We start from the raw sequence: 72,089 nt of genomic DNA on the forward strand, positions 1-72,089 counted from the left end.
TTCACTTTTTCTCGGCTGTTCTTGACAGTTGGAAGGACGTGAAGAACGAAACCCTCATGTTGAGGGAGTGTTCCAGGACTTCACGTAACAGATTCTGATTCTGAAACCACGTTCACGGTCCACAGGGTCGAAAACCAAAACCATGGTTGAACCAACCACTGCTTCTTGTTTTTGTGGTGCCAAAACCAATACCGTTTATACAGATTTTAAAAATCCGACAACCGGGTTTTGGAGCCCACAGGGTTTCTCACCTAGAAGAAGGTCGCAGCTGGTTTTAGATACTTGAAAGCGGTTTGGTCTAAGCCGCTTAACAAAGGGGTTGTGTGTCTTTTTTCCATTTTTCTTTTCGGTAAAAACACAAAACTGCACCTGATTTTTATTGCATAAATCACATGATCAATTAATAGAAATTCTTACATTTCAATTAATGGTACTCATTAATAATAGAGTTGTTTTTTAACCCTTGCTTCACTTAAAATAGGCAAAAACTCATGTTACCCCCTTTAAGTGGTCTAAATTATGTCCAATCCATGACTAACAATCTGAGCTAGTGCCTAATTAAGTCCCAATATGAAATGATCAAAATACCCTCAAATGTTAAATTACTAAACTAACATAACATCTCATCCCATATCCAACCCTTAAGCGGGTGAAGAGATTCCTCCTTCAACCATTTTTTTTCCCTACACCTTGCAGAACTTACCCACCACTGCCGTAAACCATACTTCCATAAAATTTTCTTTTTGGGGGTGAAATTCGAATTTCATAACCAAGATAAGCCTCGTTGCATTGTGGTGAAAATGTTGACCCTCTATTCACAACCCCCCGCCCCCCCCCCCAAAAAAAAAAAAAAGAAGAACAGCAAAAACAAAATAAACAAAATGTTCTTGGGCATTCAAATGATACCATTGCTGTGCTCCTAAGAATGTATGAGGATTTGGTAACAACCGCTAATCTTGAGGGGTTTTTTAAATGCTGCCTTTGATACTGACACAGGAATTATGACATGCCATGACCCTAATTGGGTTGCAGTCTTTACCAGCTCAATCGTTCACTCTGGTAGGGGTGTGTCGTTGGGTGAAGCACTAGGACTGCATCAACATTTGATGGAAATGGCTTCTATGAGTCTGGTTGTTGAAACAAATAATAAATTTCCACATCACTGCGTTTAAGGCCATCAAATAGTGTCTACTGCCTATTAGCCAAACATTTCACAATGTCCTTGTATGGAATTGTACACAAGCTAATGGAAGGTGAGAGACCTCTTGGGGATTTGGATTTTTGGAACCATTATTAGTCAAACTCCAGTGCCTTCAACCCAGGTAGAGCCATCATTGATAATATTTATTTGGCGCATCAATATTTGCAATTTATGAAGGAAAAAAAATCACAATCCAAATTAGGCTACAATGTTTTGAAACTGGATCTTTCTAAAGCATATGACAAATTTGAATGTCCTTTTATTTATTCATTTTAATTTCGGGAGCCAAAGGGAATGGTCTTTTATTAAACACACATAAAACACCTAGCATTTGCAGACTAGTGGACCTAATGCATTATGTAGTTTGTAACAATTGTAGAGTACCACATAAAAGTTTATGGGGAGCTCGCTAATAGAATTGGCCGCCCCCAGAGAGGCATTAGGCAGGATTGTCCAATAAGTCCTTACCTTTGTGTCTTGTGTTATGAAAACTTTTCAAAAAAGCTAACTTCAAATGTTGGTTTCCCTAGACTCCCAGGGTTCTAGGTTGCACATCAAGCTCTGATCGTAAACTATTTATTTTTTGCCATTGATTATATACTTTTCACCCCTGTTACCATTTAAAATGTATCATTGATCAACATTCTTTAGTAGAAGTATGAATTGGTCTTAAGACAACATATATATACATGAAAATATTATGTGCTCTTTAGCACAAGGACCCCTGCTAGGAGTAGATCAGATATTCTAGGCACTCTAGATCTCAAGTTGGTACATTCACATGGAATATACTTTGGGCTTCCTTCTTCCACTGGTAGATTAAAAACGCAAACCTTCTCTTTCATTCTAGATAGGTTGAGTGCTAAGTTGTCAAGTTAGAAGGCAAAACTATTATCTTCAATTGGGAAAGAGGTTCTTATCAAGGATGTTGCTTTTGCCTTACCTATGTATGCTATGTCATGTTTTGTTATTCCTAATGAATTATGCCAGAAAATGGAATAGAAAGTTAGACAATTTTGGTGGAAGAATAACTAGGGAAAAAAGAACCCATTTGGTTAATTGGAACACTCTTTGTATGAGTAAGAGGGAAGGGGTTTGGGATTTAGAGATGTACACTGTTTTAACAAAGCATTCCTTGCTAAACAATGTTGAGATTGATGCAACACCATGACTCACTTTAGGCCCAAACAATGACTCAAAGTATCTTAAGAACACATCCATTCTAGATGTGCACTCCCCAAAGAATTGCTCTTGGAGTTGAAAAAGCGTGCTTATAGGTAGAGATGCACTAAAACTGGGTTTGGTAAAACAAATTGGCAACGGACTAAGTATTGACATCTACAAGGATCCTTGGTTGCCCACTGCCCACCCCCCCCCCCCCCCTCTTTTGTTTTCTATGGACCTCATTTAGTATTTACTTAATTGACTGACATTTATATCAATGGAAATTACCCCTATTGCACACTTCATTTGCACCACTTGAAATTGATGTCATTCTTGATGTTCCAATTGTTTCCCCAAACACTGAGGATGCTTGGGTTTGGGGAAAAATATCACAGGAGATTTTCACAGTCAAGTTCGCATATTATATTTTTTTTGGCCATGTCAAATATGCAGAAGAATGTGGCCATCACCTTCTAGTACACACCATGGATGGAAAGTGATTTGAAAAATTCTTACTCTACCAAAGGTAAAGGATTTTCTTTAGAGGGCTTTAGATGAAGCTTTGCCTTCAAGCCTCTTTGATTGAAAAGGTGTGGTATCTCCTTTCTGTTTGATTTGTGCCTTGCTTTTTTTTTTTTACACACATGCTAGAGAGTGTTGGAAGCTCTCTCTCCTCTAAGAATTGATGTTTCAAATTTTAGATGAACATCCATTATTAATTGGATAGACTTTGTTCATTCTTGTTTTAGGTCATGTCGTGATTTAAATACTGTAGATGTAATTTGGAGCACCATGTGGTGGTCTACTTGGAAGCCCAGAAATTCTGCCCTATTTAATGGTTATATGCCTTCAATAGTTTCCACCTTTTATACCTCATAACTATTTTAATGTTGAAATTTTGTCCTGGTGTAACAAACTACCCAAGCCAAGTTTAGAGGCATCCCTATGAATTTGGTTAATGGGAGAGGAAAAGGTTTTCACCAACTATTTATTGATGGATCTTGGAACAAAAATGACAAAAAAGCTATACGTGGAGTTCTCATATGGGATGGTTTTAGTGGTAGAATCATATGCAGGAAGAGGACGTTCAGCTGCTATTGTTGAAGTGGGGGCTACTCGTGATGGTCTACAGCTAGTTAGAACTGCTTAATTATCTAGAATTTGGAGATATTTGATTGTCAACATGTTATTCTTTCTCTTCTATAGCAGCCCTCTCACTTGACTGGGTCTATTTAAGGAGGTGTTTGGTTCCGCAATTCCCTGGAATTAGATTCCAGGGAATCATGAGTCCAACAAAAAAACGTGTTTGGTTAAAAATCGAGTTTGACTTTAAGGGGATCATGTATCAGCTGGGATCCACGTTTTAGCCTATAAAACTGAATCCATTGGAAACCACCTCTTGAGGTGGTTCCAAACAAACTCATCGTTTCGAAGATGGGGTATAAATATGGGTGACTCACTTTCAGAATCACCCATATCGTGAAATTTTCTCAAGGGTTCTTTGTCTCTGCGAGTCTTCCATTCCGTCATCGTCGAGCACTGCTGCTTCGTTGATCTCCAGCTTCGATTTTGCTTCTCTAGGGCTCAGCTTGTCTCTGCGAGTCTTCCGTTCCATCGTCATAACATCTGTGCTGGTTCGTTGAGCTCCAGCTTCGATTTGGCTTTTCTAGGGTTCAGCTTGTCTCTGCGAGTCTTCCATTCCATCGTCGTAACATCTCTGCTGGTTCATTGAGGTTGAGATTGTGTATGCGATTCTTCTTTTCTGTCGTTGTAACATCTTGCTGGTTCGTTGAGATTGTCTCTGCGATTCTTCCTTTCCGTCGTCGTAGCATCTCTGTCGAGTTCTTTACGCTTAGACTGTCGTCGTCGAGCACTGGTGCTTCATTGAGCTCCATCGGTTCTTTTTCTAAGCTTCGATTTGGCTTCATTCACACCCATTTCTGGAAAAAGGTAACATCTCTCTCTTATATGCCTTCACTGCAATCGTTCCAATGGATTCGATTTTTATTTCTCTATTGTTTCTGCAATGGGTAAAATAGATGCTGTGTTATTTTTGATCTCCCTATAAATGATGAGGGACAAGGATCTTGGTGCCTGTTCCAATGTTTTGACTTGTTGATTAATTATTTCGGATTTCTATCAGTTGGATAAAGGGGAATCCATTTGTTTGGTTTGGTTCCATGTGTAGTTCTTGGTATGTCGTTTTCTCAATGAGCCATCTCCATATGCGATGTTAAATGGAATTGTAAACCAAATTTTTTTCTACCAGATTGAAGCTTTCTAGAAATGAACCTTGAACTCAAGTTATCAAAAGATTAAATTACCAAGTTATTTAATCTAGGGTAAATGGCTTGTCTGTCAAGTTATTCTCCTTTTCTTTGTTAAGGATACAATTGTGCCAGGTGGTAAATATCTCCTTGGTTGATCTAGGGTGTGCCCAAGTACTATTGCTATTGCTGATTCCATAAATTTAAATCTATGATTTATTCTTTTCGAAGCTCTAATGTCATGTTATCTGATGCACATACATATGAGTTATTAAGATACACAGGTATCACCTTTGCTGCACGAAAGCCAGTATTTGGCATAAACAAGACCATAAGAAAAGAAGGGGGTGGGCTGTCCTCATCTTCCTCTGTTTCCTTGTATAACATCATAGATAATGGATGTTTACCAAAAAAAAAAGATAATGGATGTTAAATATAGCATTTTCAAGTTATCTATTTTTTTCTTTTCCCCTCTCCTCTTAGTGGAAACTTTAATTCTAACAGTTTATGGCAAGGGATGGCAGTTTTGATGTTGGCAGTTGCTCATTTTGCAATGACCGTGTGTAATAGGCACCTTGAACCACCTCCTCACTTTGGCTGAAGAGAAATGAACCTTGAACTCCTAGTACTCTGCTTATATGCATTAAAAACTTCTACTGTCAGAACTTTATACCAGTTATAGAATGCAGTAGACTGGGTAGGAAAAATACTATCCATTTCACATGATGTCTGCCTTGAAAATACCGCTAGAGTCAGAGTACTCATAATACACTGTTGTGATTCTGCAAATTTTCCTAACTTCTGTCTTCCGATGTGAACTCATCTATTTGTTGCAACACTGAGCTGTGACTTCTTTTTGATAATCCTTTGCTTTAATTTCAGATCTGTATCCAATTTGAGTCTATATGATCACATTTCAGGACCTAAATTTAGAGAACGCATACGCACGTTGTTCAACATGAATGATGAAGAGTTGGTAGTTGCTCTGGTGGCCGCAGCAGTTGTCAACATAATTGAATACATTAGGAGAACATATGTGGGGAGGCAACCATATAGAGTAGATGTCCGGCGTGGGTTTCTTGAAACCCAATGTTTTATTGGTGGCACCGAGCATACATGTCGTGAGGAATTGCGAATGAGCCAAAAATCCTTTTACAACTTGGTTAATTTATTGCGTACGAGGGGGTTGTTAGAAGACAACAAATTGGTGTTAGTTGAGGAACAAGTAACGATGTTTCTACATTCTCTTGCACACCACATTAAGAATTCGACTTTAAAGAACCGTTTTGGGCATTCTGGGGAGACAGTGAGTCGACACTTTAATAAAGTGTTAAATGCAATGATGAAACTGTACCCATTGCTTATAAAAACCCCTAGTCTCACCACACATCTGAAGATTGCAGGTAACCATCGGAGCTTCTACCCATTCTTCAAAGATTGTGTTGGAGCCATTGATGGATCGCATATACCAGCATGGGTACCAGTTGAAAAACATAGGACGTTTCGAGATAGGAAGGGTCTTATTACACAAAACATTTTAGCTGCATGCGACCATGACAAAAGGTTCACGTATATACTTGTTGGTTGGGAAGGTCTGCATCTGGCTCCCGCATTTTGGATGATGCTCTCCATAGAGATGGAGATGGAAAATTAGTGGTTCCAAATGGTAAATTCTATCTTGCTGATGCTGGGTTTGCCAACCAAAGAGGTTTATCGAAATGTTAGGTACCATCTGAAGGAATGGAAGAAGGGAAATCAAAGACCCAAAATGAAAAGGAGTTGTTTAACTTGAGGCACGCAAGGTTACGCCAAGTCATTGAAGGTGCTTTTAGTTTGTTGAAGAGTCGCTTTAAGATATTGGCAACTCGAGTGGAGTTTCCTTTCAGAACTCAAGTTAAGATTGTGATAGCTTGTGTACTGCTTCACAACCACATTCTAAACCATGACTCTTTGGAAGAAGAGGAGGAATGGCTTGCCCATGAGTCGACGGAGGGGTTAGGGCCAACAACAGCTTCCTCTTCCACACCACACCATGTAGATGATGAGGAAAGTAGTGATTTTGACGACGATGAAGAGAACCATGCAGAGTCATTTGAAGCAAAAGCATTCCAGGATGACTTGGCAATACAGATGTGGAATGCATATGCAACAACAAATGTTGCAGATGATGAAGACATGGGATCAGAGACTGAGTCAGAATCAAATGATTAAATTTTTATGTACTTCAATTTGAATGACTCCCAACTGTTTGAGTTTGAGTTTGGATTGTACCTTATTTTGTTCTACTTTGTCTCAAACTTTGTGGTATTATTTCATGTCAGAACTCAAGTTATGATTGCTTCAAATGTTAGAATTGCAACTGATCATGAATACTAGTGTCATCATATGATTGCTGCACTTCTGCACCACACCATATGTATTTTGATTGATCATAACTAGTAGTGCATCATATGTATTTACTTTTGTCCCTTAATTATGATTTTACCAGATAGACTCTCAAAATGCATCACATTCAAGAGGAAGAGACATAGCCTCATGGCCCATAGAGGTGTCTCTTTCTCTATTAGATTTTTTCTTGCAAGTCCATGCTAGTGGGAGGGCAGGAGACAATGGACTAAGAAAAGAGCATTGGTTGGGAATTAGTAGACAAATCTCCGAAAAGCATGGGTCCACTTATGATTGGGAGCAATGCCGCAACCATTTTAGGATTTGGAAAAGTAGGTTACGAGCGCTATCAGACTTACAAAAACAAAGTGGACTTGGATGGAATCCAAGTGAAAAGAGGTTTGATGCTGCCCCCCATTTCTGGTCTGAAGTAAAGGTAACAACTAATATTTACAAACCATCATTTTTTATAGATTAAAACACTTTCCTCGCCACTGCACATTAGCAGAAAAAAAGTGAGTGAATATGAGCCCCTATAGTTGATTCAAAGTTGAAAATTTATGTTTTGAATTGTAGAAGAAGGAGCAAAAATATTGGAAGGACCATTCGGTGCGCCCCATTCACTTAAAGGTTGCTGCAACCCTAGGTAATGAGATTGCAACTGGCTCTGAAGCTGGAACAGGTGCAGACTTCTTGAATGAATCCCAACTGAATTCACCTGAAGCTATGAGTTCAACATCCAATTGGATGATAATGAGATTGGCAACTCGAGTTTTCAGCCTCAAACCACTACACCTGACATGTCGTGGACCCAATCTACAGCACATGAGAGTAGTCGATCTCGAGATAGGCCAAGAGGTGATGAGCAGTCTCATGATTCCCATAAGAAGAAGAAGAAAGGAGTTAATCAAGTAGTGGATCCCTTGGAGGATATCTCTGTTGCTTTGGTAGACATGGTGAAACTTTCTCATGAGAAGGTTGCTGCCGAGAGGCATTTCTTGTCGAGAGGGCAGTTCTTTGTTGAGGCAACTGGCGCTTGGAGAGAGAAATTGCTTCTTTTGCTCGAGAAGGCTTCGGCGTTGTTCTTTGAGAAGGCTGCTGCTGCTAAGAAGGCTGAAGACAAGGATAAACTTTTACAAAATGCCATTAATGCAATGACGGAGCTTGACTTGGAGACTCGGCTGCGTGCAAAAGACCTTTTTGGAAATCACATCCGGCTTAGGAATGTACTACTTTTAGAGAAAGAGGAGGATAGGGCAACCGTCATCAAGTACTTCTTAGATAAATATGGCTGATGTTTAGTGCTGTTGAATCACCCAAACAATCATGATGTTTAGATAACATGACTTTTAAGATTTCATTAGGGTATTAAAATTTTAAGAAGCTGAACTATACTATTGTAAGATAAGTTTGATGGGTTTAATCAATCCTCCAATGGGAGAATCTTTGTTTTTATCATCCTCTACAAAATTGTTGATGATTCCTATATTCATACTTTTTTTTTTCCATCTATCTTTTGCATCTAGCTTCTCTTTCCTTGTTGCATCTATATTTTCCATTAATAATTTTCATGCCTTTCTGTATTATGAAATAAGAGTCATACAAACTATTTTCTGGATTGGAGTTGGAGATTCTGGAAATTCCAGAACCCAAGCCATCAGCATAAGCTTCTTTTGAGAGGCCCTTCAAAGAACCATCTTTAATACTGAACCATCCAATGAGGCTCTTCAAAGAACCATCTTTAATGCTAAATCATCTTTAGTTGAGTTCATATATTTTAGGGATCTATTTCTGGACTTGTGCTTATTTTTGTGCCTATTGGCTGCCATGCATCAAGTGCATTCTAGATGTGATCAAATCGGTTACTAATCATGCATTTGCAATATATTGGTTTGTTCATGTTTGATGTTCTTTTGGTTGAGGCTAGTTCTGTTTGGTAGTTTTGATATTTGCTTGTGATTCACAGAATAGATCAATTCAAAATGAAGATTTTTACTCCTACCTTCTATTTTAGTCTTGAAGACTATAGTCTGAAATATTTCATCGTGATTCCTCTTTGTGTGATCGTTTGATATTTAATTGCTTTTTTGTTTCCTTTCAACTTTTTAGAGAACTCTTTTCTGTTTAGCTTTGTGATAAGAATTTTCAAAGAAGGGTTGTGGATCAGCATATATATTTCTGCCCATGTTATGGTTATATAACTTTTATAGTGCCTGGTTAGTTTCTGATTTGAAGACCATGCACCCATTGTCTTGATGGTGCAAACTCTAGAAGAGTTCTTATTCTAGAGTTTGACCCCTGAGGATAGCAGAGGAAATTTCAGAAGATTGAAAAGATTCAATTAAGTTTTAATAGATGCATCCTAACAACCCTATGTAAGCCTCTTTTTGTATCAGAACTACTTAACAAATTCAACCAGCTTATGGAGAACTTATATAGATTGTAGAAGTTGGGGAGGATCAAAATCAGAATATTCAAAATGGCTCTGGACTAAGAAGATCTACTAACATATTAAGATCTAAATAGGATTAACTTCTTTGATGTAGGAGTTGTGACAACACGTAAGCTCCTAAGTCTGCAGATTGATGATCCAAAAACTTTTCGAAAATGAAGGTTTGAGAAAGAGGTAACAAGAGAAATAAGGGAAGCCATGTACTTATGTCATGCTAGTGGATCATGCAACATTGGATCCAGTACTTGAAGCTGTTGTTGTTGGTGGTTGGTACTCTAATAAAGTTTTGGTCTTGCCATGTTTTATATTATGTAGTTACACTTATATAAAATTATATATTACATTTAACAGGGGAAAAAAATTAATCCAAATTAAAGAAAAAAATTGTCATATCAGTAGCCCTCAACCCAGTAATAAATGGTTATTCAAAGTGATTCAGGTTGAATCTACTCACAAAATCAGGGTAACCAAACAGTTTTTCAAACAGATTCACTTTCAGAATCAGGGTAACCAAACAGTTTTTTAGACAGATTCACTTTCAGAATCAGGGTAACCAAACAGTTTTTCAGACAGATTGAATCAGGGTAACCAAACAGTTTTTCAGACAGATTCACTTTCAGAATCAGTAACCAAACAATTTTTCAAACAGATTCACTTTCAGAATCAGGGTAACCAAACAATTTTTCAAACAGATTCACTTTCAGAATCAGGGTAACCAAATGATTTTTCAGACAGATTCACTTTCCAAAATCAGGGTAACCAAACAGTCTTTTTTTACGAATATGATTCTACAGAACCTAATTCCACAGACTCATGATTCCCTACATAAGCGAATTCCAGGGAATTGCGGAACCAAACACCACCTTAACTTGCTTTTTTGATTGTGTGGTGTTCCATTTTGTAACCAAACTTTTGACTTTTTTATTTACTATTTAGCTTGTGGTGCCAAAATGTATGGTTTAAATAGGGTCTAGTGGCATGTCCCACTCTTGTTTGTTGTGAACTATTAGCTAGGACTGTGAGTTCAGAGAGCTTAAAATAAGTATCGTATGTCCAAAACAAAAAAGAAAAAGATAGTGCCTATTGGCATCCAATGTATTTTTGATGATATATAATAGTTTTGACTTTTGAGGTTTGTTTTCCGATGTTCCAATAGGATCCAACTTTATAACAAACTTCCTATTTTTGAGGGTGTTGTCCTTGTCATGCACACCATCTTTGTCCATTTCTACTCCATGGTTACAGAATTTTCTTAAAAGGCACACCAGTGCCAAAGGCTTTCGCACGAGCAGAATGCGCAGGGAAGATAGTTTTCCTACGCAACCTTACCCTAACAATATTTGCTAGGAGAATGTTTCGATGCCTTAACCTTGAAGCTAAAGTGTGAGCTACCAACCATTACGCCAAGGCTCGCCCTAGTTACAAAATCTTCTTGTTGTCCCTACACCATGAGCACCATATAACCATGAGGTTATATGAGAATCAATCTCTATACCTCTTCTTAGAATTAAAAAAAAATCTCTAATACAGTAATACCAAAAATTGGAAAAAAGAAAAAGGACAAATCGAAAGCCTACCAATTGAATTCTGGCCTCATGTGAGATTGAGAATATGGATCACATGCGGGTGGCAACAAATACTCAGATTTGGATTTTTGGCCATTGGGGCCCTTTGAACCGTGTGGTTCAACCATCCGGTTCTATGCAACCAATCGTAATTCATAACCAGTCGTTTTAGTTTTAGCGCCAAACGTGAAAGCGCCGTCCCCGACTCTTCCGTTTCACTTCCACTCTGTGAGTGCCGGAGACAACAATGAACAAACTAACCAAGAATCCATGATTGCTACTGTACACGCCGGCATTACAAACGTTTCAATAGACAGAAAACCCTGGCTTCTCTGTAATGGATCTCCTATGTTATTATTCTCCTCGATTATCAACTAATCAGTTGTATAATCGTTTTTGCTCCTCCACATCCCGTGGTCAATCTTCTCGAGTGAGGTATCAGATGCAATCCTTGGAGTTGGTTCTTCCGTGGAAAATAGAACTATTATTGCTCTATTTGTATTGGTTCTGGAGATTTTCATGGGTTTAATGAGTATTTTTTCAGATCAAGCTTACCGTTTCCGCCGGAAAACGCGAAGTACCACAGAGAACTTCAAGCTGCAGTAAATGTCGTGGAAAAATCTTGCCGTCTTTGTGTTGATGTATGATTTCTTCCTATTTCCTACATTTTTTTTCAAATTAATAATTGTAAGTGGGTATTTCCCTGATTCAAATTCGTTTTCGCATCAAACAGGTCCAGAAGTCCTTGTTCGGAAGAGATGGAAGAATTCTTGAAAAAATCGACCAAACACCAGTCACAGTGGCCGATTTTGGGGTTCAAGCTCTGATTAGCTTAGGTAGTACATATTTATTTTTGTTGTTTATATTGACTCTCTAATTCTAATAGTACTATGTTCCACTCCTTTTTCCCTTTCAAAATTCCTGAGTTATTGATGCTAATTTGACTCCCTTTCTCTACTCAAAAGTTATGTTGTTTTGTTTTGAACTAGTTTCTGAATGTCATGTTCTCGGTTTATGAATATATTTGTTATACTAATCCAAAAATATTGTTTAAATTACTTTTTCCTGTTGGTTGCCGCCTTGCCGGTACTGAAAGAGCTTGGTAGATTGTTTCCATCGATCCCTTTGGTCGCTGAAGAAGACTCAACATTCTTACGTTCGACTCCTCTGCCCCTTGCTGTATTAAGTGCTGTAATTGATAAATCAAGTCCTGGAGATGAATTATTAACCCAGGATGATGTCTTGGAAGCAATTGATAGAGGAGGAAAAGATGCATTTGCTTTTGGAACAAAGCCTGCTACTTATTGGGTTAGTTCAGCATGTATGGGTTTTTCAGTATTGCCAAATGTTCTTTTTCTTTTGGTGACAATGCCTAATGCTCTTTGCTATTGGAACTTGTTACTTCTGTTTTTAATTGGGAAAGTAGTTAAAGTTCATTTATTAACATTTTTAAGATGGTATTTTTTTTCCTTCTGTCAAATAATGGAATTACTAAAAAGAATGCAATACTGTGCTGTTATATCATCTCCATCCCCTCCCAGTGGTTTGCATTTGGACTTCCATCATGGTAAAAATATTGCAGCATGTTCCATGTGGAGTAGTCCACTTTTTCATTTACCGCAAAAGATTCTGATCATGTTTTAGTAATTCTGCCTGGCAATTGTGCTTCTTGTATATGCAAATTTGGATACTTCTCCTCACATTGTGATCGTAGATTTATTCAGGTACTTGATCCAATTGATGGCACTAAGGGCTTTTTGAAAGGTGGTGAGGCCTTATATGTGGTATGTTCTTTTCCCCCAGTCCATGGATAATGCTTTGTGGCTTTTGTTCTGCTTTTTCCCAGTCTTGTCTTCCCACAAATTTTCTTCTCTTTCGGGAGAGAAAATGTTGTGAGAAAAACCTCCTCTTAATGTCACGATTGTTTGTAAAATGTGCGGAGAGTTGATGTTTTCTTCAAGTAGGATTCCTAATTCTTATGAGTTATGACCAGTAAAAGTGCCTCAGAGTTTGATACAGAAACAACAACTCAGACTTATCCCAACTTAATGGGTTTCACTACATGGATCCGGACAAAATAAGGTAGGAAAATTGAGGTCTAAACTAAAAAGGGGAGTGAAGGGATGGGAAAAGAGGGTTGGGTGGTGAGGATAAAGGAAAAATGGTCATAGACAAATGAAAGATGAAAAGCAAGATGAATGAGGCATCGCCCAACAAGCTAGGAGAGTCCCAGCTAAATGGGGTCCACGACATGGATCATTGTCCAATAATAGGCTCTGTGTGAAGTCATCCTTGGTAGAAGACTCAGCCTATTGATTTCATTCCTCACAACTTCTCCTCCGATCATTTTTGGCCTATCCCTAGCTCTATTAGCTCCTACATTCTGGAATCATATCACTCCCCCTTAACTGGGGCATCCCTAGGCCTCAATTGCACATGATCATACCATAGACAAATATCATGGAGCTTTGAAAGTCAACTCTAATACATTTTTTTCTTTCCTGCACATCCATTTTTGCATCCTCTTATCTACTATACATAACTTCTCAATATGACACTTTCTTAACTAACCGAGATTCTACCATACATCATAACCAGTTGTACAATAGTCCTATATAAATTTCCTTTAAAACTTGAAGGGATACGTTACTCGCACAGCACTCAGCACTCAGCACCGCTCCACTTCATCCTTCCCACTTTATTCTATGTGAAATATCTTCTGTCTCCTTTATCTATTACTCTCCCCAGATCTTCAAAAGAGTCGGAATCTTGCATCTCATGTTCCTCAATTCACACCATGACAGTATAAGCTTCCCCTAGATTGAATATGTCCAGCCCTAGATTGAATCTGATCAACTAGGGGGGCCAGTTCTTTCATGATACAATCAGAATCTACTAGAATTTGGGAATGAGGATTCTAGTAGGAACAGAAATGTAGGGTATTAGGGTAATTTCAAAAAATTGGCTGGTTAAATTGCAACCAGATTTGAATGGTTTTGTTGGGAGTTTATGGGATGATATGATCCAAAGCGGATGAAGATCCGATGGTTGGATCGGGCTAGGCAGGTTCTGTGAAAAACACCTTCTATATGCTTTTCTAGAAGGTAGTTGCAGGTTTCCTAAACTGCAATCTATTGGTTGCTGCTCTGCTTTGGCACTTTGCTCGTATTTTTGTTCTTTTTCTCTTTCTCTTTCTACTTGTAGATGGTTTCGGATCCCTGGGTTTGTCACATTGTACCAAAGCTGTAACCAGTTCCTAGTATAGTGCAAATATAGGATTAGTTAAGCCCCCAAAACTCAAATTAGAAAGATGGACAGAATTGTAGATGCTGTAATTTGGGTATAAGGGTAAAATTGCCTAGTAGAATTATATCTTGTGCTGCCCTATGGGTAATTCTGTAACTTGCTGTCACCAACTTTTTAACAAGTAAGGTTTGGAGTGTCTGTCACTAGATTTTGGGAGGCATTGATCACTGTAAGGATCTTCATTTGACCAATTCCAAAGTAAGGCAAAGGTGCATGGGATACTTGGAAGGGAGTGTACCCTCATTTTTCTTGGATTATACAGAATTTGAGCCAATCTGAATGCAAATTCTTGGGTGCTCACCTCTTTCATCCTTAGATGAAGTTTGCAGTTACTTACAAAGTGAGGAGACTAGAAGGCTATCCAAGGCTACTACACCCATTAGAGATCTGCTCTCACTTTTTATTTTTTATATTTTTTCGATGAATAAAGAATTCATTACCTAAGGAAAGAAGGGGAGGGGGACAGAATACTGGGGGACTAAGGGCTAAGCCCAGCCAAACCAAAGGAACAAGCAAAGGCCCATAAAGGTGCCAAATCTAGCAACAAGGGGAGGGGCACAAATCACAACGGGGAAGCTAACAAGAACAAACCCTAATTTTTCTGTCTTCTTTCTCTTCTTTTTCCTAGGGGACTTGAAGTCCACAATGAAGTCTCCATGCACTTGATATCACCTTTTGGAGACACGAGTGCTTCTCCTATAGTTGTCTTGATCACTGTCCCAATTAGAGGAACACGAAAGGAAGATTTCAGGCAGTGGCACCAACCTAGGCCTCTATTTCATAGGATGGATGGTCCTGAAAAATAGAGACGGCCGGCCGCAATCAGGAGGGAGGGGGGGTGCACGAGCGGTGGAGAAAGGGCTCGCTAACTTTTGAGGAAGTTGGTTATCTCTATCTCAGGAAGATGCACCAAGTTGGCAAAGGTGGAGTAAGGGCCAAGGGCAAATCCATGGTGATCAAGAAAAAAACCAGTTGATCATTGTGGAAAATTGGCATACACTAGGTAGATGTGTATGTCTACAAATTATTCTGCATGGTGGATCCACTAGTGCTACTAGTGGTAGGAGAGGGGGAGCAGAATTCCCTTTAATGACCACTAAATCTGAGTTACCTTGACTGCATGATCCTGATTCCCTTTTTTGAGAAGATATTGCAGCATTGCATCGGCAGATGTCTTGACTAGGCCACTCTTCTTTAGAGTTAGATTCCTTAAGGACCTATTTGGTTACTTGAGTCTGGAGATTTCAAAAATCTAGAGATTTCAAATCTATGGAATCATGGTTCATAAAATTAACTGTTTGGTTAGCTTGAATCTTTGGAATGAAATCTATAAATTCATCCTAAAAAATATTTATGGAGTCATGGTTCAAATATTAACACTTTATAGTAAGGGTGAAATCTCTGGATTTCACCTTATACCCATAAATCTACAGATTCACTTTTTTACTGTAAAAAGGTGAATCTTTAGATTTCATGGATCCAGAGATTCACACAACCAAACAGGTATAAATTTCCCATTTGTGAATCCAGAGATTTCATATCTCTGGATTCATGTAACCAAATAGGTCCTAACCTAAGCATTGCAAGCTTCTACTTAGGTTATTAATTCTAGGGCCACAATTTGCATGACTAGCATGCCTCAGAGTTATGATTTCTACTTTATTTGCTCTATTGGGGATACATCATACATCTAAGACTGTGTGATAGCACCTTCTCTTCCATTTTTTTGCAGGGTAGATTATGGAGCTACCTCCTCTATTTCTCTTTATTTTGTTCTTCATGTTCTGGCTTAGTCACTAACGTCTTATATGTTAACCACCTAACCGAATCCGTCAATTTTTGCATCACTATTTTTCCTTTTGGGATTGGAGGCCAAAGGGATAATTGGCAGTGGGTGTGAGGAGAAAGGGCTTACGTTCTTTGCCCTTGGATACCTGTTTTGCCTCCTACTCAATCTTATATTTGTAGGATGAGTGATAGTAGTACTATAGATTCAATGATGCTTTGGAATCACCAATAGGGTCATCTATTGATCGTGTCGCTAACCAATAAAAAATAAAATCCTATACTAATCTAGCTAGCAGAAAGTACGGGGTCGAACTATAGGGAACTAAAAGGCTAAGTTACTAAGATTGAATTCAACAAAATTAAATTTAAATTAAATCTATTAATTATTGCAAAAACTTAAACTATGAATATGTGAAGATCTTTGGGATTTTGAATCCCCAATGCTTTTCACTAACCGATATAACTCTACACTTCAAAGCAAATTAAGGATGGTCTTCCTAGATATGCCTTATCTTTGCAAGACTATAGTCCTTCGCCAAAGCTTGGCACGCTTAGTTTGCTGAGCTATAGAACATCTTTGGCTAGACTCAAACACAATCAACTAGAAGATATAGAACAATCAAATTAATGAAATAAGCATGGTTCATCTACATCCCAAAGAAAAGGAACTAGCTACTCATTATAACAAAGTTCATAAAACAAATAAAGATGAAACATAGAGAGGGAGAGGGAGAGAGAGAGACGTGGTCTTCTTCTTGAGCATTGAGAGAGATGAGAGCCAAGATCCTTGTTCGCCGTCTTCTCCTCTTCTCTGTGGCTGGCTTCTCTTTTATGTATCCCAGACACAATGAATTCCCTCTATTTACCCATCAATTCGACCTTTTTTCTTTCGAATTTTGGAAAAACTCAAAACTAGAAAGTTGTAATATTTTCTATATCGTTTCATAGCATCTTGAATCACCGCAATCCAAGCTCATACGAGAGAGATATGCCCAACATACTGAAGGTGGGTCTATTTACACGATTTTCAGATTTATTACCAATTTTGTTCCTTATACCTCCACTTGTTTCCAATTTGGCTAAGAGATGCTCTCTTGGGCAGCAAGATTGAATCCCATGATTTAAAATCCACCAATATCTAATATATATGCCAACTTTACTCTACATTATCTCTAATATCCAAAATCACCTTATTCCTGAAAAATACACAAAAATACACAATTAGCTCTCTTTTAATTAAATAAGTATGGGAAATTAAATCAAATAAATAATGATAAATGCATGCTTATCATCTATATTATCCTATTATGTAATTACTGCATTTGATTACTCTGCTTCCTTCTGCTCATGTTTTTCGATTTGAAATATGTGTTTTCAGTATTTGTCTTTTGTCTTATTCTTCTCATGGTAATAGGTCTACTGTCCCTTTCCATACTGTTCATTTTGATGTTCAGGGAGATGTTGTTATTTTGTTTCTTCTGCTGGTGACAGTTCCCAGCCCATTTGCACTTTTTTAATGAAACAAATGTGATGCTTCTAATGCTTTCAAAAGTTTTCATACCAGTTGATTTTTACTTAATTTAGTACCCATATTCTACTTGTTCATTCTAATATGGGGGTGTTAATTCATGTGTGCGGGCCTTTAACAATTTTTTACCGATCATGTGATCATTTGTCAAGTTGCTTATGTGGACAACCATCAACAGAATGGCTTGGCTGAGAGGAAAATTTGTGACTTGTTGAAGGCAACTTATGGGTCTACTCTTTGGTATGTATGTCCCCACAATCTTTTGGTTTGTTGCGCTCCTGTTGCTGCTAACCTAGTCAATTGAATGCCACCCTATTGCTTCACTCTAAATCCCATCCAGCAACTCTGTCACCCCAAGTTTCTATCTTCTCCTTTTCTCCTAAAGGGTTTGGGTGTGTTCACTATTTTCATGCTGATAAATCAGCTCACACAAAGCTTGACCTAAACCTAAAGCCCTTTGTTGTATCTTTCTTGGCTTTTCAGCATCAACTAAAGGGTAGAATTTTAACCATCCTTTCCCCAGAAGGTGTCTGTATGTATGTCCCCATGACCTTTTGGTTTGATGCCCTTCTGTTGCTCCTAACCTAGTCAATAGGATGCAACCCCATTGCTTCTCTCTAGATCCCTCCAGCAACTCCTTCACCCCAAGCTTCTATCTTCTCTCTTTCTGCTATAGGGTTTGATTGTGTTCACTATTTTCATTTTGATAAATCAGCTCACACAAAGCTTGACCCTATACCTAAAGCCCTTTGTTGTGTCTCTCTTGGCTTTTCAGCATCAACTAAAGGGTATAAATTTTACCATCCTTCCCCTGAAGGTGACTTCTCTCAAGAGGTATCACCATCTTTGAGTTGATTCCTTTCTTTTCTCTTCATCAGTATCCTCTTCAAGGAATGCAAAATTTGTCATAATTGCCTCATAGGTTGCAATAGTAACCTAAAAAGAGAAGGGAAACCAAGGAAGTAATAATGCCCACGAAGATAGTGATAACGGCTAATAGAAGCAAAACTTAGACATACCTTGTACAGATACAGCCCCAACCTCTGTGCAGGAACCACGACCAGAAGCCTTTTATACCTCTAAACTCTGTTAAGCATTACCTAGAAATAGATAGAGTATGCCAAAGAGATATAAATAGAAAGTTTAAGTTCTCAGAGGAGGAAATCTGGACAGAAGTTTTGTGATTATGAGAAAAGATTTGTTATTCAATTTTAACTAAGAAGCTTAGAAGGGATATCCAATGAAATTTTCTAGAAATCATTAGACTATGAGATTTCAGAATCTTAGGGAATAAGGGATTGTTAACCTTTCAAAGCTTAAAAATACGGATTCAGTACCTATTTTTTATGGGTTGCCAATTAATTTAATAGTTTATGAATTGCCATTGGTTGTTTCTCAAAAAGAAACACAAGCACTTTAAGGCAAAGGAGAGAGAGAGAGAGTAAAGGATTTAATGTTCCATCTTCCAAGCCGTATAAACAGCAGTCCCTAGTTTTGATTGGTTACCAATTATTAAAACCTCATTAACACATTAATCTTTTATCTTGTATGTTATGTAGTATGTACAATGTTACGATTATGGTCTATGGGAAGAGAATATTGGGATTGGAATGTCATTTTAAGAAATGGATTTGGGGTTAGCAGAGATTAGGGATACAATGGTCATAAAAATAGACGAGTAATCCTAGTCCATAAATGTAATAGGCCAAAATTATTTGAAGCAGAGAAGAATGTGTTTATGTCAACTGGATGAGAACACGAGGCAGCTAAGCACCACACCAAACCTGCAGATCAGGGGGTCCAACTCTCCACCTTGCAGGCGGCGATAGCTGAACAGAGGGCTACCATGACAGAGCGGGTTGCATACCTCACGTCTATGGAGAAGCGACTTGAGCAGCACCTTCAATGCACTCTCACTGCTCCCTTCTCTGTCCATTCTCCACCCCCAGTGCTACCAATGCATGCCATCCCATTGTATTTTCCATGCTTTTCCGGTGTCGAACCCATCAGATGAATCACTGAGGCCGATTGTTTCTTTGACTATCATACCATCAATGAAGAGAAACGCCTATTGATTTCATCCGTTCACATGGATGGTTCTGCTCTGCAATGGCTCTAACAAGCGAATCAAAACATGCCATTCATGATATGTTTGGCTTTCACCGATGCATTGATAACTCAATTTGCAAATTCAAATATGATGATCCTCAAGGTGTTTCATCAAATCCACCACCAGCCTTTGCCGTTCACTTGCCCCCTCACCACATTTCTTCAACTTATCTTGGCCCATATGATTCCTCCCCTCTAGTTGCTCGCATACTTCCACAAATGCATAGATAACCTTGTTGAATATTTTGCCCAGAGTGGACCTGAAATGGGATCCAAGATACATGAGAAGCCAAAAGACAGTCCCACTTATGGTTTCCTTTTGGGGACTGAGGAGCATGATTACTACCGGAACAAGCTTTGGTTAGCTACACATTCCTTAGCTTCTGGTGCTGTGGTTTCTGCTTCCTGGTGACCCTTCCATTACACAGGTCATCTTTCTATCCTTTATACCCACCAAGATCAGCGACAGCATTCACAACATTTTCTAAGCCAAATTCAACCAGATTATGACATGTCCACCAACTCCTTCAGGGATCTCTTGAGATCATTCCTTCTGATGTAAGGGCCGAGCTCAATAAAATCCCTAGTAATCCAATCACCAAGGAAGGAAATGCCCAGATTAACTACTTATTTGGCGTTACTCGTATACACAAAAGAAGATTGAGGAAACAGACCTTTCAGATGAAGATGTTGCAATTTTTTTACTCACCATATATTTGTGAAAATGCTAGAGTGAACACCTTACTTTAGCCTTTTGATCCTGATGGGAGACCTTCTGATGTAACCATGGAGCTAGGGTTAGAGGTAAAACTGTAATTTCCCTAGAATGTGGCTGCCCGGAAAATTTCAGCAATAGGTAGAGGGGTTTTAGGGTTTCTAAAGGTGTTTAGAACCTTCTGAAACTCAAGTTCAGATCTGAATCCTTTATTACTTTGAATCACAGATTTGAAATTTAAAATTCAAAAGTAATTAGGGTTTCGGTTAGGGTTTGGGAAGGGCTAAGGTTGGCTGTATTGCTGGACTGATCTGAGAATACTACTGTTCTGTACTTTCAGAAGCTATCTCAGTGAAGCAGGGCCTGAAACTGGGGTGTTTAAGAATTTTCTGGAGTTTCTCAAAATATTCCTCTTGAAGAAGATGAAGTGCAGAAATTTCAAAACCCAGAAAATAGGGATGCTTTGGGGAAACTGGTGTTAGGACTGAAACCTAGAGGCTTTTGCAATTCTAAAGAGGGTGGAATGGGTTTAAACAGAGCAGGGGATAGGGGAATCCTAATGGGGTTGGGTTTGGAAGCTATAGGGGGGGGGGGGGACTCTACGGTTTGAGGAAGGGACTGGAGTTGCAGGAGATTGAAGGGGAAGGGGCAGGGGTGATTTGCGATGGGTGGGGAGGGTTTCCTTGGTCAAACAAGAGGGGGAGGGGGCTGGGGATGCTGTGGTTGATGGGGGATGGCTTCTAGGGTTTGCGTAAGAGAGGGGGAAGAGTGAGAAGCTGCTGAACTTACTGGAGATTGGAGGTTGATTGCTAGAATGGCTGCTTGGATGTGTTGTTGATCTCTTAAGCTGTTGAACTGAAGAATATAAAGAAGAACTTGAAAACATTTTACTCTGCCGTCTGCCCTACGCACACAAGAGACCTTGAACCTTAAACACTCAGTTCATTAATTCATCCAAGACTGAAATTATAAATCCAGAAAAAGAGGCTATTTATAGCCTAAAATTAAAGGCTTTGACTCAGACTGGGATCTCCTTAACTGATGAGATCCAATTACAACTCAAACTGAACTCTTATCCAAACTTAGAAGGGAATCAAATTAGTATGAGATTGCAACCCTTAGATTGGAATCTCATACTTTAAATTACTCTTTTAAGCACATGCATATTAGATAACTTAAAGCAACCAACTTAGGACTCTCAACTCAAAATAGAATACTCCAAGAAAATCCTAAACAGACTCAAACTAGCAAATTGGACTCCACTAAATTCTTGAAAATTCTAATAATAATTCCAAAAATAAAATAAGATAAAATAAGGGCCAAAATGTCCAAAATACCCCTCATAGAGGGTTTGGCTAGCCTATGGAGGCTTCTTGGATCCATCTTGGAGGTCCCACTTAGGGTTTTGGACAAGGAGGTCCCTGTGATCACATGACCTTCACCAATCTTCCTGAATGTACTCCCCACAATGAGAGTGATCGAATTTGGCTTAACAGGGTGATCTCCATTTATGGGTTAGATATTGTTGGGAAATGCAATGTCAGCATTGCCACATCAGCCTCCATTAGTTTTGATGATAGCAAACATGAATTACTAATGGCTATACTAAGTTGTATTTGTCTAGTTCAATATGAGAGCAAGTGAACCAAATCCAACTCAATGCCAAATGCCTAAGCCCAAGTCAAGGCCAAGACTAAGCCAAGATGGACGAATTAGATGAGAGAGGAGAGGCTACTACATCTTAATGAGATAGCTCTTTGAATACCCTTAGGGAAGTTAAGAGGGAAAGTCTAAGTCAAGATGAGTATGAAGAATGGAGTACAAAAAGACTCAAAGAACATCAATGATCATCAACTCAAGCTCAAACAAGAAGACTTAGCAAATTAGGACTTAATTCACTTCATATACACTCATATGTAATTGCACTCAATTATATGCATATCGTGTCACTAGACTGACCTAGGACATATTAGGAGAGTGTATGAGGCTTAGGGTTGGCTAGAAGTACCAAAAACCCAATAAGTCCCTATTTGCACCTAACTGTGTGCTTCAGACCGACGTCTGTCTGATCTAGACGGTTGTCCGTCTAGTCATAAAAGCTCAGATGGAATTTCCGTTTGTTCAGACGGAATAGACGAAAAACTGTTGGGTCAGATGGCACTTCGTCTGCTTAAAAATCTGCAATGACTAAATTTTTTACGACTACTTTTTAAATGAGACGGACGTCTGTCTGAGTCAGACAACAATCCGTTTGGGCTAAAATTTGTCCGTTTTCTATTCGTTAGGGGTTGGGCTAAGGCACTCAAAGGCCATCTATATAAGCCCAATTTACCTCATTTGAGACCTTGAACCTTGACAATTGATCAACTACTCCCGAAACACTCTTAAGCTCTCAAATTACAAGAAACACTTGTTTTGCCTCTCACCCTTACTCCACCCTTGAATAACATACCAAGGTGTCTAAGGAAGCTCATTGGAAGCAAAGCCTAAGGTGATTGAAGGCTTTTTATTGGAAGGTTATTGGTGGTGCAAATCATATCATTTGAGCATACAAACTCTCATTGTGTCACACTCACATAAGGGGTAAAGTGTCACACCCCTTGTTAGGTAATCTCTAATCATTTATTGTATTTACTTGTCTTCAATTCTAGTCTAGGTAGATTAGAATTGATTTTGGGTGCTTTTGCTCGTGAACAAAGATTGGTTGGGTGCAAGTGTGAACAAAGATTGAAGAGGGTGCTCTTGCCCTAAGATAAACAAAGATTGTTAAGGGTGCTTTTGCCCTGTAACAAAGATTGTAAAGGGTTTGATCTCTATCCATTGTATTAAAAGAGAATCACTAGTGGAATACTCTCTTGAGGCCAAGAGAGGAGTGGACGTAGACTTGTAAAGTCGAACCACTATAAATTCTTATGTTATGGTTGTTTGCTATTGTTTAATTTCATTTGAATTTTCAATTTACGTTGTATTTCCAATCAAACAGAAAAATTGGACAATCCACTAGTTGCAACCTAATCACCCCCCTCTAGGTTGCGCCAACAGATATCAAAGTTGTCTTGGTGAAATTTTGCTTCATGGAGGTTCTATTGAGAATGTGGAAAAGGGGATTGACATTCTGTTGACTAGTGTGGTTGAGACTCTCCCACATTCATTTGTGGGTGGTGAGTGGTTGAGAGTTGAGAGCTAGTGTGGTTGAGCATTAATGGGGTGGTTGTGTATTTATTATTTTTGTTGAAAAAGAAAGGGTTAAATATGTATTAGCTCACTCTTCACTTCATTATAAAATGGCTTGGGATCTCTTCGAGATAAGCAAGCCATTTTCCTAATCTTCTTTCTCAACATGGCATCAAAGCCTAATTTTGATTAGGGAAGAAATAGGGAACTAGAGAAACCTTCTTTCCCTTGATTTCCCTCATTGTCACTGCCATTGCCGTTGCCACTGCAACTTCCTCACTGCTTCTTTTCTTCTTCTTCTTCGTCAATTAAACCTGCAAGTTCCGCCAAGCAGTTGCTGTTTGTGGTAGCATATCTGCTGGTGGTGCAAAAGATTGTTGTGGAGGTACAGCTTCTTCTACCTATTCATGCTGCTGCTCCTGAGTTGAAGATTTAGTTGAAAAAACACTAGAAGCACATAATAGTGGTTGTTGAGCCTGTTGTTGAAACTGTTATAATGCTTTCATATTTTTCCCTTCTGTTTTGAGGATTTGAACATTTTCAGGGGGTATTTTGTGAATTCACATATTTATATGGGGTTTATTGTGAATTTTCATATATACAGGGGTCTCTTTTGTGAATTTGCATATTTCTAGGGGGCTCTTCGTGAATTTACATATTTTCAAGGGGCCTATTTGTGAATTCACATATATTTAGGGGCTTATCTGTGATTTTGCATAGCTGCGGTGGTCTGGCTATTCCATCTGTGACGTTTTAGTTGTTTCAAAATGGTGAAGACTGAAGAACTGCGGATGATTTTTTGACATAGCAACCACCGTTGGTACTATTACTCCCAGTGGCTCTGAACATTACTCCACTCTTGATCCTCTTTCAATAAGATTTGATGGAACAAATTATTTGATATGGTCTCAATCTGCATACCTGACTATTGCCGGAAGAGGACTTGTTGAACACATTGTGGGCACCATTATCAAACCTACCACCATAGGTGTTTCACAGGTAATAGATCTCAAATGATTATCTTGTTATGTCATTCCTTTTTGAATTCCATGGATCCCAATATTGCTTGTGCATATCTATTACTTGATGCTACAACCTTGATCTGGAAGACTACTACCTAAATATATGGACAGTTGGGGAATGGTGCACAAGTTTATGAGCTATGGAAGAAGCATCATAAGACTAAAAAGGAATTGACTGTGGTCCAATATTATATTGAATTGCGATCTCTTTGGTAGGAGTTGGATCATTATGGGGATTATCACCCCACCAATCCAGAAGATGTAACTACTTATAAGAAGTATGTTGATAAAATTCGGGTATATGACTTATTGACAGGTTTGAATGTGGAATATGATCAGATTAGGGTACAAGTATTGAATTGCTCTCCCTTTCTTACATTAGAACATTCTTATGACCTTGTTTAGTGTGAGGAAAGCCGTCAATTAGTGATGCTTCATGCTCTTATTTTGGAGAAATCAATTTTGCAATCTGTTAGCACCAAAGTCTGATTCAACCAAGGAGATTGTCAAGTGTGAGCACTGTCACAAACCATATCATACCAAGGACAATTGTTGGAAGCTCTATGGGAAGCCTACAGATTTTGAGCAGAAAGAACACCGAAGGCTAATTTATGAGAAGGTTTCCACAACTCCCTCGGCTGACGTTATTTTTTCACAAGAGGAATTAGCTACTCTACGATGTATTCTGCAATCTCCTACTGGTAGTACAACCTCTACTATTGCTTCCTCCCTTACTAACTCCTCCCTTGCTACTTCAGTTCAAATTTTACCGGCTTCCATGTTTCTTCTGTTTCTGCCCCTTGGATCATTGATACTGGAGCCACCGATCATATGACAGGTTCCTCCTCGTTTTTCTTACATTATTCTCCAACTTCTGGGAAAGATAAAGTTTGAATTGTTGATGACTCTTATTCTTCCATTGCTGAAAAAGGGACCATTAAGCATTCTCCATCACTTTCTTTGTCTAAAGTTTTACATGTCCCCCTCCTTTACTAACTTGCTCTCTATCAATAGCCTTAAACATGACTTGAATTGTAAAATGGCATTTTTTTTCCATCTTACTGTGTCTTCCTAGATTTGGTAACGGGCAAGGAGATTGGACATGGTAAACTAGAGAATGGACTCTACCTATCAGAGCCGATTGATGGATCTACTTCTGCTCTTCTTGCATCTTCTCATCAGATCCATTCAATATTAGGCCTCTATCAGTGGCATCGTAGGTTAGGTCACCCCCCTCTAAGAACTCTTAAGAAAATATTTCATGATTTAGTCTCTTCTTGTCTTAAAGACAATTTTTTTTTGTGAAGCTTGCATTTTCGTGAAGCTGACTCGTTCTACTTATTTACCTTCTCTTCAGAATAGAAAATCTATTTTTTTTTAGTTAATTCATACTGATGTGTGAGACCCTTGCCGACGTGTGTTTGTTACCGGCCATCGATACTTCATTACTTTTATTGATTGTCACTCTCGTTTTACATGGATTTATCTTTTAAGACAAAAAAATGAGGTTTTTCGTTGTTTTCGTGATTTTCATAATATGATAAAAACTCAATTCAATGCCGCTCTGAAGATCCTTCGCAATGACAATGGAACCAAGTATATTGATGGTGAGTTTCTGAGATATCTCTCTAACTATAACATAATACACTAGATAAGTTGTGTTAATATGGCTACCTAGAATGGGGTTGTTGAAAGAAAGAACCGGCATCTACTCGAGATAGCCCGTTGTATTATGATTGCCATGAATGTCCTTGACCAATACTGAAGTGATGCTATACTCACTGCCTTTTACCTTATGAATAGGATGCCCAGTAGGATACTTGGTTTCCAAAGTCTCAATGCGATTCTCTAGAAAGACTCGTCATTTTTTATTCTCCTAAAGGTTTTTGGATGTGTGTGTTATGCCAAAATCACAGCCTATCAGAGTAAGTTCGCTCCCTGCGGCCTACGTTGCATATTTTTGGGGTATTCTTCTAGTCAGAAGGGGTACAAATATTATCATCCTCCTTCCCATAGAATCATTGTGTGTATGGATGTTGTTTTTAATGAGTCTTGTCCTTACTATACACCTATCCAGGGGGAGAGTCCTAAACGAGAGGTGTTTTTTCCAACCTTGGACTTTCCTCCACATACAGACTCACACACACACAACTTAGAAGTTCAGGAAGAAATTACTAACCAGGGGAAGACTTTGGCAGTTTACCTAAGGATTCTAATTCTCCTTCTGGCTCCTTTTAGCCTTGTGTGGATCCTGGTCAGGGGGAGACCACTTATGTGAGACAAGCTACTGATGTCTTTCAAAACACAACTGATTAGAACACGAAAGTTCAGACTTATCTGAGGAAGTATCCCAGTCGGCCCAAGCTGGTAGAGAAAGTTAATATGCTACCACTTCAGTCTCCCACTCCTGCATCAGATCCTATTGTTCTCCCTGAGGTATTTTTATCTGATCTTCCTATTGCTAATAGAAAAGGAGTTAGATCTTGTACCCAACATCCCATATCTAAATATGTTTCTTATGATTCCTTGTCTGATTCCTACTGTGCTTTTATATCCTCTTTATCATCTGTCTCTGTTCCTAAGAGTTGGCAGGAAGCCTATGTTGATAAAAAAATGGAAGGCAACTATGGTAGAGGAAATACAGGCAATGAAGAAGAATGATACTTGGGAGTCGGTTACATTTCCTCCAAGAAAGAAACCTGTGGGTTGTAAGTGGGTATTTGTGGTCAAACAGAATATGGATGGATCGGTCAATAGGGTTGAAGGCAAGACTAGTTGCAAAGGGGTTTACCCAAACTTATGGGATTGATTATCAAGAAACTTTTTCCCTTATTGCAAAACTAAACATCGTCAGAGCTGTAGTTGTGTACAAAGATTGGAACTTACACCAACTAGATGTCAAAATGCCTTTTTACATAGGGAGTTGGAGGAAGAAGTCTATTTGGAGATCCCACATGGCTTCTCTGATGACAACACTGTAGGAAAAGTATGTTAATTAAATCAATTTATGGGTTGAAACAATCTCTTAGGTGTTGGTTTGGGCATCTCCAGAAAGCAGTGGCTTCTATTGGGTACAAGCAAAGTAATGCTGATCACACACTGTTTGTCAAGAAATTAGGTACCAAGATCACTTTTCTCATTGTTTATGTGGACAATATTGTTATCACAAGGAATAATGGTGAAGAATTACAAAGGTTGAAGGACTTTCTTGGCAAAGAGTTTGAGATTAAAGATCTAAAAAGCTACAGTACTTCCTAGGAATTGAGGTTGCCCGATCAAAGAAGGGTATATACCTATCCTAAAGGAAGTATGTTCTAGATTTATTATCTGAAGTGGGAATGTTGGGATGTAAAGCACTTGATACCCCGGTCGGAGCTAAACTCAAGGAGAAAGAGGGAGAACCAGTGGACAATGGAAGATATCAAAGGCTGGTAGGGAAGCTTTTCTACTTATCCCATACCGGGCCTGATATTACTGATACTGTAGGGACAGTAAGTCAGTTTATGCATGGTCCACACTCAGCTCACATGAAGGCTGTTTCTAGAATACTGCAATATTTGAAGGGAACTCTTGGGAAAGGGATACTATTATCATCAATAGATAATCTAAAGGTAGAAGCATATACTGATGCATATTGGGCGGGGTCTCTAGACAGAAAGTCAATTTTAGGTTATTGTACCTTTGTTGGAGGTAACCTAGTTACTTGGAGTAAGAAACAAAATGTGGTGGCATTATCCAACATGGAAGCTGAATATAGAGCTATGGTCCATGGAGTTTGTGAGCTACTATGGCTGAAAGGTCTACTAGAAGACATCGGAGTTCAAATTCTAAGTCCTATGATGTTGTATTGTGACAACAAGGCTGCCATTAGTATTGCCAATAATCCCATGCAATAGGATCGAACTAAGCACATTTAGATCAACTAATTTTTTGTCAAAGGAAAGCTAGAACAAGGTCTGGTCTTTATGCCTTTTGTGAGGTCTGGAGACCAAGCGGTTGATATTTTCACCAAGGGTTTGAAGGAAGGAGTTTTCCTTCCTATTGTAGGCAAGTTGGGCATGACTAATATCTTTGCCTCAACTTGAGGGGGAGTGTTGACTAGTGTGGTTGAGACTTTCCCACATTCATTGTGGGTGGTGACTGGTGAGTGGTTGAGAGTTGGGAGTTGAGAGCTAGTGTGGTTGAGCATTAATGGGGTGGTTGTGTATTTATTATTCTTGTTGAAAAGAAAGGGGTAAATATGTATTAGCTCACTCTTCACTTCATTATAAAAGGTCTTTAGATGTCTCTAAGATAAGCAAGCCATTTTCCTAATCTTCTTTCTCAACACATTCAAAAGTTGCATACACCAGTTGCTCCCTACACCAACTTCCCCACTGCTACAGGCATGGCTTCTTCTACTGCTGGTTTTTCTTGTCTTGTCTTTGCTCTTGCAACACTAGCGGACCTAAACGTAGATCAAGGAAATGTCTCATTTATCATAATGCAAGGATCTGTTAGTGCTTGTCATAATCTATGATGTGAATCAAAGCAACAGCATTACCATTCAACTTGCAGAACAGCATCAAGAGTGGCAAATCACAGCGCATCAAGAGATCTGTTTTGCTCACATATCTACTTCATGCCTCTCCCGGTCAGTATCAAGGCTCTCTGCACTGATTGTTACGTTAACAAAAGGAATGGTGCTCTTTCTGAGAAGAGGAGAAGTACCTAAGCATAGTGTAAGGTTAATGAGGTTTGCAATTTTTTTTGTTCGGTTGGCAGCTCTTTTAGATCTTAAAATGTGGAATTTCAGTCTAATCCAACTTTTGAGGGTTCAAAGTAGCGTACGTTGGTTTTATCAGGTTTGGCTGTCATTCAGAGCTGATTATGTTGCCCCATTGGTTAAGGTACTCTTGGAATTATATATGGTTCTGTTATTGGTTCAGATACTTGCTTGGGTAGTGCACTGTCTTGGGTGTTTCTGAATTAAGTTTAAGATCTTGCAGCCTAAGGCAGAAGGAAAAACATATGAACTTGAAGACTCATGTGTATTTCATATGGTTCCAAATCCTCTTGTACAATGAGAGAAAGGTTTATGCACTGTCAGTCTTGGTTGCACTTTAGTTGGATTTTGGTCAAGTCTCAGTCCAGGTCCTAGATGACTTTGATGAAGACAATACAACACTTCTAAGGGGAGATGAAGTCTCTACAAGGAGGCAGAGAGGGCTCACCATAATCTACGGGTACTGAATCCCGAATCCTAAGAAAGGGACTTAAAGCTGATGACCTAAATTCAGCTGTGTGTTGTATGGCAAAAAGTATGCATTTATTATCTACAATGATTAATTCCAACCCAGTCCAGATTTATTAAAATTGCCAATCCCACACTTTGAGGTCACTTCTGAGCATGGTCTTGTTGAAAGTTGAAACATGGTGGTTTTTGCGAATGAGGATTAAAGCTTGTACATGAGAATCCCAAGCAAACTTCTGGGCTTCCACTTTGAGGTAGAGCAGCAAGTAAATAGCATCCCTTCCTACTTTTAGGTGTTCAGTGGACCTACAAGTGCATGAAAAAGTAAGACAACTGAGCCAACCACTCTTCACAATCTATTGATCATGATTTGGTAATTGGGTGGAAGCTCATCTTTCTCAAGAAGTCTACCCTACAAGAAACAACAACATCATCATTCAAGGAAGTTGTATCTACTATGTATTGTTGGTTGTTACATCTGAACCTTGAGGACAAGGTTCTCTAGCGAGTTGGCAATGTTATGAGGACTATAGGAGGGTAAAATGTCAGAGAATATTGGGATTGGAATGTCATTTCTAAGAAAAGGGTTAGGTGTTAGCAAATATTATGGTTACAATGGTCATAAAAATAGAGGAATAATCCTAGTCTATAAATGTAATAGGGCAAAGCATTTTGAAAGTAGAGGAGAATATTATCCTATTTCCTTGCTACTGTCATCTTTTACCTTCCTCTCTTTTATCCCCATTCTTCTAACCTAATACTCAGATCCTTCCCTCTGCTTCTATCATACAATTACATTTTTACTCTTTCGGTCGCTAATTAATTATAAGCGTATTATGAGCTTTTGGTTTTAGGTAGTGAAAGAAAACAATGAGGATTTTTATTTGAAACTCTGTTATTATTCTTAAGACCAATGTTTAAACTTTGAAATTTTTGTTTCATTTTGCCATGGGCGAAACTGGTGAAACTCCAGATGTACAAGATTTCAATGGAGGTTTCAGTGGGTTTTTGGTGTTCTTTGGGTTGGTTTTGGTGTCTGGCTAATTTGAGGCCCATAAGCACAATGGAAGTGTTATTTTTGCCTATAACCTAACCCAAAGTGGCTTTATTGATCAGCACATGCTTGACTGCAGTGCAAAACTAGATGTTCTGGAGCATGCATTTTCACAAATCTAAATATGGCTATTTTATAAGAGAACATTAAAATTTTCGTTAAAATGCAACAACAAATACAAGAACAAGTAGAATTCAATGTACAAGTAGAAGTGTAGAACCCCATATTCAATTAAAAATTACAATGAACAATGTATAACAATAAATGAATGAATAAGATACATCATACAAAATATCAGATGCCTACAATAACAAATATTCACAATGAATGAGACCTAGTCTAATCTAATAAAAGTTGTTGCGTCGGGCTAGATCCATCCCCTGAGTCATGGAGTACTTTGAATATTGGACATAGTAGAACATGACATGGTATGGATAAGGTTATCCATGTAGTCTGTCACTACCCTTCTATAGGTAGCATCATCAAGATAAAGTAGATATCCTACCTTAAAGAATGTGTTGTACGAACATGGACTCTAACTAGTCATGAAACTAGCATAACTGGTTGTGTTTGTCCTGATGGATATCCAAAGATGTAGTCCACGAATAATGCACTTGATTTATCCCCATACGCACATGCAGACATACTACTGAAATTAGTAGATAAACCTCCATGTGCTCCACCATTTCCATATCTATAGCCATAAGCTCGTATAGTAAAACCTTGGAATTTTCAAAATTTCACTGAAATTTTCATCAAAATTTCAGCGAAATATTGTAGTGTCGAACTTCGACCTGGATTTTGTGTCGAACACTACCAAAACTACCGAATTTGGGTGAAATTTTGTGGAATTTCATTCTATTACCTTACTCTGACTGAAATTTCAACAAGATGAAACTTCAAAATGAAACATTGAAAATTTGGTCCAATTTTACATCTTTTAGTGTTGCTGCAAGTCTTTTTGTTCCAATCAATTTGTTAAATTGATATACTTCATCAGATTTCATGAAACTTCGAACCATGCCTACAGATGGAAGATAAGATCTATAGGAGTCATAGAAGAAGTAATTTTTAGTACTCTGGTTGTTGCATTTTTGTTCCTTTTGTGTTAACAATTTTCTGTTTCATCGGTGTACTACATGCTCTTTGTCTCAAGATTTGAGAAGATAATTGGTTGATATTTTTTATGTAAATTGTCATCATCAAGCATCTATTCTCTTTCCACTTGACCTGATGGATGATTTATGCAGCTACTTGTGCTTGATTATGGTCATATGAAGAAATGTCACATGATATGGGTTGATAGGCAACAGGGCTTTTTTCATGTCATTTTGGAATTTTCAGCATAACATGGCAGATGAAATTCGTCCGTATGAAGTTTTATTGACCAGTTCTTGTGGACTTGAATGTACTTTCTCTTGTTTTATGAAATCTTAAGGAGGTCATGGGTGTCTGTAATTATCTAGCATTCCTTTTTGCTTATGAAATTTTGCTCTTTGTAATTTCCTGAAGGATGTTTTTTTCCCCTCTCTCTCTCTCTCCCTGAAAAAATGCTCATATTCCTTGCTAAGTATCCTTAAATTTCAGGTAGGTCTGGCTCTTGTAGTTGAAGGGGAAATTGTATTAGGGGTCATGGGCTGCCCCAATTGGGAAGGAAAATTTGCGAAAGACCACGAAGATAGTACTCGATCTGGGATAATTATGGTTGCCCATATTGGATGTGGAACATGGACAAAAAGCCGATCAGATATGCTGGGTGGTGGAGTTGAACTGCACAGTGACTGGCTCAAATGCTTTGTGGACAAGTGTTCCTTGGTTAATGAGGCATACTTTTGTATTTCTGATAGTCAAACTTGGGAATCATTGCCGCTATCCCGCTTTTTCAGCTCAACAACTAATAAAGATAGTGCCGAAGACAGACAAGTTATCCTTTTACCAAGATGTTGTGGAAGGTTTAGTTCTTCATCCGTTAACTTTATTATAATCCACATGTTGTTTATGTTACTCCTACTACGTGCCCACTGTAAATTTATTTCTTTTCTTTTTTGAGGCATGCTTCATCTAATTTTTTCTTTTCCCCTTCAATGAATCTAAGACAACAATCACTTAGAAAAGGTCGTTTAGTTGTTGTGCACATAAAGGAGACATGACACCAGTATATTTAGGTTCAAACAGTATTGGGGTTTCTTGTATTTAGGGAAAATGTTCAAGTGCCAAATTTTGGTGTCCATGGTTGGACCCAAGATTTTTCTTATGTTTCAGCTGAAACCATGGTAATTATCATGACTTTCTGATCATCAATTTTGGGAAAAATGACATTTTGACAGGTGCAAATTAATGTGGTAATTTTATAGTTGTTAATATCATAATCTAATTTTAGCCATTGCATGAACCAAGGGGTACTTCTCATATTGGTAGGGTTGGAGCCTAGGAGGGTGGGTTGCATGCAATACCTTCTGGACTTGACCATATTCAACTGACAATAATTCCTTGGATTCAATGGAGTTTCTGGCTTGAGTATGACCCTCACTCCCTGATGCTCAGAGATGATGGCATAAAAAAAATAAAAAGAAGAAGAAGAAGAAGTAGAGAAGAAGTTCAACTAAAATAAAAGAAATAGAACAAGGGTTTAGGTACTCCTGGAGGAAAAAGATGTACAATGACTAAAACCATCCCAGGATGTTAGATCAATTTCTCCAGAGGAATTCATCCCGTTTGATCGGAAAATTATGAAACAAGATCTAGAATATAGCAAGAACATCAGAAGTACATGCACCTGATGGCTTTTTGCAATAACAATGAATACTCTGGTCATTTGAATGACAGATCAAGATTAGCGTAATATGCTTGGTTAGAGTTCAGTGAGCTATTAGTTACCAGATGCGTATCCTTAATTCGGATTTTGGAACTCCATTTGAGTTCTGTTTACATTTTCTGTCATACAACCCTGTTCCTCTTTGATCATAATGATTAATCTAGATCCAAATTCAACGCCGTATGTATTGGATCAAGTACCAGACATATTTGAGTTACAATAGGATATATATAGCCAAAACAATGGTATTTTTTGGATTGGGTATTGCAATTCTTTAACATTGTCTTTTTGTTTTGTTTTGTTTTGTTTTCTTTTTTGGGGTGGGGGGGGGGGGGGGTGGAGTCCTATAGTGGCCAGCTGTTAGATTAGATTTATTCAAATCTTTCCTAGTAAGATTGTACTAGTAATTTAGCTAGTACTTAATTCTTCTAATGTTTCTGTCCTATCTAGGATAGCTTCCTAAAGTTCTATGCTGTTAATGATAAATCCAACGGTGGGAACTACCAAGCCTAAAGATTGGTCATCTTCTAGCGGTCTTTCCCACTTCTGTTCTTTTCTTCTTTTCTCATGTGATTGCTGGTTGTTTAAATTCCTGAAACTATTACAATCATTATGCTGTTTTAAGATTCTATTTGGCACATATGCAGTCAGTGAATACTGCAAATGGATATATTTTTGTAGCTTGTGTAAGTACTTAATGGTGGCTTCTGGCAAGGCTTCAGTTTTCATTCTTCGAGCAAGGACTCAAACTGTTATCAAGGTATGTTAGATATCAAGCATTGGGAACATGGAGGAGCAAAAATGTGTCAGATAACTGAATTATATTTGACTCAATCTACATTATAGGCTTGGGATCATGCTGTTGGAGTGATATGTGTACAAGAAGCTGGTGGACAGGTAAGGTTTTCTTCCTTTGGTTTTATTAGCTCTGTATGGCAGACATTATTTGTAAAAAGAAAAAGAGATGTATTTGTCACCTGTTCTTTGCTGTTTTGGTCTGGGAGGGCACGGGGGAAGGGATGAACCGGATAGAAAAATCACAGATGTGAAGTCCTTAGAGAAACAAAAAAGCCTGCATTATGGATGACACACTTCAGGAATTCAAGAAACTCCTAAGTCTTCTGTCACTCTTTATTTCTCAGCCCTCTCAGGGACATATTTTGAGGTCTCCAGACTCCTCTTCTGAAAACCACAACCTCTTCAAAAGAATGACTGTAAGCTCTCCATCTGTCACTCAAATGCAGGAACAATCCTCTTTTGAAACCGAACCTTCCTCTTCTTCTCTCATGGCTTGATCCGGAAACAAGTTCACGAAATCATCAAAATCTACTGGAGGAGCAGCAATGAAGACGATAATAAATACAGAAGTTGTGGTCAATAAGGTAGAGATCATCGAAACACCAAACCGTTATATGTAAAAACGGTTTTTGGTGCTGGTTATCCAGTTACAGAAGCAACCACATTCTTGTCTCAGAAGACTGCTTGTTGAATATCTCATACTCAAAGATAGGTCAAGGCTGGTGTATTTTTGCCTGGAAACCCTCGGTTTAACAACGTTTTCTTTCTCCTTTGGTTCCTTCTCTCGTTGTTCTTTCTCACCAAACTCACTAACATTGCTGTTTCTTCTGTGCTGTCTTCTCTGCTGCAATTGAAGGGAAGAATTGAATTTGGGGAAAATTTGTGCCCCAAAAAATTTCTCAAATTTCTGATTTTATTGGCATACTTGATTGCCAAATAATCTCTTTGACTCTCTCTCTCTCTCTCTCTCTCTCTCTTAGGATGCCAAATGGAATGCAAAAGCATCAATTTGACATTATGAGTTACTTTTATGGTTTTACTGTCACTAGTCATGTGTTTAAGTCAAGGTGCAAAATTCCGCCAACACAAAGGGTTTCGCTACCTGGTGAAACCCCGAAATGTCGACAAAATTTCGCTGACATTTGGGAGGTTTCGGTGAGATTTTGCCCCCAGTTTTGGGAGGTATTTGAGGTCATTTTGGCCTTGTTTTTGTTGTCTAGCCTAATTTGAGGCCAATAAACACACTAGGAGTGCTATTTTGGCCTAAAACATCACCTAAAGTGGTGTTCCTGATTGGCACATGCCCGACTATATTTGGGCAAAACTGGAAGTGTAGAACATGATTTTAAATTAGGGTAAACATGCAAATATATAAGAGAACATAGATATCTTCATTTACTTTAAAGAAAGAAGAGACGTACTAAAGTCTACAATTCATTATAAAACTAGTGAAGTCAGGTGTACATATATAAGATACAACAGAAGTATACAAGTGTAGGCAAGTATATAGTAGTCATCCAATCATCTCAAATCTCAATATCAAGTATTGTGCCTAGGTGGATCCATCCCTTCCTGACTCTCCATCGTACCCATAGTGTACAACATCCTCTCCCCCAACCAATCTACATACTTACCCCATGTCATTCCATATTGATGGTTGGTCAGATAGTCTTGAACTGCAGCTCTGTAGTGGTCATCTTCCACCTCCAAGAGAGCTCCAATGTGATGGAAGTGAGAATAGGGCCAGGAAGGTGTTGTAGTGGTGATGGTGATGCTGCTGGTGCTTGTGAGTGTGCATATGGTGGGTCTATTTGCCATCCGAGTATGGACTACTGACTCTGGCCTCGAGAGACCACACTCATAATGTCCATTACTGTGCGCATAGTGTGAACACAAGAGTGGATACCCATACCTATATCATAATGTCCATAAGGGGGAGGGACATCATCATAAAGACCAATAGCCCCATAAGCAGATGTGGAGCCTATAGACTTATCCAAGCTCATGAATCCGATGCTCTCGCTAATCTGTCTGTCGGACCTGGATCTGAAGGATTTACTTAAGAACCGTACTATCTGTGCGTAAAGGTGACGTCATCATAACCACCTTTGTGCTACTTCCCATGACCCCTCCCCTTCCAATTGTAGGTCGTAGTACGTCCATGCTGATGCTCACCACTATGATCCTGATCTTGGGTTGCATGTGGAAATGAGTCTCCTCGATATATCTTAATGGGCACTGTTGTGTCTTTGGTAATGGAATATGCAAACGCTCCTGAAGTCCTCCACCACCACCATCATTAGAGTCCCTCTGATTTAGACTAGGACTGGGAGCGAGTGTGTCATCTGAATCATCATTGTTGTGCGTGCCAGGTGCCACCATCCAATCCTTATCCACAATCCTGTGTATGTGCCTGCTCATCTCGAGATGCCATGAACTCATCCACATCAACCCGGCAACTCGAGCAAGCTCTTGGTGAGGCCTCCCTCTAGGCTAATCCAACACCAACTCTCTATCAACCACTTAGTGAGGGGATCCTACTCCTCTCCGCCCACCTCGAATATGTCAAGGTTGATGTCCTACCGAATACCGATCACTCTCAGCCTGTTCCCTAGCATGCTGTATCTTCAACTTCATGTTGTAGTGGCAAAACACTAGATCATTCAGGCAATGGCTCCCCAACTTGTGCCTCCTTTTGAAATGGATTATGCTAAATGTACTCTAGTTCCTCTCTCACCCAAAGGTGGAGCAAGTCTGGGAGAGGATCCTGATCACTAGTCTCTTGAGGTTCGATGCACTCTTACCATAGAGAACCCACCACTCAACTGCATTATCACAAAAACATTATGTTAATACTTAGTAGTTTAATGCCTAACACATAATCTACTTATCTTTAAAATGTAATAGCCTCAATCAACGTTTTCTCATCCCCTAATAGCAGCATCCGAATTGAAGGATCCAAATGTGTCCCTAAACACCTTTATCTGTAATAATTTGTATTGATGGTTTACTAAATCTTTTTAAAAATCAAATGCAAGTTCTAAGTCTGAAATCCCTGATATCTCACCTCGGTATGGCAAAATGATGGGAGATGTGGGTCCAGCTCCGACTTTAAAATCACTTGCATCACGACATCGAGCAAGTTTGTGTCCAACCCCAAATGTTTGCTCCCAAATGTTTGCTATAATGATATTTGGGGTTGAAATAATAGGCTGCACAATTCACAAACTCACAGTTGCAGTTAGGATTGAATGAATTACCAACCCCTATAATCTAACAAGCAACAACCCACAATAATTACTTATTGGCCCTATGCAGTGGATTCATAAGATGATCGATCAATTGTCTATCAACAATCCATAAGAAAGCCAGGTCGCCTCTTGTGTTGGCTTTCTTTATGGTAACCTTCATATGCTCAAGGGATGCATATAGGTGGGGCATAGTGGGTCCTCTTAAGGAGGAATCCCACTATACTTAAAACCTTTATAATGGGCTCCAAGGTCTATAACACAATCCCCACATTTCTCTAGAACTCACTAGATGAGATGGACCCCTATGCCTGACACTTGCTTGAGGTACTGAATTATCACAAACATATTAAGTTAGTAAATAGCAGATAGGCATACTATAATATTTTGTAAAATAAAATTGTAGATAGTTATCTTATTTGGATCCAACCCAATCAAACCACTCCTAGGATGCAAACATGGATTTTAGGCCCTACTTCCTTTCTTGTATACTGCTCAAGCCGATGAAATTCATCGCAAATCTCATCGGACCAATCACACTAACTCACCTCTACATGTTTGCCTCATCATGTCTAGAGCAGTGTTATGATTGTAAATGAAATTTGTTACTTGTCTAACAATGTTGATCTTCCCAATGTCCTTCAACATGTGGTCAATAATGGGCTACACAGGGTGTCCAAAAGAGATGATTGCTAGATGAATTCATCAACACCTCACCCACCTTAAAGTTGGATCCATTGTCGATGACAATCTGCATAACATTCTTCTTCCCAACTTCATCTACCACGATCCTATAGGAGACCAAGTATATATCTGTGGTCTTTCACATGACTAGTAGCATTCACAGATCTCAAGAAAACTGTTCTCCTATCATAGTACACCATGAAGTTGATGATGGACTTTCTCATTAGACCAGTCCATCCATCCATCAGATATAATGGTGCATCCATATGTATCCCAGAAGGTTTTATACTATCAACGTAGTGTTGCAGCTCTTTTTCCCCTCATGCAAGAAGGTGCTCATCAACTCTTTAGGGGTGGGACCCTCATATCTAAGACCTGGATTTATAATAGTATCAATTGTGTGCTTGTAGTATGGATCTTGGGTTGTGTTTGTTGGAATGGAACTGTAGAGCATCTACTTTGCTACTGCTCTTTTAATCTTTTTACTCAGCCCTTTCCATGCACCTATTATCTTAGGCTACTTGGCCCCTTTCCTCTTGAAAACTTCAGGATTTTGCTCTAGGATCGGGTCCCCACAGCTTGGAAAATCACATGGTGCTACTTGCTAGATCTCTTGGAGGAGTGGCCCTTTGACTCCATGATCTGCTAAACATACTAAATATACCACCCCTCCCCCCATATCCAAATGCTCCAACCCTTGTAGGCCTTGAGGGACCAGCTTCTGTAGCTTTAGCTTTGGCCCTATCCTGCTCCTAGTAGTGCATCTCCAACTCTCTGCTATGGCCCACCTCAAGTCCCTCTCATAAACTCTCCCCACATCAATAAGATTAACATCTCAATCAGAATTTGAATCAACTTTGTATGATGACGGTCCTTGCACGGCATCATCTAGTGCTTTGTCCACTCTCGTTCTCTCTGGTTTCTTCTTACCCTTCGTTTTCGTTAACTCCCTGTTTGCCTTCACTACATCTGCATGGGCCTTTGTGCATGTAGCCACATCCTTCGAACTCCTAGTGATGTGAGCTTTGAACCTGCTGATGCCATCTGAGTTCAACTTCTTCCCACATAAATTACATTGTGTTTTATTCTTATTTCCATCAATAGACACAGTACTGCCATTTTGGGTTAACCCTCCTCCTAATACCTACAGTCCCCTCTAACTCCCACTAGCATACGTGATAATTGTTGCATCTAAAATGATTGCATAAGTAACTGTACAACACCAAATTAATTTTCTATAGACAACAAAACAATTATGTACGTACCTACCAAAATTTTCCTTGCCCGTGTATTTTTTTTTTTTAAATATAAAATGAACTTTTAAAATTTTTTGGTAAGAAAATAGATTGCCCATACCAAAACCAGTGATGAAACCACATGGGTAACACATGAAAAACACATAAATAGCTATTCCATATTTTCTATAATTTTCAAAACCCTTTCCCTTATTTTTTTCTGTAATTATTTATAGTTTTTGTTAATATTTTAATAAGTTTTTTAAAAATAAAATAATTATTTATCAGGTGAAAAAAATATTTGGACTCCATGAGTCCGTAGATCGGCCCTTAGAGTTCCACATATGTTTTTTTCCATCACCATCCAAGACATATATCATGTAAAAAGTAAGCATTTTCAATGTAGGCAAGTACAATTTTTTATGGCTGAAAAAAAAAATTACTTTGCGAAAAAAAATTCCAACACCGTGAGTTCTTAGATCAGCCCACGGTGTTGAACACACTTTAATTTCTTAACCATCCAACAACATTATAGTGTGCATTGTGTAAAAATTCACTTTGGAGAACAATGGTTAACCTTGAAATGAAAAGACTCCAAGGTTTGTGTGAAACTCCGCCTGATCGACGCAACGAAGGCAATTGCTGGCAATAATGAAGCAAGATCCACCCCCAAATGTCTAAGATCAAACCAAAAACAACAAGAATAGAGTGAAAATAGGAGAGAGAAGCTCTGGGTAGTCGAATAAAATTTGCCTAAGAATGGGTGAAATGTCGCTCGACATTTGCTTAAAAAGGTGGAAAATTGGCGATATTTCGGCTATTTAATGAGATTTTGGTGATATATTGCCGATGTTTTGCATTCTTGGCTTCACTTCATGGTTTCGTGTTGTCTTCTACTGACTCCTCAGCGAAATCTCGCCGATATTTCATAACATGGTTTGGGTGTGGTTACTTGATATGTATTCAGTGATCCAATGGAATTCGATAACTCCATAGTTTCCGTGTCTTTTGGACTCCATTAGGACATCATCACTTACCTCTCATCTCCTTCATGTCTTTGGAATTGTGTTGGAAACTAGGGGTATTTTAGTATTTTAAGTTTGAGTTCATGGGGTTTTCTGTTATTATTGTATTTCCAGTCCATATTTCAATTAGTAATAAGCGACAAAGTCATAAGAAATATTATAAATTCCTAACAAACTATCCTTTTAATTTTGGAAGTAACTCTTTATAAGAGGATGCTGCCTGCGATAGAGAGTATTCATTGTATAGCAGACTGCTGTTCACTTTCTCCCACTTCCTTTTCTTCTCTCTTTGACTCTATTTTAGTTCATAGTATCAGAGCAAAGTTAATCAAGTCTATTAAGGGTAGTTTGGGCACAAGTTAAGCCCTAGCACTAATTCTTGATTGGGACAAGTCCCAATAGAAATAATTTTCCTGCTGGATTTGTCTAGGCTATTCTTATACTATAAGGGGTATTGACATCTCAATTCTGTTTCACATGGACAATGTGTTTGCAGATGTCACTTTCTTTGAATATATTGCTTACTGTATTCCTTGTAGTATACCCTTTTTCTTTCCTGTAGAATCTACTACTGAGACACCTATCCCAGTTCCTACTACTATTGACCCTGCTTTTTCTTTGCAAGTATACCAGCAGAGACAGTCCCAACAGCCTCATCCTATAGATCCTTCATTACAGCATGTACACAACCCGTAACTGATCCAGCTCCTTGTTTTGTAGATCCTCGACTTACCAGTCACTGTTTGGAAAGGTACATTCCTGTACTCAAAAACTTTACCTGCCTTTCCAGTTGTCCACTTCATTTCTGATTCTCATGTTCTATCCCTTTTGATCCTTCACAGTATCTTTATCTGTTGCTGTTATCCCTAAGTCTCACCATGAGGAGTTTATTCTGATACAGCTTGTGCACAACTGTTGATATTGATGGTGACAGATGTTTTACTAGCAGATATTGTTCATATGTGGGAGGTAACTTTTGAGTTGTAACTTGACAGAGCAAGAAACAAAAAACAGTTTTTAGGTCAGGTGAAGAAGCTAATTAGCAGGCTATTGCCCAAACCACTGTTGAACTAATGTGGCTGCCTTTGTATCTTTTTAAGTTGGGTTTAGTTAACTCATGAACATCTTTTGCAACAACCAAGCTGCTACCTACATTGCAAGCATTCCCATCTTCCACTAGTGCACTAAGCATAGTGAGGTTGACTATCATTTTGTCTAGGTTGTCATTCTAAAGAAGAATTGTTACTCCATATGTTACTTCTTCAGATCAGCTTGGTGACATTTTTACATGACCATTGTTTGGCCCTACTTTCAGAAATGTGTGTTACAAGCTAGGCATGGATGATAATATACTTCAGATTTAGGGGGAATGTTACCTTTTTTGTACTCTAGTCTACAATGATAGCAAGTTAATGGATATATGACCTATATGTATCATGGAGGTACAGATGAGTCATGTACTGTGGCTTTTATACCTTGGTTAGAGTTTTAAGTTAGCTAACCATAGGCTAGTTTGCTTTCATTGTTTTGCTTTCTTTGGTTTCCTCTTTCATCTTGTAATCGGTTTAGGAAGATGTTATTCCTGTAATTTTGTTTTTAGATTTTATATATTGTATCATGAGGAGAGACCACAGTAAGCTGGGTCCCTGTTGGCAGTTTCTCCCATTTTTATCTTCTTCACTTCTTGTCGCCAACTTATGTCTGATTTTTACTGCTTATTATCACAACTTTATTTATGTAGTTAAAGTGATGTGTAATAACCTTTTTTTATGGTGATGTTCGAATATTAGGAACTTAATCAGTACTATAACAATTTAAGTCATTTCCAATGGGCTATTCATTCTTATATGGATAAAAGATATGTTGTTATGAAATTATGACAAGGAATGGCAATGTAATTTGGTAAAAGCCGAACAGAAAGCTCTTTTTTTCAATATGGCATTTCAGACATCTTTCTGTTTTCTGTAAGAGCAGAAAAATATTTTTATTAAGGTTTTCCATAAAACATTACTCCTAAAATGACAAGCAGAAGAATTTTTTCTGACTCAGCCAGTTTTTTGAAATAGAAATGCTTCCATACAAAACCATAATGTCTTGCTACAGCATTTGAGCAAGCCATAGTCAGTGCGAAAGAACTTTTGTTACTGCTATTTCCGCCATGAAGTTTGCCAACGGAATCCATTTTCTTTAATACATTAATAGCCTAAGAAGACAAGAACACATTTATGCCTGACAAGATAAATGTCTAAGTGAAGTTTAACGTCTTTCCTGAACAAAGATTATTCCTTTCCTTCAATATTTGTTGAGACTGGTAAAAGTAACACCATCTAATCAGGTTACTGACTGGAAAGGGAGTCACCTTGATCTAGCAGCAGATGAACTTGAGCGAAGGGTCATCTTTCCTTCAGGTGGTGTGCTTGTGACAAATGGTAACTTGCATAAACAGATCTTGGATATTATCTCAGTTAGTTAATCTCTTGTTTGAATGACTACCGTAAACATTTTTTAAATTATGAGATACTGACTTTTACAATGATGTTCTTTGATGCACTCATGTGGGTTATAAAAATCCTCTTCAAAATGTTGATATTAATACCATCATTATTTGGGACAATTTCATGCTTATAACATCATAACTCCTCAGAAGTCAACCTTGTGTTTGTGTCTTTTTTTTTTTTTTGGGGGGGGGGGGGTGTCATTTTTTGGCTTCTGGTATAAGCCAGCTACATCTCAACTGATTACTTTGATCAGAACTTGAAGGGAGTAAGAAAATTTTCGAGTTGTTCAGAGGAGGCTTTAAGCAAACCAATGGCAGGGTTTTGAAGAGGTTTCATGGCTCTGGAGTTCAAAATTTTGTCTAACTTGGAACCTAATTACACCAGGTGGACTTACAAACCCCAGGCCATGTCATTGGCCCAAAGGTATCAAGAATGCTGATTATCGGAAGCTTTAGTGGCTAATTGCCAATTGATTGATATTTAAAAAGGTGAATCCTTGATGATTGGGAGGCAGGACTTGAATCATTTATCATCATTTTTTATGTGGTCAATTTCTTAGGATTTTTTTGGGAGACTAGAAGAGTTTGATAGATGGTTCATTACCCTTATTGTCAACTTTGCACAAGAATTATTCTCTGTGCCATGGAATCAATGAAGTCAGAAGGGATTAACAACAAGGAGGTATATTGCATTAGAAAGATGAAACTCTTAATTATGATTTAGAGTAAGAATTTTGGGTGGAGCATATAAGATTTATATTAGGACTGCCTTGATTTCTTACCTTGTCAAGATCAGTAAATGGGAACTGGATAATCATATTACTCATTAATTGGGTTTAATACTTGATCAGTTTGAGGGTTTTCTCCATGGGGGAAACTTTGTCAAAACTTCTACCAAATTTTCCCTTTTATATGCCAGTTTAGGTAGGATGAACTCTTAGATTTGAATTATACACCCCTTGAAGTAGGACTAAAGGTACGAAAGTTTGGCAAAATTTGCCAAGATTTTGCTGACATGAAGACAAGATTTCACCAACATTAAAGAGAAACACAGAACTACAAAAGGGGTTGATGGGTGTTTTGGGAAAGATGATAAGTTTAATATTAGAATGACAGATGTGGACTACTTGGCTCTCAACGTACAAAAGTATTTAATAGGGCAGTCATCCATTAAATATTTGCGTGAAACCATGGAACGAAATCTCGGACGAGATCGCAGGTTCGCTACCTGGCGAACCAGGCGAACCGGCGAAATCTCGGCGAGATTTCGCCAATATTTGGATAACACAACAAATTCTGGGATGCGTGAAATAGAAAAAGTGTAGTTAAGGAAACCTGCAACATGGGTAAGTGTGAAGTGATAAAAACAAAATTTAAACTGATTTACGTATGATACTGACACCCATCATGTGAAATGCATTTAATGGACTTGAATAGCAAATCAAATATAATAAATTAAATTACAAAACAAAGCTAGCTATTGACGTGTGTGAGTCGGTCTGACATTAACACAGTAACACATACTTTAATGGACTTGAAATGGAATTCAAAAGTAACAAATAGTTTTGTAAACAACATTACGATGTTCATCAGCAAAAGTGCAGAACACAGTTGCAGACCAAGGGGCGATCTTCGTAGGGCTTCTTCTTCTTCTTCTTCAGTTTTTCTTCCCTTTTTCTTCCCTCGTTCGGTGGTTTCCGGTTTTATCAATCTCCAGAACATAGTTGCAGACCGAGGGCGATCTTTGTAGGGCTTCTTCTTCAATTTTTCTTCCCTTATCGGTGATCGTTAGGGGTTTGATGGTGGATTTGTGGATAATAATGGAAGCTTAGATCGTTAGGAGGGTTTTTTTTAATTTTATTTGTGATTGCATATCTCGTTTCGCCCCCTAGTTTCGTTTCGCCAGGGGGCGAAACTGTTTGCCGAAATAACTTTCCATGCGTGAAACAATGAATCAAAAGGTCTGTTGTTTTTTGAGTTTGAAACTTTGACTTGACAACCGTCTATAAAAGTATTTAATAGGGCAGTGAGCCATCCATTAAATATTTGCGGAAAACAATGCATCAAAAGATCTGTCGTTTGTCATTTTCTTATCTTTTGAGTTTGAAACTTTGACTTGACAACCTTTGCCTGAGTGAAACTTTGAGTCTGTGAAAGAAAGTGTGGTTACAGTGGTGTATTGAGCGCTCTTTGGAAGCAAAGAAGAGATGTGACGGCGAGAAAGTTGCAAAGAGAAGAACATGAGCTAAAGTGAAACTTTGAGATTGTGAGAGAAAGTGTGGTGACGGTGGTGTATTGAGCACTCTATGGAAGCAAAGAAGAGATACGATGGCAAGAAAGTTGCAAAGAGAATAAGATGAAACAGAAAGTTGTAGAGAGAAGAAGATGAAAGAGAATGAGCCTCTTCAGATACAAATAAAAATCGGCTGGGTTTTCTGTCATTTTTCATGTAGTGTGGTCAAAATCGCCGTTGTTCAAACAAAGGAAACAGTTCGATTTCGGTTCAAAAGAAGTTTCGCCACTTGCCGAAACAACCGATGGCAAATTTCGGCCAAATTTCAGCGATTTGTTTTACCATGAGTAGTACCTCAAGAAAAATAGGATCTAGGTCAACAGTTGGGTGAAAATTTGTTTCACATGAAGATCGGATTCCAACCAATGTTCATAAACTGTTTGGAAGGCAGACACCAAAATACAGCAATGTTTAATGGTCAGATTGAACCTAACAGCCAAAACTGGAAAAGTTGAAAACCCATAATTCAGAATCAAGTGATATCTTTTGACAGATCAACAGGTCCAATCTTGCTAAAACTCTTGTTGAAGGAGCCTACTACGAGGATTTTTTTTTTTACACTTCAAAAGATTAGGGTCGTCTGCTCTATGACATACAGTACCAACTTCAGCCATTTGGAGACCAAAAATTGGTTGCCACGAACTGTTATTTGGGAATCCCTTGCTGTGATATAATCTCAACAAGTCAACAGAATCTGAGACACAGTAATAGTTGGTGACTACCCCTTCTAATATCAAAACTTCAGCAAGCACAACAACAGTAGATTTATTTGTACTTTCTTGAGAGAAGAAAATAGTACACTAAGAAAGGGATATGATATTGATTATAAACCAATAGGCCTGAATCAGAATCTGATGTACATAACAAGCTGTTTGACCAGAAATATGTTAAAAGGAAGAAAAGCTGTGCTGGTTCACTTCTCCAATTGATGAACTAACCTCTTGGGCCATAGGGCCAAGCCTATTTGTGCTGGGAGTTGCAGAGTTGCTTAACCCAGATTGTGAGGTGGGAGTTGCAGAGTTGCTTAACCCAGATTGTGAGAGAGGGGGTTTATAATAGTCACTCTAGCTGACTGATTTTGGACTTCTAAAAGGACTGCATAGGCTGAGAGAATGTGATAAGAACCCAGACTCAACAAAGCCACTTGACAGTAACAATGGAAATAGTGAGAGAATTATACTTTATTAACTGGTAATCTCCTAAACTTAGAATAACACAGCAATAGGCATTCCTACAGCAACCCGAGAGCAAGCCCTCACCCCAATATTCCCTTACGGCAAAAGCTACTCAAACCTATTACCCTCCCCAATTCTTATACTAGATAGTTCCCTAAATCAACCCACTGACAAATATGTCCCCAAATCTCTCTCATTCAGTAGTAAATATTCTTCAATATTCTGTAAATTCCTCTTATTCAGTAGTAAATATTCTGCAAATCATTCTCTATTCAGCAACCTCCTTTCCAAGACTAGATCTAATTGCTTCCTCTATTCAGCAACCTCCTTCTCAAGACCAGATCTGATTGCTTTCCATAGTTGTTCGCCAAATCCAGCTTTCTTCTTGTGCTTGCAAGAATACACATGAGATATGAGGGGCCTATCAACACTCCCCTCCAACAGTCTCACCTTGTCCTTAGGTGAAAATCAGGAAATTGGTTATTTGCCATGTCGTAGTTCCCCCAAGTATTTTCACATGGCGGCAGTCCTTTCCACTTGAGCAACACTGCTAACACCCCTTGAGGAACAATGTTCTTCCATAAATGCCCATGGGAGCTTTGCCAATGGGTTATTTCCTAACTGGGTAACTATTGACAACACCCAAAACAAAACTGTTGATTAAAACTGGTAAGAGGCCCATACCTTTATTCCTGATTAGTTAACCCATAAGTCAAACAAGTGGGCTGTGGGTATTTTGAAGTAATTGGGCTTCCCATAGCCCATTTCGCTGTTTATAAAAACTGATCCAGATGAAGCGACTAGACCACGGTTAGTGGTCCAACCACCACCCGGTTCAATCCTTTCATCTTTCTCTCTACTGCTGCGATCCCAACTCCAAATTCCTTATTTGCTGCTGCCGATTGTGATATTTCCTTCCTCTTCAGAATTGCAAACAATCCAAAAAAATCATCAAAAGATTTCACCATCAAATCTAATCGGTTAACCACATCTTGGAGATCTCCCTCAACGGGAAAGAATTTATTCGGCAATTGCACCCACGTTGCACCAGAATTTTGTCAGAATTCACACTGTTTCATCTCCAACGGTGCCGACGAGTCCCCTTCCATCGCTACCTTTATTAGCCATGGTGGTTTCGCCGAAGTTCTTGCTTCCCAATCCACCTTACTTTCTATTCGGAAAAGCCTATGTGCCCCCCCTATGTTTCTTCTCTTCTCTCTCTTTAGTGGAAAACTCTAATAAAACTTCCATGCCATTGTTTTGATTATCGGCACAAGCCTGAACAAGTCTGAAATTAATCACGGCTTCATCCGCAATTTCCACCTTCGTCGATCCGCTTCCTCTTCCTTGTGATTGCATAGCATGGTTGTCTTCACTAATGTTGATTGTTGTTTCAGGATTGTGCGAACTCAAAATTTGTTTTGATTCTCTGCCATAACCGAAGTCTATTTTAATGGCTTCTTGGAAACGCACCCAAGTAAATTCTGACCAAGATCTGTCATACACCCAATCCAGCACATCTCCTTCCAAATGTTGAAGAACCACACTCAATCTTCTCTCCTCCTCAATTTGGTGTTCCCAATAGAATAATAACACTTCAAGAAGCCATTCTTGCACATTGCCTTCGCCGGAAAACATGGACAATCCGGTGTCCATCTATTCCCGCAGATCATCACTGCTCTGATACCAAGTTAATAAGAACCCAGATTCAACAAAGCAACTTGTCAGTAACAATGGAAATAGTGAGAGAATTATACTTTATAAAATGGTAATCTCCTAAACTTAGAATAACACAGCAGTAGGCATTCCTACAGCAACTCGAGAGCAATAGCCCTCACCCCAATATTCCCTTACGGAAAAAGCTACTCTAACCTATTACCCTCCCCAATACTTGTACTAGATAGTTCCCGAAATTAACCCCTTGACAAATATGTCCCCAAATCTCTCTCATTCAATAGTAAATATCCTGCCTATCCCCAAATCCCTCTTATTCAATAGTAAATATTCTGCAATATTCTGCAATATTCTACAAATCATTCTCTATTCAACAACCTCCTTCACAGGATTAGATCTGATTGCTTTCTCTATTCAGCAACCTCCTCAGGAGCAGATCTGATTGCTTTCCCTAGCTGTTGTTCTCCAAATCCAGCTTTCTTCTTGTGCTTGCCATAATACACACGAGATATAAGGGGCCTCTCAGAATGCCATCTCTGATGAAACCCACATGATGAATTTGAATGGCATATCTGGTGGGTTTATATGGAGAATTTTGCTGTACCTTTTGGAAGTAGAAGATTTTAAATTTTTTTCCCTTTGTTTTTGTTTTTTTATATTTTTTTATTTGTTCTTTTTTGTAATCCTAATTGCTATTAAGTTGTTTCTATTTTAGAGCTGAGAATCAGTTTCATTGTCAGCATGTCTACTTTATTTTCCTGTGTAATTTACTGATCAACCAACAGAAAGCTATGTGAGATGTAGCTGGCTGTTCTCACCCCACTCCACACCCATTGCCCAACCCACTCCCCCCCTCCCCCACCAAAAAAAAAAAAAGAAAAGAAAAGAAAAAAAGGAAAAAAGAAAAGAAAAGAAAAAAAACCCACCACGCCCAACAACATGACTTTGATGAAGTTAATATTGAGGTTTTGAAGCTCTTTTTACAGTTTGCATTGTAAAATCGAAGCTTTGAAGCTTTGCTTTAGGTCTCCTATTTTCTTGTCCACAGTTGTGGTTTTGGATGGTTTAAGGGACCTGGGTTTCCACTGCTAAACTTATATTGCTGAAGAGGACTTGCTGTTTAGGGCTAAATCTACCTATCCATTGCCTTCTTATCTTGTTCAAAATTTGCTCTTACTGGTCCCAAGTTGCTGCTGCTGAGACTGTTAAACTGAGGTTACTTCATTTCCAAGCAACCTGTGTTGAACAACTTCTGCTTCTCCATTTGAATCAGGTTTGTGGCAGAATAAGTGATTAACTGAGCCCTCCCCTTGCCCCCTCCATCTTGCAAAGCCAGAAGGGTTTTAGTAGCCTTCCACTCCATCCCAAATTCCCTTTCACTCAATTCATCATTTCACCCACCCATCACCATATTTCTACATCCGCACTAAAAGTTTATATATCCAGTCTACCCTCACTAGTGAAAATTCTGCCGTCATGCTCAAAATTTTACTTGGTGAAAGCATTCACCTCAAATTTGCAGCTAGCATCACAAGCCAGCTTTTTTGAAAACTGGCTGCCAACTAGGATGGAGTGGAATCCTTAGGTAGGTGATACTAAATTATGCTGGATTTAAAATATATACATTTTCTTTAATAATCAAAATGGAACATATATTAGGCTCTCCAGGTGAATAATCCTAGAGGCAAGAAAAGAGTGTTCTACAATAAACAGTGGAGGAACACCCCCACCAAGACTAGTTTAAAGAGAACTTGAGACCCCCCCCCCCCTCCCCGGGCAAAAAAATCTGCAAATTCATTACCTCATCTAGGAATAAACTTAAAAGAACAAGACTGAAAATGTAAAGCTAGGCTAATAACTTATTTACAGAGACTGTTAAAAGCAAAGTCCAAGGAATTCGGCCGGCTTTTAAGTGCCAGGATAGCAGGTTTACAGTCTGAAATAACAAGAACTCTATCAAGTTGGATCTATACAGCGAGCTTTAAGGCGTCTCTAATGGCCTCCATTTCCATCATAGTAGCTGATCAGCCTCTACCAGTCGTAGACTTTGCTGCCAAGAATTGACCACATGGATCCCATGCTATGCTTGGTCTCCTCTAGATTGCTGGTCCCAAGTGGCATCTGTAAATATACAAACACAATCAACACCGGAGCTACCATCAAAATGAATAGGGATAGAAACCTGGACGGCATCATTCAATCGATCCGGTAGGGAAGCACAGTGTACCTGAATTTCTGGAACTAAAGTAGATAGGTTCATCAATACATGATGTGGAGAGAGAGGAGTACCTGCAAATAAAAAAACTATTCCTGGCTTTTCAAATTAACCAGCATAAGATGCTCCATGTTGCATGCACCACATCTATATGTACACAGCCCGAAAATCTGACATTTATAAATGTTACCAATCCCATAAAAAGTTGTCCGCATTTATCCTTAAATGGAATAGAACATGAGTTACTGACTCCACAGGCAAAGTGGGGAAGAGGAACTATTCCTATCAAATCAACTTTTAGGAGTTGAGATTGCTTCATGAGCAGCTTTCTATGGAAAGCTCTTGATCTTTGGTAAAGTAGGAAGCTGCCATAGTGATTGCTTCATGAGGAGCTTTCTATGGAAAGCTCTTGATCTTTGGTAAGGTAGGAAGCTGCCATAGTGATTGCTTCATGAGGAGCTTTCTATGGAAAGCTCTTGATCTGTGGTAAAGTAGGAAGCTGCCATAGTGAAGTCCAAGGTTGTTCATTTGATGAGGAGGCTACAGAAAGGTGTATTAATGTGTAGTAGGCTGACTTCACATTAAAGTTACCATGCTTTGTAATTTTCCACGCCCAAGTGTCACACTTGGACTGTGAAAGAACGGGAAGAGAGGTGATGGCTTGAGCCTCCAGATTTGAAATGAGGGATATGATTGATATCTCATTCCATAGACCCTGATTCCAGTGTATAAGTTCAAAACCATTATAGGGCCTGTGGGATTTTTTTTATGGAGGGGGGGGGGGTGTTATCTACGTGATGGGAAGGTAGGTTGGGTAACAATGGGTCATGAAAGATTTGGGTTTGTTGCCCCTCGCCTATCTTCTTAACCATCCCAGCTTGAGTACATCCCTGCCTGCTGGTAAACTCCTCCATCCGCAAGATGCATTCCTAGGTGTTTGGGCATGGAGGATATCTTGGTTTCTGAAATACTATGCTCTCATTGTTTGGGCCCATAAGGAATTTGCTGGTTGAGTGAGAAGTCTCCAACTTTACATGTTGTCCTGATACCCATGAATATTCTTAGAGAGTGGCACCAATCAGATTTGTATTTTCAATTTTAGCTGGAGAAACAACATGCAATCATCAACAAAGAATAAATGACTTTTTTCTGGCCTTGGTCTAGACAAGCAAATTCCTGGCAATCTTGAAATCTAGACGGCAAGGAGATTCTCTTAAGTAGAGCCCCTAGGAACAAAATGAAAATATAGGGACTGAGAGGCCATCCTTGTGTCAGGCCCCCATGAGGTATGACTCTCTACGCAATGTCCATGTATATATGTATATATTTGGCTAAAAGGGTCATTTGTATTAAAAGCAAAAAAGTATAATATTAATCATACAGTAAGGAACCAACAATCATTCCCACCAATCAATTGCCCCTATTACACCCAACCTCAAAGGTTGCTACTCACAGATAAGCAAGAGAAAATAAATTAGAATATGAACCTAGAATGTTCAAATGCCTCTAGATTTAGTTCACTTTTTATAGATGTTGTTTTGTATGTATTAATCTCTAAATTTCCAAATCTGGCAGCCCTATTTGCCAAGAAATCAATGGCCTTATTATTTTCCCTATAGCAATGGGAACTCTTCCAAACAATGCTGGCTAAGAACGACTTCAAGTCTCTTCATCATTGTAGGATGATCCAGGGGATTTTCCTTTGTGTATCTACACCAGCACAACCATTGAATCGCACTCAATCCATAGCCGTTGCACCTTCATCGTTTTTGCCCATTCCAAAACATGCATAAAGACCTTCATTTCAGCTTCAAAATTTGTTATAACCCCCAAGAAAGTTATATGAAATTAAAGAGAGCAGCCACTGCCTCATCTCTAAACACTAGGGAGCCACCATCAATATATAGTTTTTCCCACCGCAGTGTTATGGCATCCATAAAAATTTTTGAGAACGACTTGAACTCTTAATATTGAGTTTCAATCCCATCACTTTTGATTGGGCAAAAACCTCTTGCGTGGCCTTCCTTCTTTCAACCACATAATCATGATGGACATGATCAAAGAGAATCTGACGCATCACCCATTCTTTAGAGAGCGTAACTTCCTCGAATCTACATTATTTTGGACAGTCCACAAGTAGTACAGAAGAAGACACTCATTCAACGAAGCAACCTCTAAAGGCGATGATCTTGCTTGTTGTCTCCTCCACTTGTAGCTATCTTAAAGCGAGTGAGTGAACCGCCCAAACCTTGCCAAACCTAGCTGCCAAGCTCTCCCCATGGCTACATGCGAAAGGGAAAAGGAGAGGTATATGATTTAAATCCTCTAAAGCCCCCAAGCACAAACTACAATGGGAAACCATGGGGATCCCTGGCCATGACCACATCATCCACAAGGTTTACCCTTAAAAATGCTCCAACATAACATCTGCTGCCTAAGTGGCAAAGGTGATTTCTAGATCAGATTTGCCTAGTCCATTGTCACTACCTTTCTTGTTGCGATCTAATATAATAGAAGAGAAATTAAGAGGAAAGAGAACAGAGAGTGAGAAACGTGAGAGAGAAGTTAGGTAATATTTTTCATATCCTTATCTCATTCATCCGAGTGCTTTAATAGGAACAACAATCAGTTACAGGAATCGTCTAGAATGCTTCTATTACCTGAATATCCAAGATTACCCTTATCTTATAGTATAGTCTTCCCATCTTACCCTTTGAGAATTATAGTATTTATTTCACATAGTCCTTTAGGAACAGTGGGGTTTTTGGAGTACGTGAAGAGTGCCTTGGAACCTGATGTATGGTGGGTCCCATAGAAGTTGTAACATTACCTTCATCTGCAGCTCCGACTTCGTCCTCGAAGCGGAAATTAGGAAATTGAGAGCGCAGGCAGCTCAAATCCTCCCAAGTTGCCTCCTCCTGCGGAAGATTTGCCCACTGAATCAAGGCTTGATGCACGGTATTACCTCTCTCCGGAAGAGTGTTCGTCGCTGAAGAACGACTAAGGGAAGCAACGGATGTGCGGGGAGTGATGGGTAAAGGGTCGCAGAGGGTGATGCTCCCGAGATAGGGTTTTAAAACAGATACATGAAAGACGTTATGGATCTGAGAGTTGGAAGGTAGGGCAAGGCGATACGCAACTTTGCCGATGCGTTCAAGCACCTGATAAGGCCCGAAGAAACGTCGACCAAGCTTTTGATTTCGGCGCGCGGTGCGACGCAGGTCAGCGGTAAGGTTGAAGACGCACTAGAACCCACATACCAGGTTGGTACTCGGTGTTGATACGATGCTGATTAGCTTGGTGACGCATTCGATCCTGAGCACGCTGTAAATGAAATTTCAAGTCACGGAGTATCCGGTTACGGTCTTGCAGGGTGTCGTCAACGGCGGCGTTGGTAGGCGTGTCTTTGGGCACATAATGGATTAATGCCGGTGGTGGTCGACCGTAAACTGCCTCAAAGGGAGTCGAAGCTATTGCCGAGTGGAATGAGGTATTATAGGAAAACTCTGCCCAAGGAAGATAGATAGTCCAGCGATGGGGCTCGTCACTAACAAAGCAACGCAAATACATTTCAAGACTGCGATTGACAACCTCAGTTTGGCCGTCGCTCTGTGGATGGTAAGCAGAAGACATGACCAGCTGTGTACCCTGCAGTCGGAAGAGCTCCTGCCAGAACGAGCTTAGAAATAAGGGATCACGATCACTGACCAATGTTTTAGGTATACCATGGAGCTTCACAACATTATTCAAAAATGCTTCGGCAACCTTCAGACTGGTGAAATGGCTAGATAAGGGTGTGAAGTGCGCATATTTGGACAAGCGGTCGACCACAACCATGATTGATGTTTTACCATTCGAAGGAGGTAACCCCACAATGAAATCCATGCTGAGATCTTCCCAAATACGCTCAGGAATGGGGAGGGGTTGCAACAAGCCGGCCGGAGCTGTGCTGAGTGACTTCATTTGTTGGCATGTGGTACAGTGGGCAACAAAGTGTTTGGCAGCCTCACGCATTCCTTTCCAATAAACGTTAGCAGAGAGGCGCTTCATGGTGCGTAAAAACCCAGCATGGCCACCACAAGGAGTTGAATGATACTCTTCAAGAAATTGGTGACAGAGTGGGGATGCCGGATCTAAAACCAGGCGGTGACGATGAAAAATGAGTCCGTCTCGAATGCAATACGCAGGGTAATCTCCTGGGCTGGTTTGAATGTCTTTATAGAGTTGTTGTAGTTCTACAGAATTGGCAATATCTTGGCGCACCTGAAGTAAGAAATCGGCCTGTGGCTTAGACACGGCAGCGAATCCCATAAACAACTCCGGCACCCTTGATAGAGCATCTGCTGCACAATTATCCTTACCAGGTTTGTAAGAGATTTCAAATGTATATCCCATGAGTTTGCTAAGCCACTGATGTTGTTCAGGCGTTTGCACCACCTGAGTTACCAATTCCCGGAGGCTCTTTTGGTCCGTGCGAATGTAAAACTTGTGTCCGAGTAGGTACTGACGCCATTTTCCAATTGCCTGTGTGATTGCCGTCATCTCACGAACATAAGTAGAAGCTCCTTGTAATTTTGCAGATAATTTTTTACTAAAAAATGCAATTGGGCGTTCGTCCTGTGAGAGTACAGCGCCTATACCAACTCCAGAAGCATCGACTTCAATAGTGAAAGGTTTAGTAAAATCCGGTAACGCTAAAGTGGGTGCTTCAGTGAGTTGCCGTTGTAACTCATGAAAAGCACGTTGAGCTAACTCGGTCCAACAATACGATCCCTTTTTGGTTAAATTGGTTAATGGACCAGCAATAGCAGCATATCCCTTGATAAACTTGCGGTAGTAGCCGGTGAGCCCAAGGAAGGCCCGTACCTCACGTAAACATGTGGGTATGGGCCATTGTAAAATAGCAGTAATCTTTTCTTGATCCACAGATAAACCAGTATTGGACACCACATGTCCCAAATATCCAATGGAGGTCTGCCCAAAGTCGCACTTGGTTCTTTTAGCAAATAAGTGATGGGCTTGAAGTACTCCCAAGACAACCCGTAGATGGGCTAGGTGTTCGGTCCAATCACGGCTATAGACCAAGAGGTCATCAAAAAAAACCAACAAAAACTTGCGAAGATAGGGCTTGAAGACACTATTCATGATTGCCTGAAATGTAGCCGGAGCGTTGGTGAGCCCAAAAGGCATCACCAAAAATTCATAGTGACCCTCATGTGTCCTAAATGCAGTTTTGTGGACATCCTCAACTCGAACTCTAATTTGATGATAACCAGAACGGAGATCTAGCTTAGAAAAATACCTGGCTCCATATAATTCGTCAAAGATCTCATCAATAGTGGGTATAGGAAAGCGATCACGTACCGTCACCGCATTGAGGGCCCGATAATCGACACGAAACGGCCACGTTCCATCACGTTTCTTAACTAATAATACAGATGAAGAAAATGGGCTATTACTGGGCCGAATTATACCTGCTTGTAACATACTCTCCACTTGTCGTTCAATTTCTTCCTTTTGGAAGTGAGGATATCTGTAGGGCCGGACACTAACAGGGGGCTGCACCAGTGTAGGTAGATAGCATGGTCTCGAGAGCGTTGAGGAGGAAGCTGGGTAGGCTCTTCAAAGACTGCTGCATTTTCTTGTAATAACTGTGCAAGATCGGGCCTCTGATCTACTGGAGTTGCAATTGGGCCCATATCCAAGTCCAATTTAAAGAGTTCAACACATGTCTGGGCTGAGACTGCTCTTTTTAACTCATGGAAATTAAATTGGGCTGGAGGATGTTTTGGGTCGCCCTGTAGTTCAAACCACTGCCCGGCTTGTTCAAATTTCATTGTTAACTGACTATAGTCAAAAATCACTGGTCCCAAAGTGGTTAACCATTGGACCCCTAAGATCAAATCTGCACCATCCAAAGGGAATACATAAGCATCAATGGTCAGCTGGTAAGATTGAATACAAAGAGGTAATTCACGTACTAGCCCTTCACAAGCAATTTTGTTCCCATTTCCAATCATGACGGACATGCTGGCAGTTTGTTCGACTTCACACCCTAGTAGAACTGCTGTCTCACGCCGGAGGAAATTGTTGGTGGCGCCACTATCAACCAATATTTGCAGTGAACGCCCGAATATTCTTCCGGTGAATCGAAGAGTTGTCGGTGTTGGTATTCCATTCATCGAGTGGAAGGAGAGTTCTGTCGTAGCTTCCGACACTATCTCATCTTCAATCGATGGTTCTTGAATCAAGTCAGTGGTTCCACCTGGATCACCAGCATCATAATCCAATAACAAGAGGTGACGAGTCTTACACCGATGTCCGGGAACAAACCGCTCGTCGCAATTGAAACAGAGGCCTTGGGTACGTCGCTGCTGCATCTCACTCGGGGTTAATCGTTTGATTGGTAATGCAGTAGTAGATGCTGGTAGTGCAGGACCTGCAGATAATTTGGTTGTTGGAGATGGAGTTGGAAGTAATGGTGGTTTACTTGAAACAGGAAGAGAGCGATAATGTGAGCGTTTGGCTGCCGCAAGTTTCGCCTCTTGGAGCTTTGCAAGTCCAACGGCCTGCGTCATATCAACTGGCCGGAGTGCTCTCACTTCGTGCTTAAGATCGGTGTGCAATCCCGACACAAAACAACTCACAAGGAACGACGTTGGAATTCCAGATATCTGGGTAGCCAAGGCTTCAAAGCGCGATTGATATTCAGCCACCGTAGTGATTTGCATCAATTTTGCGAGATCTCCCTGATGATCCTCATAATCGGAAGGACCAAACCGATTTTCCAGAGCTCGTGAAAACAGTTCCCATGGCGGGTATTGTTTTGTTTTATACATCCACCTGAACCATTGCAGTGCTTCGCCAACCATATGGAATGAAGAAATACGTACCTTCTGAGCGTCTGGAGTTAAATGTAGATCAAAAAAATTCTCTGCCATATAGATCCAACCAGACGGATCGATCCCAGTAAATTTTGGAAAATCAAGGCGAACCGTTCGAGTTTGGATTCCAGTGGAATCTGTTGCGTCGTTGGAGCGAATGGAAGCAGAACTTGGTGAACTTTCAATTGGCATAGATCGTCGACACATTTGTTCAAGACGACCATCCATATTGGAGATCTGCATAACCAGAGCTGTTAATGCCTCTCTCTGTTCACCGGCGGAAGTGTGTAGAGAAGCTAATTGAGCACTGTGCTCCACTGATATTGTGTTCAGTTGCTTCAGAGCTTCGTCTAACTGGCGAGATCTCGTTCCTTCCGCCATGATATCCGGTAGGTCGGACCACTGTTGCGATCTAATATAATAGAAGAGAAATTAAGAGGAAAGAGAACAGAGAGTGAGAAATGTGAGAGAGAAGTTAGGTAATATTTTTCATATCCTTATCTCATTCATCCGAGTGCTTTAATAGGAACAACAATCAGTTACAGGAATCGTCTAGAATGCTTCTATTACCTGAATATCCAAGATTACCCTTATCTTATAGTATAGTCTTCCCATCTTACCCTTTGAGAATTATAGTATTTATTTCACATAGTCCTTTAGGAACAGTGGGGTTTTTGGAGTACGTGAAGAGTGCCTTGGAACCTGATGTATGGTGGGTCCCATAGAAGTTGTAACATTTCTCCTGTACAAATCCCAAGTTGACTTGATAGTAAAGTCGCCATGGATTGTGCCTTTTTAGTGGCAAACATCACATTGATCATCACAAAAGAGAAGTGTGAAATTCACCAATTCTAGCAACTCTTGTAGCCCAGGCAATTACACCTCAGATAAACACCATTGCCATCATGAATATTGTCTGCCACTTTGAGGCATGAGCTATCGACCAACTCAAGAGGAAAACCAACCTAATCAGCAATAGTAAAGTCCCCCAACCATCGATCCGTCTAAAAATTAATACACCTTCCATTAACCACTAACCGCTTCTCGTTCTAATTAACAAAGTTCAAAACTTTCTCAGACCAACAATAATTAGGAACGCTGCCTAGAAGTTTTTTTCGTGAGAGTCCATCAATTTTCCTCCCAAAAATTTAGAGAAAAATGGGTCTTTTTGCTTGACATGCCATGCTAATTCAAGAGGCAGGCAAAGATGATGAAGACCCTTTCACTCTTTGGAGCACAAACTAAAAGATGATGAAGACCCTTTCACTCTTTGGAGCACAAACTGACTCCCATTTAATTGAATTTTTTTTAACAGATGCTCCCTATCCAGATAAAATTGCGCACTCCACAATTCATCTTTCTTTATAATCTTTCCTGTCTACCAATACACCAAAAATTTGTGAATCGGCATATTGGGAATAACAGAGAAAATGAGCTCCACTCCAACTGCCAATGACATAGGCTTACCTTTCCAACCTAGAGTTTGATTGTTTATTTTGTCAAGTACTAGCAACAACTTAGATGGAGTTACTCTCTCTCAAAAGATATCAACCCCAAGATATCTTGTAAGGAAATGAGTTATCGAAATCTATAAAAGATCTAAATTTTGTGCTTCCTGTGAGAGGCAATTCGGCCAAGGAAGAACTTACTTTTCTCTAGGCTTATATGTTGCTTAGAGAACTCTTAATATTTTTTCAAAAACTCTACTAGTCCCTTGACATATTTCAAAGAAGCATTTGCAAATATGAATATATCATCATATACAAGAGAATAGAAAGAACTTAAACACCCCTAGGACTAGACAAAGCCTTAAGATTCCCTTCAATCATCATAGACCGAAGGCCCCTACATAAAACTTTTTCATTAAGAAGGAAAAGAAAAGGAGAGATGGGGTCCCCTTGATGGAACCCCCTCTCAATACGAGAAAACCCTACTAGTTCCCCAATCAAGAGAATAGAAATTTTGGAAGTGATTAACATCTCGTGAATCCACCCTACCCATTTATCAAACCCACAAGACAACAAAAAGAAAATCCTACACAAAATATCATAAGCTTTCTTGATATCAAGTTTAAGCCCCATACCATCGCCTTTAACTCAAAATAGAAATATTTTCATGAATGAACTTATCTCTTTGGAAAGCTCCTTGCTCTTTTGAAATTAGTTTGGGAAGAAGAAGACTAAAACGGGGAAGCCATGCATTTTGACACCACCTTGCAGAAACAATTGTTCATGCAAATTGGCCTAAATTTCTCCAAAGGTACTTCTCCACACCTTTAGGGAGTTTCCAAAGTTATGAGAGATAATATTACAATATTTTTCAAAAAGAATTCCTCGAAATACCATCAAGGCCAGGAGCACTTTCTGGATCTAGCTCCCATACCTCCCTTTTGATTTCTTCATCAGAAGGTAGCAAGTAGCTCTTTGAGGGACCTACAATCATCTTTGGATAGCACCTTGGGTATCACATCCAACAAATAGTCATGAGAATAGTAAGTGCCTCTTTTATGAGAACTTTCAAAAAAATTTTAACTCTATGAATCTTGGTAGTGCCCAATAGTCATGTAACTCATCTTTTCCTAGTGCCCAAGAGTCATCCTCCTCCTTCAAGGCCTTAACAAAACTTTTAACTCTATGAATCTTGGTAGACAAATGAATTTTTTTTGAATTTGTATCACTTTCTTTCAACCAACATACCTTTGGCCTTTTGTTGGAGCAAATATTCTTGCCATTTGATTGCCTGAAGCAATCTAGTCTTCTTTGCTACCTCCTAATCGAACAAAGTATTCGTCCAACCTTGTTGATCAATCTCCATTTGAACTTTTTCTAACTCCCATTCAGCGTACTCCACTTCCAAAAAAGTATTTGAAAAGGTTTGTTTAGCCCAAACCTTAAGACAACCCTTTAACTCTTTTAATTTATGAGCCAACCCATAAATTGGGTCACCCATAGTAGGGACTTGCCATGCATCCCTTACCACTTCAAGGAAAGAAATATTAGTCATCCAAAAATTATTGAATCTAAAACAAGTGTTAAAAGGTTTCTCCCCATGTTCTGCCAACACCAAAATGGAGTTATGATCAAAGGCTTAACAGGAAGAGTGAATTGTTTGTATCACCAAATTTTCCTAACCACTTTTAGGTATAGCAGTTTCTGGTCCGAACTAATTGAGCATTCCCACGGTGATGCTAATTCGACCATGTGAACTTTCTGCTAAAGGACAAAAGCTCAACTAATTCTCAAACATCCACCATTTCTTGAAATTTTGCTGCAGAACCCAAATTATATCTATTAGGACCTCTTTTTTTCTGAAATCGCAAGGTAGCGTTACAATCCCCCATTACCACCCATTGACAACTAGATAAAGGGAGGGCAGCAAGTCTAACCATAATTGTCTCCAAACACATCTAAAGTAGCTGCCATGAACCACAATAAGGTCCATTCTTTCCCCTTTCCAAACATATTCAAGCAAGACATGTTGATCTGAGGAAGCTAGCACCACAGGATAAGTAATATCCCTCTTTCAGAAAATCCACAAATTTGGAACCCTATTACACTGAGAATTATGAACAAAACTTCTATTATAACCCAATCTATTAAGAAGAAGAAGAAGTGGGCACTTTGTTACCTCCACTTCAGGTTCAGCAATGCAATAAATCTTTGGTTGGTGAGTCTTTAACAATAGCTTCAGAGTCCTCATTCTAGCCTATTTATTGATGCCTTTAATGTTCCAAAAGAAGAGATTTTTTAAAGAAAATTTTATCAAATTGAATCCTACTCCCTTGCAGAGAGGCCCCCTTTCTAAGCTATCTCCTTCACCAAAATAGAGTCAACCCATAGAATTTCCTTCACCATTGCCGCCATGTTACCTGCCTTTGGAAGACTTGCTAGTTTAGTGTTATGATTTTTCGTTGGATGGCCAGGTTTCCGACAAACAGATTCCTTTCCAGCCTGCGATTAAGGAAGAACTATAGGAAGAACGACTTCCAACTGCCCTTGGGAGTCTCTCTCAAATCCACCACTAACCAGTTGACCCAACACTTCCCTATCTTCCTGTTGAATGGTCCCACCTAAACCCAACACATAAAAACAGCCGCAACCCCATGTTCATCCTCTGTAGTGACCAAGGCCTTGTGTTCAAAATTGTGGGCCCTATATTAGAGGCGACAACATTTTGCTCCCTAATGGAGTCCATAAGTTTCCAATTACCTTAATAAGTTGAAAAGGGTCTTCATTTGTCTATAATATTTGACCATGAGATTGAACCCGAGAAAGTTTTCACCAAATAATTCCATTTGTCAACAAACCCCAAGAAATCCAAGTGACTCTTTAACAAAGGACCACTCTATTTGCCATATGCTTTGCAAATGTCCAATTTAATGGCCAAGCACCTAGTCTTGAATTTTGAATTCTTCGTGAAATGTAAAATTTATGTGTAAGATATAAAAAGGACAGGAAAAAAGCGGGGGGGTGGGGGGGGGGGGCCCCCCCCAATATCCAATATAGATCTACTATGGACAAAAAAAATTTTGGTTATCACTAATTTTTTTTTGTTAAAACCAAAACAAAACATAAAAAAAAAAAATAAATTTTTTTTGGCCCCAAAGGGGGGGGGGGTGATTAGGTTGTACCTAGTGGTTTATACCAATTTTCTGGTTTAGTTGCAATTTCAAAATGAATTGACAGTTTAAGATGAAATCTAAAGACAAACAGCAATCACAAACACATAATTTATAGTGGTTCGACTCTACGAGTTTACGTCCACTCCTCTCTTAGTCTCAAGAGAGTATTTCCACTAACGGATCTCTTTCAATACAGTGGGTAGAGAAACAAACCCTTACAATCTTCGTTTCGGGACAAGAGTACCCTTTACAATCTTCGTTCACGGACAAGAGTATCCAATACAATCTTCGTTTACGGACAAGAGTATCCAATACAATGAATTCTAATCAACCTAGACTAGAATTAAAATAACCAATTCACAATACGAAAAGTATTAGATATTACCTATCAAAAGAGAGTAACCCTTTACCCTTTGAGTGCAAATGATGTAATGAATGAACCAAGAGTCAATATACTTCAGCGGTTTCAATAACTCCAGACTTTGCTTTAGTGAAAGCTTTAACTTTGGAATATCCTTCAAAGTTAACCGGAGTTGGGAGGACAGCAAAAATGCTAAAAACACCAAAACTTTGCTTTTTCACTTTGTGAGTGAATATGTGCTAGATGGGGGGAGAAGGATGATTCTCAAATGGGGATGGTTGGGCTTTTATAGACCCCAAGTTACTGCTTTCCCCATTTCCCCAACGGATATAAAATCTTTGCGAGATTTTGTTCCAGACGGACGTCCGTCTGCCCAGACGGTCATCCGTCTCAAAGGTATCCGTTAAAAACAGCTGTAGAAGATATTCTTTTTAAAATAGCCGTTATAGTCAAATCTGGGTCAGACGGACGTCCGTCTGGCCTAGTTTGGCTTAGACGGGCATCCGTCTGCCAGACGGAAATTCCGTCTGGCCTTCTGTTGTTTCTGAGAAACAGAGTTATGAAAACAGACGGACGTCCGTCTCGCTCGACGGTCATCCGTCGCCCGGACTGGACGGCATCCGTCCGCCGACGGAAATTCCGTCTGACCTGTTGTTTCTGAGAAAACAAAGTTCTGAAAACAGACGGACGTCCGTCTGCTCAGACGGACATCCGTCTGGGCTCTGTTTTTCTAAACAACTTTGGGCTGGGATATGGCTTGGATTTTTAGATCGTTTTGACAATCTTAAGCGCTGTACACCTTACTAACACGTCCTAGGTCACTCTAGTAACATGAATTACATATTATGGATGTATTTACATGTGTGTGTATGCAAAGGTGTCCTAAGCCCTGATTTAGCCTAAGTCTTGATCTTTGACTTGGTCTTTGACTTGATCTTGATAAGTGATCTTGATGCTCTCCTCTTGACTTTGGTTCTTTGTCTAAAATGGTTTGATCTTGAGCTTGACTCTCCGGAATTTTCTTTTAACCGGATATTTACATCGAGATTTTCTGCAGTGATGAGCTGGACAAAAAAACATATCTTTATGGAAACATTAGTAGAGTGTTTGTCATCATCAAAACTGATTTGAGACTGATGTGGCAAATGCTGACTTGGCATTTTCCAACAATCTCCCCCTTTTTGATGATGACAAACATGGAAGGAATAAAATGTTATAAATCGTGAGACATTTCCATTTATGTATTTGGATGATTATATAAGCATGAAGTGTGCTTATTACTCTTAATAAGAGTCATATAACCCATCATATTTATTTTATATAAACCAAAACTTTTAACTAAAAAGGTTTATGGGCTGTATATTTCTCCCCCTTTGTCAGAAACAAAAAGGAGTAAAAACAAGAGCAGGGCATGCTCCCCCTACATATGTAGCTCCCCCTAAACAGGAGGATCCTGCTGTTATCACTGGCAAGAAAACAGGAAATAAGAAGAGAGAAGAGACATACAGATGCGAGAGAATATTATAATTAAGGTAAACAACAACGATAAACATAATGTGTTAGCAACCGAGAAAGGTTATAACAAGCAACAAATGTTCATCTAAACCACATAAAAAAAAAAAGCAAACAAGAACCCAAAAAGTAAAGTAAACATGGCAGCTAGTCGGTAGCATCCACGGCCGTCGCATCATCGGCACTCCCATCATCATTCCCACTACCACCGCCATCGCCACTCGCCTTCAATGTCGTCGGCGTCCGCATCGCTGTCCTCGGCACCGTCCTCATCGTCATCGGCGCCTTGAGTCGGCGACCCACGGTGACGGGAGAGGGGGAATACGAAGGTGAGTCATCATATGGTGTATCATGATTGTTTGATGAGCAATCATGCTGTCACTAGTATCCAAGCGATGGCTGATGGAGTCAAAGCGGGTGTCGAAGTCTTTGTTGCATATTAGTGAGGCACGAATCAAGAGCTTGAAACCGGGAGGCAGTGGAGGAAGAGTAGGAAGATGGTTGTTGTGGGCTAGCTGAGGTGCCTTCGACATCCATGGGTTGAGAGGTGCTCTTTCGGCGGGCTTGGGCAGCAGTGCGCTTGCGGGAGGGAACAATGCCTTTGTTGTCTATCCGGGAGGCAGGTGGAGTAGGGTCCTCATTTTTAAAGCTAACGTTGAAGTGTCTGAATATTTTGGTGAGTAGACTGCCATAAGGAAGACATTTGTTCCCAGTCACAGCTGACTGGATCATGTAAGAAAGAATGGCATATGGGAGGCAGAGAGGAATATGATGAATTATGCAATAGGTAACATAGGTTTGAAAGGAAGTAATGTCAGAACGATGACCCTTTTTAGGGATGACGTTACGTTGAGTGATCTTACTTACAACCTTAGCTTGTTCAGTGAACATGGTTTCTTGAATGTCCACGTGGTACCGAGGAGGGGTCTCAGGGGGGAGAAGGCTTTGGTAGACAGTATCTATCTGGACATCCTCAGGAGGTGTATCTTTGTAGGTCCAAAAACGAAGAGCACCCTCCGTGGAGAGCTGACAAATTTGATAAAAGGAGGGGATAGTGAGAGTGATGTCCACTCCTTTGACATAGGAGGTGACTGTGAGGTTCTCATTTATTCCCGCATGCCGAAGATTTGCATAGAAGTGATTGACCAAGCGGGCATAGGTGATTTCCTCAGCATGAAGCATAGACTCCCAACCTAGGGCTTCAAACATGTCCTTGATGGGGAACTTGGAGAAGGCATCAAGGTCAACAGTGAAGCCTTGTTCTATGGTACGGGCAGCAACTCTAGGGTACAGGCGTTGAGCCTGTTCATCACGAAACCATTTGTCGAGCCTAGGTGGGCTCGCAGGAGGTGGGTGTCGGGAAGAGCGAGGAGGATTGGTGCTAGAGGTGGAGGCACCACCGCGGATGGACGGATGCTTACGGCGAGGCATGGGATATCTGTTGAAAAACAAAATAGCAACAAGTATAAGAAAAACACACTACACAGAGAATGGGGGAAGTGGGATAAAATAAAAGATGGAGCCCTAAGGGCATGTAATCTTCATAGGGGTGAAGATTGTAGGTTGTTTGTACTCATTTGGAGACTTGTTTTAACCAATTGGGATTCCATAGAATATGGTTTCAACAAGGAGCTCAGAGTAACGAAGTGAAGACAAAGAGAGACCGAGAGATAAAGGATGAGAACCAAAAAGAAACAGGGGAATTTTAAGGCTGGAAAATACCAAAGCTGGAAACGAAAAAACACTGTTATAAGAAGAAAGGGAAGAAGTAAAAATGCATAAGAAGGGTCAATAAGAGAGTGCAAGCATACTATGGAGTTGCAGTATGACAGCATGTTAATGACCCAACAATAAACGAAAAAAAATTGAACTCATGTGACAACCATAAAAATAAGAGACAAACAAGCCAGAAATCGAATAAACACCTCATACGTACAGGGTATGTGAGAGATCAATCGTGAGAAAAATAGAAAGAGAAAGAAATTTGAAAACTTGCCAACAGAGATGCACACAAGGGGGAAAGCGTGAGTTGCGCAAGAGAGAGAGATGGTGCTGCTGGAAGGTGTGTCGTTTGCAGGTTGTTTGAGGGTTTAAGAAGGAAGGTGAAGGAGAGATATGGGGAGAAAAAGAGAGAAATTAGGGATTTGAAACCGTTTGAAACCGTGAGGAGTGAGTAGAGGAAGGAGAGAAGTGAGGGATTTGAAAAAAAAATCATCGCGGAGAGGGTTTTGAGGTTTTTAAAAAAAAGCAGACGGATGTCCGGCTGAACCAGACGGGCGTCCGTCTGTTTTACGAGTCTGTGTATTTGTGAACACAGTGAGCCAGACGGAATTTCCATCGGCGGACGCCGCCGGACGGGAATCCGACGGACTCGTGGTGGATCGGACGGACGTCCGTCTCGGCGAGGACGGACGACCGTCTGAAGTGCTGAACTACCCATTTGAGAAGATGGAGTTTGAGAGCGAATAGAGTGGATTATGCTACTCTGAGAGATCAAGTAACCCCAATTCTCGGCGTAGGTCAACAAAACGGTCTTCACTGAGGGGTTTTGTGAAAATATCGGCTAATTGATGGTTTGTATCAATGAATTCAAGAATGACTTCATTCTTTTGGATACAATCTCTAAGAAAATGATGTCGGATGTCAATATGCTTGGCTCGGGAGTGAAGCACAGGATTTTTGCTTAGATTGATGGCACTAGTGCTATCACACTTTATGGGACATTTGGGGAGTTGAATCTTGTAATCAAGCAAGGTTTGTTTCATCCAAATGACTTGTGCACAGCATTTTCCAGCTGCAATGTACTCTGCCTCTGTTGTTGATAGAGCAACACGGTTTTGTTTCTTTGTTGAACCATGACACTAGGCGGGGTCCAAGTAGATGACATGTACCGCTTGTGCTTTTCCGATCAACATGACAACCAGCAAAATCAGCATCCGAAAAACTTAATAGGTCAAAACCTTGATTTTTGGGATACCGAGTCCTAAGTTTGATGTGCCTTTCAAATATTTGAATATTCTTTTAACGGCACGGGCATGGGATTGTTTAGGATTAGCACGATAGCGTGCACAAGCACGGATTAATCGAACATGATATCTGGTCTACTAGCTGTTAAGTATAGAAGACTCCCAATCATACCTCTATATTTGGTGGCATCAAAAGGTGTCCCATCCTCATCTTTTGATAATTTCAAAGATGTGCTCATGGGAGTTCCATTTGCCTTTTGAGAGGTAGCATCAAATTTCTTGAGGAGTTCTTTAATATACTTTGTTTGAGTGATAAAGATGCCATTTTCATTTTGTTTGATTTGTAGACCAAGAAAGAAAGATAATTCACCCATCATGCTCATTTCAAACTCATTTCGCATGCAAGTACTAAACTCATGACATAAGGATTCATTGGTAGCACCAAATATGATATCATCTACATATATTTGAACAATTATAATATCATTTTTCTTATGTTTTACAAATAATGTGGTGTCTACTTTACCCATTGAGAATTCTTTTTGGATTAGAAATTTACTTAGTCGTTCATACCAAGCACGTGGGGCTTGTTTAAGTCCATAAAGAGCTCATTTTAGTTTGAAGACATGATTAGGAAATTTTGAGTCTTCAAAACCCGGAGGTTGGGCAACGTAGACTTCCTTCATAATGAATCAATTTAAGAATGCACTTTTCACATCCATTTGATACAGCTTGAAGTTTTTATAGCAAGCAAATGCTAATAACATCCGTATGGATTCTAGTCGGGCTACGGGTGCATAAGTTTCATCAAAATCAATGCCTTCTTGTTGATTATATCCTTGGGCAACTAGGCGTGCCTTATTTCTAATGACTTGACCATTTTCATCAAGTTTATTTCTAAATACCCATTTGGTACCTATGATGGTATGGTCTCGAGGTCTTGGAATGAGTTCCCAAACATCATTTCTTTCGAATTGATTTAGTTCTTCTTGCATGGCCATAATCCAATAATTGTTAGTTAAGGCCTCTTTTGCATTCTTGGGTTCTATAGTTGACATGAATGCAGCATAGTTGCAGAAATTTTGGATTCTAGATCTAGTTTGGATTCCTTGACCCAAGTTTCCTATGACTTGGTCAAGAGGATGATCTTTCCAAGGAACTACCTCTTTAGGTAATTCTTGAGAGTGAGTTCTATTTTCTTCTGGAATGGTTCGAGATTCCTCTAATGATTGGTCATCCACTTTTTCCCTAATGACCTGTTCAGTCCTTCCATCATCTTCCTCGTCAATTAAAGGTTTATATTTATCTTTAGGTGGAGAGACATCACATGTGACATTCATGGATTCTTCCACAACGAGGGTTCTTCGATTTAGTACTCTATATGCTCTACTATTCTGAGAATATCCTAGGAAAATTCCTTCATCGACTTTTTCTTCAAATTTTCCTTTAGGATCTCTAGTGTTTAATATAGTGCACTTACAACCAAATATTTGAAAGTGATCAACTCTAAGTACTTTATTATGATAGAGTTCATATGGTGTCTTGTTTAGAAATTTTCTAATTATCACATGGTTTAAGACATAGCAAGCAGTACTTGTGGCTTCTGCCCAAAGGTATTTGGGCATTGAGAATTCACTAAGCATGGTTCTGGCCATTTCTTGAAGGGATCTATTCTTTCTCTCTACTACTCCATTTGATTGGGGAGTTCTAGGAGCAGAAAAATTATGAGTTATGCCTTCTTTGTCACAGAATTGTCCAAAGTAGTTGTTGTTATCAAATTCTCTTCCATGATCACTTTGGATGGTAGTTATAAGGTATCCTTTATGATTTTGAATTTTCTTAATAAGAATACTGAATTCTTCAAAAGCATCATCTTTATGTTTTACTTTACGTTTTAGAAACAGAGTCCAAGTATACCTTGAGTAGTCATCAACAATGACAAAAGTATAGTATTTTCCACCAAGGCTAGCTATGAAAATAGGTCCAAATAAGTCCATATGTAGTAGTTCTAGTGGTCTACTAGTAGAGACTATGTTTTTGGACTTATGGGATACTCTAGTTTGTTTTCCTTTTTGGCATGCATCACAAAAGTAGTTTTTGTCAAATTTCATTTTTGGAAGATTTCTAACTAAATTTTTTGATGCAATGATTTCAATTTGTTTTTTATTTATGTGACCTAGTTTTCTATGCCAAATTAGAGTTTCTTCAAGAGACATGAGACAAGTCATACTAAGAGATGATTCATTGAATACACAAGTGTAGATGTTGTCTCTCCTAATTCCTTTAATGATTAATTTTTCATTCATATCTTTCACATAGCAAGAAGAGACATCAAAGGTGATTTTATAACCTATACTACATAATTGACTTACACTAAGCAAGTTATATGATAGTTTATCAACTAGATATACATTTGAGATAGATGTACCTCCAATATTAACTTGACCAATGCCAACAATCTTTCCTTTACTATTGTCTCCATAGGTAACGCATCCTCCATCATATGATCTAAGCTTTGTGAAGATCTTTGAATTTGATGTCATATGTTTGGAACAGCCACTATCAATGTACCATTCACTTCTTTGAGTATTCATTAAGCAAACCTACAGAGGAAATGATAGATGTGCATTGGTCCCCACGTCTACATGGGTCCAAATTGGTTAGTTCTTATTGGTTCCATGTTGAACCAACTAGGTTGATATCCTTTTGGTCTTTGAAACCTTGGATCACAAGTATCAAATGGTTCTTGGACTTGAGGTTTTTGTCTTCTTGGTCCATTGAAGTTTTGACTTCTTTGTCCATTTATCTTGTTTGTATTGTTGAAAATATTTTCATTTCTTCTAGGCATATGTGACATATATGAAGGTTGAGGGATATGCTCATAGGGTGCAAAATAGGGATATGGCCAATTATAATTAAACATCATTTGGTTTTGGTTTGGCCAAAATTGATGATGTTGGTTTTGGACATTTTGATAGTTTTTGAATTTTTGCTGCCTATGTTCATAGTTGTTTTGATTTCTATCATTTCTTCTTAAATAATTTTGATTATGATAATTTTGTCCTTGATTATTCCTTTGTCCATTCTTCTGATTTTCATTTACTCTTTTACTTTGAATGTAGTAATTTTGCTTTTCATTTTTTCTTCTAATTGTTTGAGGTTGAGTCTTGTTCCCACCTTGAATGTTTCCTTGAGTATTTTTGAATGTGGGTAAAGGGTTCTTACTAGATGTTCCTTTTTCAAAACGAACTTCTTTACCTTTTCTAGGAGTTTCAGTTTCACTATTGAATCATAATCCTTCTTTGTCTTGGGGATTCTTTTTGGGGTTACCTAGAAGGCTATCTAAGTTCTTTTGACCATTTGTGAATTTCACAAGAGAGTTGTTTAAATCTGTATTTTCTAGTTTTATTTTCTCAATATGTTCCCGTAATTCAGTTACGGTGTTATTGAGATAATGTACTTCTCCTAGAAGACCATCTAGATCTTCTTCCTCACTTGTGGATTTCACATTATTTTCTTTTTCTATTTTTCTAATGTACTCTTGTAAGTTGCTTACTGTTTCATTTAGAGATATTACTTCTCCTTCTAGAATTTTGTTTTTCTTTTCAATTTTCTTGCTGAACTTGTATAAAGTTTCAAAGCCACTAGCCAGATCTTCTTCATCAATATTATCTATATCATTTTCATCAAGTGTAGAGTCAAGACTATCATATATGGAACTTATCTCATGATCTTGTTCTTCAAGTGAGCTGGCCATCAAGGCTAAGTTGATCTTTTCTTCATCGGACTCTTCACTTTCTTCTTCATCATCACTTGTAGTGTAGACTACTTCGGCTTTGTAAGCCTTTTTTTTTTTCCCTTTGGTAGGACATTCGTTTTTTAAGTGTCCTGGTTTTCTACACTTAAAACAAATAACATCCTGATTGTTAGTAGATGAAATTTTACCTTTTGATGTACTTTTACCTTTGAATTCTTTGGATCCTTGTCCTTTGAATGGAAACCGTTCTTTTCTTCCTTTTAGAAATTTCCTGAATTTTCTTGTGATAAGAGCAATATCACTGTCGGAGTCACTGTTGTCTTCATCGCTTTCATCGTCTTTGATGGAGCTTTTAAGAGCGATGGACTTCTTCTTTTGTTCTTTTGACTGGCTTTCCTCATACTTCTTATCTTCTTCAAGTTCTGCCTCATGTGCAAGTAGAGATCCCATGAGCTCATCAAGTGTGATATGTTCTAGATTTCCCACTTCTTGAATTGCTGTTTTCTTGGGTCTCCAAGATGATGGAAGTGCTCGTAGGATTCTTCTTGTCACATCTTCATTTGCAAATTCCTTGCCAAGACTATGCAACTTATTTATAATGTTAGAAAATCTAGTAAACAAAGAAGTTATATCCTCATTATCTAACATCTTGAAATTTTCATATTGAAGCATATAAACATCCAAATTTATCTTTTTTATTTGGTTTGTTCCTTCATATGTAACTATTAATTTTTCATAAACTTCCTTTGCATTCTTGCAAGTACCACACCTATTGTATACTTTTTCACTCAAAGCACATTGTATGAACATTTTTGCCTTGTGATTTGCTTGGGATTTAATTTTATCAATTCCATCCCATTCAATCCTTGGTTTTGGGACTTTGTTACCATCTTTATCAAGTTTGGTAATCTCATTTGGTCCATACACAATTATATCCCAAACATCTATATCAATAGCACAAACAAAATCTTCAAATCTATTCTTCCAATAAGCAAACCCTTCTCCATCAAAATATGGAGGTCTAGAGGTATTTAAACCTTTGGGTCTTGAGGAGAATTGGTTAGACAATGATGCCATGATCTTTTACTCTTTTTAAGATTGATTTTAATCTCAATTTGAGCTCCCGCTCTGATACCAATTGTTGGTGCAACCTAGAGGGGGGGGTGATTAGGTTGTACCTAGTGGTTTATACCAATTTTCTGGTTTAGTTGCAATTTCAAAATGAATTGACAGTTTAAGATGAAATCTAAAGACAAACAACAATCACAAACACAGAATTTATAGTGGTTCGACTCTATGAGTCTACGTCTACTCCTCTCTTAGTCTCAAGAGAGTATTTCCACTAACGGATCTCTTTCAATACAGT

General features: G+C 39.2%; 1 protein-coding gene across 1 annotated transcript; it reads left to right on the forward strand.

Moving 5' to 3' along the window:
• The first annotated feature begins 11,231 nt into the window (after window positions 1-11,231).
• LOC149028870 (Inositol monophosphatase family protein) lies at window positions 11,232-43,423 on the forward strand. Its single transcript, XM_089139254.1, has 9 exons — window positions 11,232-11,469; window positions 11,579-11,675; window positions 11,768-11,870; window positions 12,131-12,342; window positions 12,759-12,818; window positions 32,551-32,915; window positions 34,460-34,538; window positions 34,625-34,675; window positions 43,104-43,423. Exons 1-9 carry the CDS (start codon window positions 11,372-11,374, stop codon window positions 43,239-43,241), a joined length of 1,203 nt encoding a protein of 400 aa, XP_088995380.1. The 5' UTR covers window positions 11,232-11,371; the 3' UTR covers window positions 43,242-43,423.
• Window positions 43,424-72,089: the final 28,666 nt, after the last annotated feature.

This window comes from Hakea prostrata, chromosome 1 (assembly GCF_041222555.1).
Source record: "Hakea prostrata isolate BN-2017 chromosome 1, UWA_Hpros_2, whole genome shotgun sequence".
Classification (NCBI taxonomy): Eukaryota; Viridiplantae; Streptophyta; class Magnoliopsida; order Proteales; family Proteaceae; genus Hakea; species Hakea prostrata.

Coding starts and splice junctions, on each gene's coding strand:
- LOC149028870 (XM_089139254.1), top strand. CDS start 11,372: ATGGATCTCCTATGTTATTATTCTCCTCGATTATCAACTAATCAGTTG. Junction 12,343..12,758: donor CAAAGCCTGCTACTTATTGG/GTTAGTTCAGCA, acceptor AGATTTATTCAG/GTACTTGATCCAATTGATGG. Junction 34,676..43,103: donor TACAAGAAGCTGGTGGACAG/GTAAGGTTTTCT, acceptor CCATCTAATCAG/GTTACTGACTGGAAAGGGAG.